A 69,785-nucleotide genomic window follows, 5' to 3' on the forward strand; every position below is an offset into this window, starting at 1 on the left:
TAAAATTTAAAACTAATTACATTACAGAAATTCACACATAATTCTTGAAATATAGATATAACTAATTAAATAAATTAGAACTATTATACTAAATAAGAATTTTAATAATTAAATCAATATTAAAATTCACTTAAGCTTAAAAGATCAATACAAATCAAATAATTAGTCTAACATCACAAATCAATTATTATTATTAAAAAATAATGAAAATTTGAAATTAAAACATCATTATTCATTATAAAATTGTAACAATCTCAATGTTAAGATTTTAAAACACAAATCAAAATTAATTAAAAAGAAAGGATCCTACCTCTTTTCGATTATTCCTTCCTTGATATTATCTTCCCAAAAAGTCATCTCCTCAATCATTCTATTGTTAGGCCTAGTAGAGAATGAGGGATGAATAGTCCTTTTATATAGGAGAAGATGAGATCTCCCCGAAAAGTAAGTAATAATTTAATTTTTATTTTTAATTTATTTTACATTTGTTTTTACACATAAAAAAGTAATATAATATTTATTTCTTATAGTTCACATACAAAAATGGAATGTAAACTATTTACTTCCTAAATATCAAATCACTCATTAGGAAATAAATCAATTAATAATTTAATTGATTAGTAGAATTCATAACTTATCCATATGATTAAGGAAACCAAATCTAATCATTTCCTTAACTATAATATACAAATATAGAAGTTAATAATAAAATAATATATTATTTATAGTAATTAATTTATATTAAGGAAAAAAATTATCGATGATTACAGTTTTAAGTTTATCCAGTGACCTAAAGGATATGTGTTGGGTATTTAATATTTATGCAACTCAAGATTACTTTCTTCTGATTTCTCCCATTTCTGGTTATATTATCCCACAATTGCCATGTTGTTATGGATTATTTACAACCTCAAAAGCAAAAATTATCACTTTATGTTTCTTCAGTGCATTATCAATAAAAATGGATGCAAAGGTCCATTTAATTCTTGCTGAATAACTGAAAAACATAAATGTGGCAGGGTTCCTGTTTGTGTGTATTTCAACTTGCTAGGAAGCCCATCAGTGTGACTGTTGTGTGTATGCAACTTATCATATTGTGTTCTGCCATGACTGAATTTTGTAAATTGAATCAATACCATGCTGATCATGCTGCCTTTTTATGTTCTTATTGTTTTGAAACAAATGACAATTACAACTTAAGTTTTCCTTAACGGACCATAAACTTGAACTGATCCCATATTGACTAATAAAATTTCCTGTATATCATGACAAGAAGTTAACTTGGTGGCTGTTTCCATATGGGCTTATTCTATAACTGAATAAGTGCCCTTTTTTCTTGTTACTAACCATGTCATGACATACTGACATTAGATATCTGCCTTCCTCCCAAGACATTTTATTTACTTCTGCCATTTCCTTTTGTTCAGCTTTTATCATTCCCATTCCAGCAACAAGGCTTTCATGGTTATATATTTGTTATTGCCTTTTCTCGCATTCTATTCTAAAATCAGTCATGACATACTAATGGTAATTATGCAAAAGGCTGAACATAAACCTTGTAGCAGTTTTATGTCAACAGGTTCAGACTTTATATAATCACCATCAATTATCTCACTACTTGCCTTTTTCCATCCCTCTTTATAGATTACATTCACCGTGAAGGAGATGGATTTTTCAGAATGGAAAGGAGATTTACTTGCTGTGGCTGTATCAGAAAAAGATACGAAGAAGGACTCAGATTCGAAATTTCAGAATGTATTCTTGAAAAGGCTTGATGACAAGATTGGTGGACTTTTGGCAGAAGCTGTTACAGAGGAGGATTTCACTGGGAAAGCTGGCCAGTCTACATTTCTCAGGCTACCTGGGCTGGGTTTTAAAAGGCTAGGATTAGTTGGGCTTGGGTCTTCCTCATCCACAGCAGCTGCATACCGAGGCATTGGGGAAGCTGTTGCAGGAGTTGCAAAGGCTGCCCAAGCAAATAGTGTGGCTGTTTGTCTTGCATCCTCGGATGGGATATCAGAAGAATTGAAAATAAATGCTGCTTCAGCGATTGCATCTGGTAGCTTTTCTGTTGGTTTGAACTACAGTGTTTTGAGTTGTCTTTTTGTGCTGTATGTAAAGAGAGAGGGTTCAACATCACTGGGGAGCTAACTGGTGGAATAGAAATCAGAAGAATTTTTAAGTAATTGTTGGAGATAGCCTGATCAGATTCTTTATCACTTTTAACCTTCTATGTTTTTCTTTTCTTCTTCTTCTTTTTGTTTGTGTGTAGGAACTATACTAGGAGTATATGAAGACAACAGGTTTAGGTCAGATTCCAAAAAGCCACTGCTTAAAACAGTGGACGTCATTGGTTTTGGTTCAGGAACAGTGGTGGACCAGAAACTCAAGTATGCAACTGATGTCTGCTCTGGAGTGATTTTTGGAAAAGAGCTTGTAAATGCACCAGCAAATGTGCTTACACCTGGTTAGTGAGAAATGATGTTACAACATCAAGAAGTGTGATTCATCTTTCTTCTCCTTGTGATGCCCTCCAACTTTACTGGATATGTAAGGGACTGAGTTACAATTAGTGACTTTTCCTGATTGTCAGGTGCACTGGCAGAAGAAGCTTCAAAAATAGCTACATTATACAGTGATGTTCTTACTGCAACGATATTAGATGCAGAACAGTGCAAAGAGTTGAAGATGGGATCATATTTAGGTGTTGCAGCTGCTTCTTCAAACCCCCCACATTTCATCCACTTATGCTATAAACCTCCTAATGGTGATGTGAAGAGAAAATTGGCAATTGTTGGGAAGGGTTTAACATTTGACAGGTACATGTTATTTTATAGAGAGGTAGAATTTAGCCATTTATTTAATTTTAAAATAAATCCTTCTGTTGATTCTTCTCTTACAATGCCTATATTTGTGTCTAAAACATGTATTTCTCATCCTATTATCTATATTGTCCATTGTTAGTTGTCTCATTTATATTGAGTAAGAGTTTGTTTTAGAACTAATTGGTTTGTCCATTAGGTATCATGTATTCAAACCATATGCTAAAAAGCATTGTTTGAATTCTGAAACAGAATAAATTGTTTGACTTAATTCCATTTATCTGCATAGTGGTGGTTACAACATAAAGACTGGCCCTGGATGTTCAATCGAGACCATGAAAGTTGATATGGGAGGTGCTGCAGCTGCTTTTGGTGCAGCAAAATCCTTAGCCCAAATTAAACCTCCAGGGGTAGAAGTAAGTTGATTACTTTTGTGCATCTGGTGAAAAGGAATAAGTCCATAGTTATGTTAATATTTTAGACATAAGCAATATCTTGTTTTTGAGACCAGGATTTTTGTTTCCAGGTTCATTTCATATCTGCTGCTTGTGAAAATATGATCAGTGGCACAGGCATGAGACCAGGTGATATAGTCACTGCTTCTAATGGGAAAACCATTGAGGTATAATTTATGGCCCTTGGAATAATGAGTTACTTGGATATACATCAATTGGGACTCTTTAGATGCAAATGATTATGTAGTTTGGTTCGATCAAAATATTATTGGTTTGCTGTTTGATTCAGTTTCTATCTGGCTTAGTAGTCCTTTTGTTGTTTCCCTTTTATTGTGAACTCATTTTAAGGGAATATCAGGCATTCTTTCTAACTGCATGCTTGAATTGCAACCAAAAGGGCATATTTCTCTACCTTTCAGCTAGATGTTCTATAACAGTCTATGCCTTGCTAATAAAATGTGGCTAGTTGTAAATCCTCTCTAATGAATAGAAAAGACCTGGAATATTTTTTACAGAGTACATTAATGTTAGTATAGAAGACTCTTATATAATTTCAAATGATTTCTTCATTATGCCCCATTTTTTTATGTAGCATCATGTTTCATTAGTAGTTTAAGTGTCCTGTTTGTCCGATTTCTGCAAGTGGTTGAATTTAGTCCTATGTTATTAGAAATCCTTCACACTACTTACTACCTAGTACCTACTATGATGTTAATTATATCCAGGGTGCACACCATTGGGCTATGGACTCCTGTTGCTTTGCTAGATTATCTAGTCTTGCTGATAACTCAAAAATTTTAATTAGTTTCTGCTACTAGTGTGTTTGTGATAAACCACATCCACTTTTTTCCAATTGTGCATTTGGACATAAAAATGCTTCTTGTGATATCTAGTGATGTTCTTGAAGACACTAGAGGTACATCTGTTCTAAAACCAAAGCGGATATCATTATGAACAAATTGGCATCACCAAATAAATTTTGTGCAGGAATTCATCATATAATGCTGGCTATCATGTATTTCATATCTATTACCTACTTGTGGAAGATCTCATACAGACATGTCAAGTCCAACTTCCATTTTCTTTTGCAGGTCAATAACACTGATGCAGAGGGAAGGCTTACGCTTGCAGATGCTTTGGTTTATGCTTGTAACCAAGGCATTGATAAGGTATTGTGAAAATATATTGGTTTTACTTTTTCATAGCAGTATCTTCTGTCTTTAACTGGAGGATGTTTCAAGCACTTTTGGTGGTTGGTTTTTATTTTCATTTTATTATAATTAATTCTAGATGAGCTGCTTGAGCTGAGAGAATGATTGATTCTATAGCATTCTGAGGTTGAGATATTGCATATATTTTCTGCTAGGTTTTTAATATAGCTAGATTGAATGAACTAATTATGTATCATCAGTCCAAGATGAATATACATCTCCATGTGGATGGTCATACATGTAATTGAAGTGTGCAGCTTCTGGAAATATGATTGCAGATAAGTCATATAGCCATTCATACAGATGCCACCAAGCCTGTCATATTTGCAAGATGAATTGATATCAAAGTTTTCAACCTATTCTTTGTGGTCATGTTTCTTTCAAGCATCACATGGAAGAGATGAGTACAATGATTCATTAATATGAATGGAATTTTACATTAGTTCCTATAATTATAAAGAAAACTGTGGTAGAATGTTTGTCCTTTATAACTCTGACTAATATCTGGCACTTCCTTTTAGAGGCATTGCACCAAGTAACTCCTAATTCTTTGACTCTGAATAACTTTAACACAGGTGGTTGATCTGGCAACACTTACTGGTGCTTGTATAGTTGCCCTTGGGCCCAGCATTGCAGGTAAAGAACCTCGATGATCGCAATCCAATGCCTGAGAATGCAATTTCTCTATGAATTAAGTTTCTTGGTAGTTGTTATCATGAAATGGTTAATTAAATCGACTTGGTACAACTCTCCTGTAGCTGGCACTGCAAAGAACATAAAGCGGAAAGCCATTTGAAAAATGCATTTATTTGTTATTCTATTTGAGGGAGCAAATTAATACTTACACTATGCATTTTCCTTTTTTTTCTTAATTCAAGAATTTTTGCTTTATGCTTCTGTGGTGGCTATTTCAAATTGCCACATTCTGGACTTCACTTTCTTCATGTATTATGCTTTAGAATGTATGTTTGATACTTTGATTGGTCATATTGGTCGGAAATCAAAGGAAGGATGTAAATATCTGTAGTTACTTAAGAGTTGTTTCCTACTGGCTTTTAGGACTTTAACAAACTTTTCTGTTCTTTAACAAGGAATTTTACAAGTTAACCTGCTTGGTACAGGCTTGTAGGAGTAGGATACAGCTCATGGTTGCATGTGGTTATTCATTTTGCTATAATATTCTTCAATTTCATGAACCAAGTTATTCCACATGGAAAAATAGAAATATGTTTGTCTAACTATGTTTTAGTTCGTCAATGGGCATCAGTTATTGGTCTGACATTTCTTGTGTTCTTCAATCTGAAGCCAATAAAGTGATCTTTACTTTTACAGGGTTTTATTCCCCTAGTGATGATCTAGCCAAGGAGATTGTCACAGCTTCTGAGGTTACAGGAGAGAAGTTTTGGAGGATGCCTCTGGAAGAAAGCTACTGGGAGTCGATGAAATCAGGTGTTGCTGATATGGTGAACACTGGAGGCCGTCAAGGTGGATCTATTACAGCTGCTCTCTTCCTGAAACAGGTTTAAACTAAAATACCTTTTTTTTTCCTTTATGCTACCTGATAATAAAATTTTAAGAATTAAGCCTTTATTATAGCTAGCAATGAATGAACATATGTTATAGATCAAAGTTTTGCTGAGGGAATAGGGTTCTGGGCTGTGTTTGGTTAGGAATTAAAAGTAGCCTTGTTAAATTGTCTTACACCTTTTTTCTTTGGTTGTGAAAGGGTCAATTACCTAGGTCGAGAGTGGGTTATTTAACCCATAATTTAATCTCCGATTAGGTTAAACTCAGTTCATTCGGTTTATTTAAAACTTGTTTAACTTACGAGCATTTGGCATGTTAAACTAATAACTATCAGGTTGAAACTCCTTAACCCATAATCAAACGCAAGCCTGGTGTTTTCTTTTTCAAAGTTACATGTTTCCTAATCGTTCACTTTTTCTTTTTTAATGAACCATTCTTTTGAAACCTCCAACACCAAGCTCCACTCATAATATGGAAGTTGAACATGGAGGATAATGCTGACAGTGGAGGATAATTTCTTTACCCCCTAACCCCCTAATTACATGCAAATCAAAAATTAAAATGTGAACATCACTGATATACAATGGGTCCAATGAATTTCAAGGTCATGGGGCATTTGAGTTTTGGTTATTGATTATGTCAGGAAGCAAAAGTTATTATATGGTTCTACATTATTACATCAAGATGGACACAACAATTCTACATTTTTCTTTTTTCTTAATGCTGTTCCGGCTGTGCTTCATTTAGGTAATATTATAAGTTATTTAAATCATGCACTGCCTTGTTAGAATGAAAGTAATAATTTAGTTTTCTCTTTGCTTATTTATGGCAGTCCTGGATTCTGTAAGGATGGATATAAAACAACTTAACAAGATGCTTGGACTATTAGTACTTGATTTTAGACTGACCACAAAATCAGGATACAAAACCATCGAATTAGATGTTCAGACAAATTCTAGTTATGAACTTACTTTTAACAGTGGTTAAGCTCATTCTATTTTCCTGTGTTATAAAACTTCATAGGTTTAGTTGCTTGGAATTGCCTTACTAAATGTTTGGATCAAGAATTATGAAGAGGTCCTGGAAGTGAGAAGGAATTGCCTGGTTATGATGTTCCTTGTATTCTTATGCAACCATATACGAGCTTGTTGAAATGTGAAATATACTATCTCACAGAATATGAATAAAAAGGAAACATTGTTTTTGAAGTGAGATACCAAAGAACTGACTCATGTTGTGGAATCAGGACCGTGTGGACTATTGACTACTACACTAGCACCTTCATAGAGAAGCATGTTCTGGATCTTCATGCCTTGGTTTAATATTTAAGCCCGTACATGTTTTGGTAATATCAAAGTACGATAATGATGATGATGAACAGTCTGAAACTGACATCGTTATTTTGTTGCAGTTTGTCAATGAGAAGGTCCAATGGCTTCATATCGACATGGCTGGACCTGTGTGGAACGACAAGAAACGTGCTGCGACTGGATTTGGTGTCTCTACTTTGGTCGAATGGGTTATGAAGAACTCCTCCTAAGAGAATTCGAGTAATGACACAATGAAGTCGCCAGGGGCATATGATATTGGCACTACACTGTTAAATCTGCTTGGCTGGAAAAGAAATGGAAGGAAAGGGAGTGATAGAACTTACGTGCTTTTCTGAGTTGTGCTATAGCTAATAATGAGTGTACTCAGTGCTGTCTTATGTCTCACTTATCTTTTCATGATATCAAGAACCAATGAATAAAATGGCTTGTTTACAAGTCTTAGCAATTGCCTCTTGTTTTCATAGACTTTGGTGGAGCTGTCTGATGGTTGCCAGAATCTTGCCAGAAATTCTATTATAATGAAATTTTAGGGCTGATTCTTTATAGAAGATAAAACCCTTGATTAAATTACTAATTGGCGAGCATTGAGATGGGAAACATTATAGCAGCTCATTCTAACAGTTCAGGTATTCAGACTTGAATTGAATCCCTCTCAAATTGAATTTAGGTGTGTGTGTTTTCACCTATTTTTTATAGTTGTTGATATCTAACATTCAAATGCTTAATAATCTTCAATAAATCCGCGATCCATTGGACCAGTGCCCGAAGGCCCGGTTCGAAACCGGTTCATTGAACCGGATCTTGGCTTTCTCGCAAGTCAATCACCCATTCCACGATCAAAGAGGATTCGTCAGTTGACTTGGATAAACGGTTGGGATGAGAAGGTGCATCGTCTTAAATACCCCGAGAAGGCTCGAGAAGAAGAACCCATAGGCGGCGACGGGAGGCTCTGAAGGTATGATTTCGTCCATTTTAGTTCGCTTTGATTTTAGAATTCTTTCCCTGGTTTTGTTACTGCTTTCGTAGATCCTTAGGTCGATTCTTTCTTATCTGAAAGTTGCGGTGTCCTTTGTTGGATGGAGAAAGAAAAGGGTCATGTGGGCAGAAATCACCTTTGCTTGTATAGTTTCTGCGAGGAATTGCAGGGAACTAGATTTCTCTTCGTAATTTTTGTATGGATTAGAATGGGAATGTTGATCCTGGGGGAAATAACTGGGTTGATGAAAGTTTGTTTCGCGTATATTTTTTGGTCTTCACTAATGTTCTTGGTCTAAACGTTTCCCTTGACCTTCCACTTAGTTATTTGGATCGTGTGCTTGAGTTATGGGCGATGAAGGATGTATCTGACCAACAATACATTCGCATCAACTTGAGTGCGATGGAACCTGTGGTTCAAGATTTACATCTGAGTCGCCAGAGTACATTTGCTTGCAAAATAAACGAGTGCACGATGACGCGTCCCTGAATTCTGGAGAACTTGAGTTGGGTCTCTAAAGACCAACTTTTGCTGATCGTCTCCACCCAGAGTTTAACTCTTCAACCAAATCGTCATTAGCTTCTGTAGATATGTCTTACAGAGAGCTGACTTGACTGCATATTGCTTACATGATAGCGAGGAAAGTTGTTTGACATACTTGTACTGGTTGGCAAATCTTATCCGATGTTCCCTAACTTGGTCGTTAACCATACTACGCAATTTGGATAATATTCGCACTGACGTTTAAGTCAAATCCTTTTCCGTCAAGATCTCCGAAGGAAAGTTTATGATAGGATTCGACTGGATGTGTCAGTTGGTGAAAAAATTGGAATTTAGGAACTCGATGAAAGTTTTCTCTAAATTTGAAGTATGAGTATTGTGTAGCTTACCCCAAAAGACAAACATAAACATTGGCGGATCATGTCTTAATCCCTATTTTGTAGCATGGGAAAGTTATGGACACATACATAGTCTGTACATAATTATAGCTATACATTAATACATGCAATTACGTTGACAACACACTTGCGCTTAACCATGTTTAGATTTGAATACTACAGTTGTATCTATCGATGTTGGCTGATGCATAAACAAGTTGTTGACGTACTATAAGTGTTCTTGTTTTTATTTCCAGATTTTATAAGAGCTATTGAAAATAGAATACAATTGGTATGGATGGCTTGTTCCAAGTAGTTCTATGCTAAAATAACTGTTGGCTTCAAAGAAGCTCGAAGTTTTGACGCTGAAATGAAATTTTATGTTATCTTTTGAACAAGTGGGATATGTATTATGTTGCATTGATACTGGCATTGGAACTTTTCTTGAAGTGCTTTCACTGTTTCCCTGAGATCCTGTGGTTAAATGACTTCAATCATTCCAGGATTTAATTGGATAGTGCTTTTGAGTCCTGTTATTTGATTTCTCATCTTCTCCTAGTGTATTTTTACACTGTTGATATATCAATTAACACAGGAGGATATAGGTAAAATAGCATTTTTAAAATAGTTGCAGCTGCATTTCATGGTCGTTGGAAATGTGGTGACAGAGTGATGCCCTTCGTTTGGAAGATAATATGCTTTCTTCCTGGATGCATTCTGTACATGTCATGTTTTAACAGCATAGATAACTTGGCTTTTGTTTTCCTGGAAGAAGGCGTCTAATGTAATGCTGGAGATGTATATCTGGTCTTTAATGAGCTATTAAACCTTTAGCCTGTCCCTGCATCTTTTTGTTCATTTTGTGATCTTTTAGAAAATTTATTTTGTGATCACGAATAATATATGGCAAGGCACGGGCGAGGATAAATGTTGTATCAAATGGGTGTGCCACCCAGGTCACTAGAAGCTATTCTTTTAGTTTGTTTGATGTATAACAAGAACATAAATCAACATTTCATTACGACTACGTACCACATTGGACAGACAAAAGTCGTTACATAGACAACTCAAGTGGTAGTCTGTTTAATGTTTTCCTGGAACATATATGCATGTATTGATGGTTTACGAGATGTAGTTTTGTTGTACCAACAGTTACTGTTGCCAAAAATAATTGTTGTTTCTTTTAGGGTTTCAGGTACTTTTGTTTCTCTACAATTTGGAGTCGATGGGTAATACAGTTGGAATGCCTTTACAAGCAAAGTCTCCAGATCCTTCTGCGACCAGTCAAGTTCTTGCTGCAGCAGGGCCAACACCTGATTCAAAGCCAAAGAAGAAGATCTGTTGCGCCTGCCCAGACACAAAGAGGCTGAGAGATGAATGCATCGTAGAGAATGGAGAGGCTGCTTGTGAGAAATGGATCCAAGCTCATTTACGATGCCTTCGTGCCGAGGGTTTCAAGGTCTGATGCATCAGAGTAGCAAGTCTGAAGCTGGAAGGCCATTGAGATTATGATAATACTCTAACGCACACTTATACTGAGGTCACACATAATCCATAGAGATTTTCTTGTTGCAAGGCATTTGATACTCTTTGCTCTCGTACAGATCCTTTGTTGATTTAATGGAATAGGCAGAGCAAACATCGAATGTGATCAGTACCCTCTATTTCCTATTTGAATATTCTTACTTGAAATTTTCCTATTTGAATAATCATCTCATTGTATGCTTTGCTTTACGTCGAGCATTTGACGGGCACTCGTTGGTACATACAGGAACACAAGGTCTCTTTCCTCTGTGGGTGGCTAATACATTCCCGATCGTCTCCTTTATCTGCACCTGAAATATATATCAGGAGTATTCTGAAGCATATAATTCCCTGGAGTTCTATATCTCAAGATAAAAAGGAGAGAACATGTCTCTGCAAGAGTAGAATGTTGCCTTGTCCAATTTGGCACGACCAGTCAAACGGACGCGGGGGCGGGTGGTGTGTGCCTTCACCTCACGCGCCACCCTCTCCCCCCTTCACCACCAACAAACAAACCAAAGGAGACCCGAGCTGACCTCTGCTCACCGTCAATCTCTCGGTGTATCGTCATCTATCTCTGTGCCTCGAGTGGAACACGAATTAATTGTCGGGAAGAGGCAAACATGGAAGGAAAAGATGGGTGTCTTCAAATGTGGCACCCTTGTGTTTCACGACAGCGTCATCCCATCCCAGAAATGTGCCCCTCCAACCCGAAAAATCCTTCACCTCCATCAAAGAAGAAAGGGAAAAGGAAAAGTTGGCCTTCTCTCCTGTGCCCAAATTGCATCGGACTCTTTCAGTTTTGTCTTGGTCAGACCTTCCACATGGAGGGTGAAAACAGAAGGAACTTTCCATCTCTCTCTTCCTCTCCACACACCTTTATTTCTCCATCATCACCTCTCTCTCTCTCTCCATCAGTTGTGTTCATGACCTGTTCTTTGTGAATAGGCCTGTTTCTATTCCGGGTCTTGCCTTGTATCCGACTTTTCTTGATCTCCTTTCCCTCTTGTTCTTTTTATTCATCTGTAGATGGAGGTCAGGATGACGAAGAAGATGAGAAAGATTACCAAGGAAACATCTCCATCGACTTCTTGTTCCTCCTTTGGGGATGATGCCAGGCAAAGATTCAAACACCAATCCCTCTTGCAAGATTACATGGAGCTGCTTAAGGTGAGATGTGCTTTCTCTCTTTCTGTTTCTTTTCTTGCATAAAAATATTTGATTTGTGGGATCTGATTTATCTTTGATTTAGGGTATTTCGTATCGTAGGTTGTGCGTGTTTCCTGGTTTTGGAAATCCATGGCTTTTCTTGTTTTATTGGCTATGTGGATCTCAAGATTTAGTTCCTTAAGATTGTTTTTTTTTTGCCTGTATGTCATCATTTATATGACTTTATTTTATATTGATTTGTGATGTAGGCATGCATTTTTCTTTGTTTCATAGTTTTGGTCCATTTAGTTGAAAGATCTAGGTATAGTGATTCTAAGATTTGCCAAAGGATCTTTCTGGATTCTTTGGTTCTTGCAAGTGTTATTGTCAGAATCTTGGGTTGATACCTTTATGTTCCTTTAGTATTTTTTTTAGTTGGGAGAACGAAATATAGCCAGTATTTACAGAATTTTTGGATATAGATGAAGGGATCTGTCCCAGTTAAGAAATATTTGGTTTATGAACTTTCAGGAAACGGAAGCAAAGAAGAAGAAACTACAAGAGACAAGACTAAAGAAACTGCAGCTCCTGGCTGAAGTCAGGTATTACTCCCATAATTTTGTTTGACTCAAATTCTTTTACCATGGGTGTTTCAGACTTTTATCTTCTTCCAATTACATCACTTTAATTGGTTATGTTAGATTCTTGCGAAGAAAATACAAGACATTTTCAGAAAATCCATCTCAGGGAATCCCATTTAGATTAAAGAAGCAATCTTATCGAGTCCCATTCCCATCCCCATCCATCTACAGCGCTCTGTTAATGAGTTCGCTTGTTCCAAATGAAGTACCTACTAAGGGAAAGCAATATGGAGTATTGGAAGCTGCAAATACAAGTATTTCTGTGATGGAGTCTTCATCGGTAAATCCACGTCGATTTAAGAAGCAATCTCACAGAAACCTGTGCTCATCCCTTTGTGTTGCACAATCGATGGATGTTTCCATTCCAAGGGAAGTGCCTTCTCAAGATAAGAAATATCGAGTGTTGGAAGCTGTGAATACAAGCACTTCTCCACGGTTTGATAAGAATCAAGTCTCTTTAATGGTATTACTATCATCTGCCTTTTTGTTTATGTAGATGCATCATTTCTCTTTTACTATGAACTCTATTATCAACTGCAGAATGGGGAAGAAATGGAGCTTCAATTGAAGCAGGATATTCTGAAAATGGGAAAATTGAAAAGATGTTCAATGAATGGAGGAGGCTCAAATGATTTAAAGTTAGCCATGTGTAGAGATGTTGGAAATAACTCAAACAGGGTTTCTAAGAGGAAAATTTCATGGCAAGACCAGGTAGCTTTGGAGGTTTAGAGGTGCATCCAATTTCATGTGTGAGAAAGGTTAGTTTTCTGTACCTTTCCACTGGTCCACGCATAAAATACGTACTCTCTTTTTAGTTGTATATGGCTCATGATGGAGCAATTCATGTTCCGGTTACGATGACGATGATGGAATCTAACGAGTCATGAAACCATAAGTTATGGAGAAAAATTAGTCTCATTCCTTTAATTTTTTAAATTGAAGATGTTCCAGATATTCATCTGCTGAAATGGGTGTAAATGTTCAAACTAAAATTTATTCAGTAGCTAATGTCCTCGCTTGGCCATTAATATTTGTTAATTGTTTATAGTTAGGTCGAGAATAGTTATAAACGTGCAAATGTTTATAGAAAGAAATTTGCTAAACCTTGAGTTTATAAATCTCAAATTTATTTCAGCCTCTTTTCGTGTAAATCTACCAAACAAAAACTTTCACAAAAGAGACTCCAATGAAGGTTTCTTGATATTAAAAACAAAAAAACTAGATGTATATCTGGGACATTGCCGGTCATCTTTCTTTCATCCATCGAGACAACGGTTTTAAGCATTGTCGCCTTATTGTTGCAGGTGGTGGAGGCAATGGTGGTGTAGGACTTTCCTACGGCAAGCAGTCTGTGCATATAGGCATTTGCTTTTATGGTGCTGGAGTTGGAAGAAGCTTGGCAATTCTTTTGTTTGGGATGGTGTCTCCTTGTATCCGAGCTTTGCAATTGTAATTAATGCAGATGTTAGATCATGCCATAAATGACTTAGAATCAACAAGTGACAGAAATGTTGGCTCTCTTTTCATTTCTGACTATTGTAGATTGATTATAGAATTGTTTTTTTCAGCAATCCACTATTGTAGATTGATTCTACAGATGGTTTGTTCAGTAGTCCATTATTGTAGATTGACTCTAACATTGTTTACTCATTAGTTTTGAAGGTGATCTTCTGGTTTACTATTATTTCATGGTCAGTTTTCTTATTTGCCATGTGATATAATCGATTAATAATTTGTTCTGTTCAACATCAAAATTTTTTATCTCGTTTATTTGTTTTACATTGATGTATATCATTGATATGATCAAGAGATGATTTGTTCTGTTCAACATTAAGATTTTTTGTTCCATTTAATTTTTTAAAATTACAAAAAAAATTTTATTACCTCATTTATTTTTTAATTAAGAAAAAATATTAATTAAATAATGTTAACATATATCACTTGTGTAATAATGTATTAATCATCGGAATATTATATGTTTTGTCCAATTCATACTACTCACGAAATTACTTATAATTAATTATATTGTATCGAAATAATCTTGTGCCTTTGATCATCGGACGTGATTGTTTTTTAGCTAATGACCAAAATCTACTCCATTTTTTTGGTCGAAGATATGCGACCTATTGTCTATTTCGTCATCATTTTAGGGACCAATAGCTGATATCAGACATTTTAGGTAAGCAAACTTGACCATGTTAAATGTTATCTGGGTCTGTTTGCGCCGGCCAATAGGAGACCGAGTTTGTTGTCTTGTCTACCTTTGTGTCGACGGATCTTTTCAGAACTCTACCGGAGACTGCGGAAAAGAGAAGATGGCTGGATGCTGCTGCAGGGTTCTAGAGATCCTGTGCGCGATCCTCCTCCCACCTCTCGGCGTCTGCTTCAGGCACGGCTGCTGCAGCGTACGTCAATCTTCCTCCGTCCCATCCCCTTTTCTCCACTCATCGTTGTCGAATCTGTTTGAATCCCTATCTGGCTTCTACCTGTTAACAGCTGGAGTTCTTCATCTGTTTGGTGCTGACCATACTCGGCTATATCCCCGGGGTGATCTACGCTCTCTACGTGATCTTGTGTGTCCAACCCGTGGATTACTACGTCCTTGTTTAGGCCCAATACTGCCAGGATCGCTCTTCACCCACCTATTGAACTAAGAAGTTGTCATCTTTCTTATTGCTTGTGCTACGAATAATTGCGTTTTCTCCGGGATGATGTACTGTTTTCTCGATTATTTGGATTGACTGCGTATTGCTTGATGTTTTGCCAATGACGCACTTGCATGAGTAATCTTGAAATTTGCTCCTTGCTGATGGCTGCATATTTGGGTTTCGCAAGAGGATTTAGTGCACTTTCTTTAATATCTTCCGAAGACCCAGCTTCTGTTTGAAGTGTCCATAGAAACATCTTCGCTGACATTGTCAAGTTAAAAAGTTGATAGATTTTCTTTAAATTGCCTCGCTTTACCGACTGTCACACTATATTGCATATTTCACACCCCTGGCCTGTTGCAGCCCTTCCCTTCAATAACCCATTGTAGTTGCTTTTATCTGTCATCAATTCTCAACGTGTGCTTCCTCTGTTCTGATGCTTCCCGTTCTCCCCATCTTCATATGTCTGCCCTTTTCTGATCTCAGTCACCGAATATCCCACTCAACATATCTTTCTTTCTAATCCCTCTTCACCACAGTAGCTGTCCCAAGTTTTGCCCGATTGAGTTGAATTCCTCATTAACTGTTGGCCGCCATTTAGTGTTCTCTACCAACATGTCTCGAGGTAGCCTTTACCATTCTCATGAATAAATCATTGCGTCAACTTGCTGAGTTATGCATGTGTTTCTTGCAATCGTCTTTCTAGTGGTGCCAAACGTAGATGCCATTGAAATGCTACACACCTGTGAGTTCTTGTATTCTATGAATTGCACACCATTGAAATGCCTGTTGTAAGTCCTGATCATTTGTATTGCTTTTAGTGACAGGTAACCAAGTACAGCAAAAAATTTCACAGTCAAGGTTCTCATGCCCATTAATATTGAAAATAAAAACCTCTCATGCCCAGTAAAGTAACTCCACTAAATCATTTCCTTCTTGTTAGGTGGTCTTGGAATAACATTATGCAATACTTTTCTTCGGTACATTCTATTGTTAGGATGTTTCAGTCAAATACATGCATGTCTTTTTCTTGTGGCTAGTTCTGATTTTATGAATATTTTGCTACAATTGCAGTAGCGATTTAAAGCATGTTCACATTTGTGTAAGTAGCATTTTTTGCTCTTGCCAGAAGGTAATATATATCTTCTTTCAGAAAATATCTCTTTGTCTGAATTTTATTGATAGAAAGAGTGCAGCCATCAACCACAAGATTAAATGTCATTTTCTGAACAATGATTAATGTTCTCAGTTGTAAAAGGAATATCACCCTAACTGCTGCTGCCAAATAAAAAATTTCAAGATATTATTATTTAAACCTTTGCAGGTGATGTTTGATGATGTTGCTTTTTTCCTCTTTGATATTCCAATGATCCTTCATTATGGTTTGCTCACCAATTGTTGAAGCCTTTGATACTGATTAGTTAATTTTAAATGATGAGATTTTAGTGTTACTTGTGATGGTTAATTCAATTAATTGGCATCTCTTATTCATACACTTCTTATTGTAGAAAAATATGTCTAATTTCCTTGGATTATTAAAGCTTAAGTTTACTTTGGTTGATAAGGATCTTTCTCTGACATGAACTATCATGCTCTATTCTGTATACTCTGTGCATGATAAGGTTGTTCAGTTGCATTCTAAAATTTGTGCTCTTGTATAAAGGATTTGAAGATTCAATATTATACTTTTTTTTTTTGGTACGCCATTAAATGATCTCTGCCTGCTTTGGATTTGCTAGCTAAAAGGTGTTGAATTTGGATCAGTAAGATCTTTGAAGTTGCATTTAATTTTTCAAAGCACTGAATTTAGAGATGTCACTCTCTGGCTACAGCAGAAAAAATGGAGGACATAATCTGGTGATGAATGCCAGACAATTATGAACTGAGGTTGGTTTTGCTATCTGAAGCTAAATGCTACTATTAGTTCTATGTGCAGACTTTGATGGCTGACCATGCTCCATTTCTAGTTTGGACACATAACAGGAACTTTGATTGCTAAATGGACAAGATGGAGGGAGAATAGAAGTGAATAATTCAATGAATTGTGTTTGTTTTTCTGCCAAGATTGTCGCTTAAGCTTTGAAAAGAGCTGATGTTCCTACAATGAAAGAATTTGCTTGTGACTAGGATCAAAAAAATATCCAATGGAAAATGTGTGGGAAACATAATATCATTAGGAAAAAAGCATCATTACATACACATTAGGAAAAATATATCAAAACATCATTATGAAAAGGACATGAAATTGTCAGGCCACTCTGTAACTACCTAAAAGATTATTGAGTGCAGAGATCCAAACCAGCAATTTAGGGTGGCAGAAGGTTGTCAATGTGCTGTGTAAGCAGATTTGGTGGATCCAAGCAACACACACCTTTCGCCTTGAGTGTCAATTACTACTACTCTTAGCTTGTCTCCACTACCCTTTGGATCAGTTACTCTTCAACTAATGTGATCTGATTTTTAAGATTAAACTCCATGATGATCTAAAACAAATCATTTTTATATTAATGCATGGAAACCTAAAGGAAATCATCCCCATATTTTTTTGTGTGGAAACCTGGTAAAGTATTGGACTTAGAGAATCTCTACAATCCATTTTTATTCAAGAATGAAATCCTATTGAGATTGTCAAACATTTGGTTCATCTTCAGATATGATGAAATAGGATGAATTAAGATAATATTTTATATCAATCATTTTTCAATATTCCGATTGTATGAAAAGGATAGAAGAAACATTTTGTTTCTTTTTCATAAATTTCTGAAAGTGTACTGTGGTTAGTGATAACATGCTCCCAAAGCTTGAAGGAAAAGCTGAGGTATAGTTATGGCATATGGATGTAAAAGAATACTTTGGAAGGCAATGTGGTAGTTGAAAGAGCGCGGGAAAGCGGAGTTGCGAAAGGGAAGGCTGAGTGAGCATGAGCAGAGACGTAGCTTCACTTGGCGGCAATGGAGACTCTGCAACCAACCAGCATCCGGCCACCAACACATTAGGTGTGGGAATGAGGCCCACGCCAAGGACTCGCCACCACCCCTCCTCCTAAAGCTCGAGGCCAAGGGAAGTGCGCCACAAGAGCCTACAAAAGCCCCGACTCTTCTCTTCCCTTACCCATCCACCATCCCTCTCACTGTCCATCTCCGGATCCACTGTGAGCCCGCTGATGGAGGCGAGCGCCGGACTGGTCGCCGGGTCTCACAACCGGAACGAACTCGTGCTCATCCGTGGCCACGAAGAGGTACGTATTGCTCGACAAGATGCAGGGCTGATTCCTCTGTCACAATTGTAGACGTTCCTCTGGTGTTGTTAATGGCGATGTATCGTTGCTGATGGTGCAGCCGAAGCCATTGAGGGCGCTGAATGGCCAGGTATGTGAGATATGCGGCGATGAGATCGGGTTGACGGTGGACGGGGATCTCTTTGTAGCGTGCAACGAGTGTGGGTTCCCAGTTTGCCGGCCGTGCTACGAGTATGAACGGCGAGAAGGGACTCAACTCTGCCCACAGTGCAAGACGCGCTACAAGCGACTGAAAGGTCAGTTATTCTCGGAAAGCTCAACACTGATTAAGAATAGTTCAAGATCAGATCTAATGGAGGTCCGAGATATATTATTCAGTCTTGCTATTAATTGTATAGATGAAGACCAAATTATGCAGTCTGAAAGAACACAGAAATCGATATCATGAAGCAGAGCTAACAACGTCTTTTACATGTGATGAAGGGAGTCCGAGAGTGGAAGGAGATGAAGACGAAGAAGATGTTGATGACATAGAACACGAATTCAAAATTGAAGATGAGCAAAACAAGAAACAGCAGCAGCAGCAGTCGAACAAGCACATCACGGAAGCGATGCTATATGGCAAAATGAGCTACGGCAGGGGACCCGACGACGAGGAGAGTAATACTCCTCAATTCCCACCCATCATCACCAGCAGCCGCTCTCGTCCGGTAAACTCAACTCCTCTTTCTTTCCGGCGTCGACTAGTTAGTGATTCTTCTAATGCAATTTGATCATATGTTAATGCAACTCAGGTGAGTGAGGAGTTTCAAATCGCTAGCAGTCATCACCATGGAGATCTCTCATCGTCACTGCACAAGCGTGTTCATCCTTACCCAGTTTCCGAGCCTGGTAGGCACTTTGAGCCAGTTCTTTGTAAGATTTTGCAGGTACTAATTATCATGGAGCTAAGCAGGGAGCGCAAGGTGGGATGAAAAGAAGGATGGTGGGTGGAAGGAACGCATGGACGAGTGGAAATCCAAGCAAGGCATCCTTGGAGGTGATCCAGATGATGCAGACCCTGACATGGCACTGTATGTCCTTTACAGCCAACTCCAAGTCGTCGATGATCCAACCTGATAACCTTAGCAGTCATCCTAATCACCATTACGATGCAGAATGGATGAAGCGAGGCAGCCATTGTCGAGGAAGGTGGCCATCGCTTCGAGCAAGATCAACCCTTACCGCATGGTGATCGTGCTTCGACTCGTCGTGCTGGGCTTCTTCCTCCGCTACCGGATCCTTCATCCGGTGCATGATGCCATTGGGCTCTGGCTGACATCAATCATATGTGAGATATGGTTTGCCTTCTCATGGATCCTGGATCAGTTCCCCAAATGGTTTCCCATCGACCGGGAGACCTATCTCGATCGCCTCTCTCTCAGGTGACATGCTCTGTTCTCGACGTTCTGCATCTTTCTGATGTTAAGACGGTCCTAACAGCTGCAACCGCGGCCAATTGCAGGTACGAGAGGGAAGGCGAGCCTTCCATGCTATCTCCGGTGGACATCTTCGTGAGCACGGTGGACCCGTTGAAGGAGCCTCCGCTTGTCACCGCCAATACTGTGCTCTCCATCTTGGCCGTGGACTACCCGGTGGACAAGGTGTCTTGCTATGTGTCCGACGATGGCGCTTCGATGCTCACGTTCGAGTCCCTCTCAGAGACTGCTGAGTTCGCCAGGAAATGGGTTCCCTTCTGCAAGAAGTTCAACATCGAGCCTCGCGCTCCTGAGATGTACTTCTCGCAGAAAGTGGATTACCTCAAGGACAAAGTCCAGCCCACATTCGTTAAGGAGCGCCGTGTGATGAAGGTAGAACAGATCTACACCTGAAGCAATTCTCATCTTTCTAATCTTTTAGATTTGGTGGATGATAAGTTTATGGTTAATTTTTGTTTGAGCAGAGGGAGTATGAAGAGTTCAAAGTTAGGATCAATGCGCTGGTAGCGAAAGCCATGAAAGTGCCCACCGAAGGCTGGATCATGCAAGACGGCACGCCATGGCCTGGCAACAACACGCGGGATCACCCAGGCATGATCCAAGTCTTCTTGGGCCACAGCGGAGGTCATGATACCGAGGGAAATGAGCTCCCTCGCCTCGTTTACGTCTCCCGTGAGAAGCGGCCGGGATTCCAGCATCACAAGAAGGCTGGTGCCATGAATGCTCTGGTGAATGAATTAGCCCTGCTTCCTCTTTGATATACATAATGACAGCTTATGCTTTCGATGAACAGTACGACGTTAGATTTGTGCTTCTAACTCGGATTACAATGCGTGCAATTGGCAGATTCGTGTTTCTGCAGTCCTCACAAATGCACCCTTCATGCTCAACCTGGACTGTGACCACTACATCAACAACAGCAAGGCCGTTCGAGAGGCCATGTGCTTCTTGATGGACCCTCAGATTGGAAGAAGAGTCTGCTACGTTCAATTCCCTCAGAGATTTGATGGCATCGACAGGAACGATCGATACGCAAACAGGAACACCGTCTTCTTCGACGTAAGACTGGCGAACTAGGATTCATTGTTAGCTGGAGAAATCACAAGGTTCATTACCAATGTTTATAACATAAACTGGCACTGCTCTGTGTTTCTCATCAGATCAACATGAAAGGTCTGGATGGCATCCAAGGACCAGTTTACGTGGGGACAGGATGTGTCTTTAGGCGGCAAGCTCTCTATGGCTACAACCCTCCCAAGGGCCCGAAGCGTCCGAAAATGGTGAGCTGTGACTGCTGCCCATGCTTCGGGCGTCGCAAGAAGCTCAAGTATTCCAAGAGCGGCGCAAACGAGCCTGCGGCAGATGCAGGTGAACGCTTGCTTGTCTCCTCTTCTTCTTCTACTAGTGTTCTATGAATTGTTTCAGATGCACTGAAGGATCTGCACTCGATCGCAGGGCTTGACGAGGACAAGGAGGTGTTGTTGTCACAGATGAACTTCGAGAAGAGATTCGGCCAATCCGCAGCCTTCGTCACATCAACGCTAATGGAGGAAGGCGGAGTTCCGCCCTCGTCGAGCCCGGCAGCTTTGCTCAAGGAAGCCATTCACGTCATCAGCTGTGGCTACGAAGACAAGTCCGAATGGGGTTTAGAGGTATCATGCCGATGAGACCAACTACAACTCTGCTCGTTTGCCTTCTCTGAGCGTATGCTTTGGGCGGCTGTCTACTGCAGATCGGGTGGATCTACGGGTCGATCACGGAGGACATCTTGACAGGATTCAAGATGCACTGCCGCGGCTGGCGGTCCATCTACTGCATGCCGCAGAGGCCAGCTTTCAAGGGGTCGGCCCCCATCAACCTCTCCGACCGGCTCAACCAGGTGCTACGGTGGGCGCTCGGCTCCGTGGAGATCTTCTTCAGTCGCCACAGCCCGGTGTGGTACGGTTACAAGAACGGCCACCTCAAGTGGCTCGAGCGCTTCGCCTACGTTAACACCACCATCTACCCCTTCACCTCGCTCCCGCTCTTGGCTTACTGCACCCTCCCCGCCATCTGCCTCCTCACCGACAAGTTCATCATGCCCACGGTACGTGACGCTACCTCCAAACTTCCGCGTCCCTTGCGCTTAGCTACTGATGCTTCGGCATCGGGTGGTGGTGCAGATTAGTACGTTCGCCAGCCTCTTCTTCATATCGCTCTTCATCTCCATCTTCGCGACCGGCATCCTTGAGCTAAGGTGGAGCGGAGTCAGCATCGAGGAATGGTGGAGGAACGAGCAGTTCTGGGTCATCGGTGGCATCTCAGCTCATCTCTTCGCTGTGATCCAAGGGCTGCTGAAAGTCCTCGCCGGGATAGACACAAACTTCACCGTCACCTCCAAGGCCACGGATGACGAGGAGTTCGGGGAGCTCTACACCTTCAAGTGGACAACTCTGCTCATCCCCCCCACCACCGTCCTGATCATAAACATCATAGGTGTCGTCGCGGGGATCTCCGACGCCATCAACAACGGATACCAGTCATGGGGGCCACTGTTCGGCAAGCTCTTCTTCTCGTTTTGGGTGATCGTCCATCTCTACCCCTTCCTCAAAGGGCTGATGGGGCGGCAGAACCGGACGCCGACCATCGTCGTCATTTGGTCGGTGCTGTTGGCTTCCATCTTCTCGTTGCTGTGGGTGAGGATCGACCCGTTCATCATCAAATCCAAAGGCCCAGATACCAGGCAATGTGGAATCAACTGCTGAGCCGTGTCCTTATGGTTTGCTTTGTGTTTGAGACAATGTGGGAAGTCTTCTAAGATAACGTGGATTTCATACTAAAAGATTGCTTGTGATTTTTGCTACCAATCTTTCACGTCATGCATATGTGTTGGTGTTTCGTCACCTACGCAACATTGATTTGGTTGGCTTAGAAGAAAAGAAAGTGCTGATTGCTTTAGGTCCAAAGTTCATCCCATTTCACTGGAAGATTCAAAGAATTTCTGCGCTGTCAATAATAGCTACTATCTGGTCTAATTCCTAAACAAAACAAGTCCGTATAGTGAAAATTTTATTTCGAAATATAATTTTATTATTAAGATAATGTATAAATATATTTATATGGATTTTGACGATCTTTCACAATCATGTCCTCAAGTCTATATTTAAATGTATGATCGATTATCAAATCATAGATTGACTGTAGATTAAAAAATTTTGTTATTATATTTGCAGGCATATTGCAATCTTCCATTATGTCCTCACACAATTGAACTTTTAATGTTAATCTTGGATCGATATAATTAAAATATCCTACGAGCAAGGGTCTTTGCTAGAGAGTACTAGTTGATCAAAAGTATAGAGGTAAGAAATATGTATTTAACATTTAACAACTTGATCTCTAATAAAGTGAAAGTTGATGGTATTTCATGCGTGAGTGGAACATTGGGTTGATGCATATATAAGTGGCACCGATATTATCATAGAATATTATAAAATTGAATTAGCAAATAATGCCAAGTTTGTGTGGCATATTAGTAACCCAATTGAGCCCTACAATGATGGTAGCGATGGCTTAGTATTTAATTTCAGTGGCAGATCTTACGATTGTGTTTTATTTTTTGAAACTTCAACTTATCATATTTGCCCCAAAGAAGATAATACAAGCTGATGTAAATATTTCATTATCAATGTTGCTTGCCCAATCAGTGACGAAGACATGACAATAAAGTAATAGGTATTTATGAAGGAGAAGTCCATGATTAAATCCCTTTAAGATATCACAGAACATATTTTAATATAGACCAATGTGCAGTGAAGGGTCGATATATGAATTTTGATAATTTATTGACTACAAATAAAACACTTGGATATTTGAGAGATAAATATGAGGAATCAAGTACTTGTCGGTATTGTGTAAGATCCATAATATGGCTTAAGTGATGATTGTAAACAGGTGGAGAGCTAATAGTAATACGAAGATCAAGGATTTAATATGATTTAAAGATTTAATTTTTGGAGTGTATTATCATGTGATGTCCAAGTTCCATGGTATTATTGGGTTGTGTTGAAGGTATAAGAATTGTAAATAAGTAGTAGCAATACTTGATCATATTGATGCACTTCGATGTCACTTAGCTAAGGAGAGGACTAAGATATCATTTGTGGTGTCAAAGGCATTACTTCATCAAGCATTATAGATTGATTTAGTAGAGAGATAGATGGATAAGTTATAAGATGCTACTGAACTAGAGTAATAAGAGAGTACTAGTTTAGAGGAGAATTATTCGTTGATGTGGTGAGGGTGCATTTTGAATATGTTTGACATATACTCATATGAATATAGTGATGGTTAGTTATTCTAGTAGCTCGTATCACTGAAGAAGCAAAATTTTGAAAAGAAAAAGTAAGCACCTAATGAAAATGTAAAACTTGAATCTTGGTGCTAACTTGTGTGAAGTGTAGGGGCATAACGAGAGATAATATAGATAATCAAATACTTTAAGTTTTTAAAAGTTTAGGATTTTATGAAATAGTTTTTCAAATGATGAGTAGTGTTATAGGATTAGGGTAAACATATGATTAATAAGATATATTAAAGTTTGAAAGGTTAAAGTTGCATGGAGACTTGGTGTAGAAAGGTGAGATTAATCTCAACTATGTATTGATGCTTATATTCGGTAGAGCTAACTAGTTGGTATGTATGATAATGACTTGAGATGTTATATGCCACATAATGTAGGGTAAGTGATATTTACCTCCTCCATTAGAATAAATTATTTTAATGATAGATTGAAAAAAATTCTCAACTATCTTTCTAAAATAAGTAAAGATTATAGTAACTTCGAAGATATAATCATATATATATAGTGAAATAATCTATGAAAATGATATAAAATATGAAATTATGAAAGAGAGTGATTGGGACAGAGCCCCAAACATCAGTATAAATGATTTCAAGTGATTTAGTGCAAAATACGAAAGACATTATAAAAGATAGTTTCTGACTTTTATTATTAAGGTAAACATCACAATGAATTATAATTCTACTTGATTTAAAATTTGAAAAGGAGTAACAAGAAATTAATTATTACTAAATGAAGGTTGACTAGTGACTAAAGCGATGATGCCACACATTGATTGAAGCACTAACTAAAACAAGAGCGATTGGCTAGATGATTTATGAAGCTGATGATCACTTGCATATGTTGTCTTTATTCTAGCCTCAGACCAAGATGTCCCAATGCTCAGATCCTTTACAAGAAATGAATCAGAAAAAAACTTAATAGAAGTGTTATTTTGTTTACAGAATTGAAAAACAGAAATAAAAATTGTTTTGATATTAGGTGTATACAAAGCATCATTTAAGTATAAAAATATTTATGTGTGAATTAAGTATTGTGGAACCGATGTGAGTGATAGGGATTTCATTATCGTTACTAATGATGATGCTTTCATTATCTCCATAATCGGTTTGGTTAGATACATTCTACAAATCAGAAGTGATATAATGAAAAACACTAGAGTTAATAATCCAATTGCTTATATAAGTAATCATAGTAGTTATAATATTTGCTTGAAGCCAATTGGGTGCAGTAGTAGGCTTGTTGAGATTGGCCGACTTTTATAATGTGTCTAATTTTATTATAAAGTTGACAAATGACCTTTTGCTTATTATTATTATTGGGATGTTAGAACTACTAATAGTTGCACTTGAAGTTATTTTTTGTTTGGATTGAAATTGTCATCATAGAGAGTTAATAGTGTGATGGAGAATGATGACTCTATGTATTATCCATGCGTCTAGAAGATTACTTATTCGGTCTTTTATTAAAGTACTAGTTGCATTGATTGTCTTTTCTTTTGGATTTTTGATTAAATTGAGCTTTGATAATTAGTCTCTTCTTCTTCTCTTCTCATTTCATATATGTTTCATAATCAATTAACGTGTTATATTATCCTTCAAATGATATTTGTGAGTCACGTGCCTAAGTTGTTATTACTAGTTCCCTATATTTGACTCCTAAGTCATTGAAAGTATGAAAAATGATTTTATCATCGATCAAGGATGACCTATTAAAGTCAAATAATCTATAATAACTTTTAAATTTTACATAAAATCAATAATAGTAATTCTCTCTTGTATTATTTTCATTAGAGTAAATAAAAGACTTGGCATGCCAATACGAGGGTGATTTATAACTTAGATTATATTTCTTCTATAATGCTATATAAAGAGATTTGTGGTGCTATAGAGCCAATGATCGAGGCTTGAACGACTTATAGAATAAAACGATCTTGTCATAGCCATAACTTACGATTTGCCATTGGAATGGGTTCTTCTAATATATGATGGGAATTAAGGTTATTGCATTGATAGATATACATCTTATAGGTTGAGAGGAATTATTATTTCTTGAGGAAATAATAATTAAAGTGTATGGTGTAGAGGAGGAAGATATGCTAAAAAGATGCTGTGATCCAATAAGAAAAATTCAGAACCAATTGTTGATCTAATTTTGATACACAAATGATAGAGATCTGATTTATTAGAGGAGATCAAATTTGGGTAGTGCATAGAAAAAGATATGATCTAACGAAAGAGATCAAATTTGAGAAATGCACAAGGAAGGATATGATCTAAGATGTGAAAAAACGGATGATCTTTTTCTTCCTTTTTTGAGTTCTCTCGATCGCAAGTGCTGATGGCACAGTTGAGAGAATGATGATAGGAAATAGACTATTGTCAAAGGTTGATTGTAGATTTGAGGTGCTAGTAAATTTAGCAATGACAAGAAGGGGACAAAGGATGCCAATGAAGATTTGAGTAGAAGGTAGGAGCAGAGGGAATGCCCACCAAGCAAAACTGTACAACGATAAAGGATCATTGGAAAAACTATTCGAATACTAGAAGAGGCTGATTAGATCAGTAAATTGAAGCAAATCTACTATACAAGAATAGTATATCTTTATCTTCGGTACAACACCCGAATTCGAAAGAAAAACTAGAAACCAATAATTGTAAAACAATAACGGAGAGGATGAGAAAGAGGAAGCCTTGCTTGAAATAAGAATGGCTTTGATAGTATGAAAATTTTATTATGAAAGAAATAATTTTATTTATTAACATAATACATATTTATATAAATTATGAGAGGATTACAATCTTAAATCGATCGAGGATTACAAAATATAAGAAATTCAAAGTTGTAATTTCATATTTATGTATCATATTCTTCTATCATTTAGGAGAAGATTTTAACCTTAAACACTAGGAACATGCTTTTATAATTTCCTCTTAAAATGACAAAAAGAATGGAAGTTCTTTCTTCTTTTTAGCTATAGGGAGACCTTTCAATCAACCAAAGAGTTGATAACACATAATGTGCAAATAAAAAAAATCAGATAAATAACACACCAGCACTAAACATTAAATAAGATAATAGTTGGTCTCGCAAAATCATGACCAACTTCCTCTGTCGTCGAGTGCTTTAGGTAGGATTCGCACACAAGCACAGAGGTAATGGTGGTGTAGGATTCTCCTATCGACAAGCAGTCTGTGAATGTAAGCATTTGCCTCTGACAGGAGACGAACGAGCTCATATACTTATCTTTGGAAAGGTGTCTCTTTGTGTATGATCTTAGCAATTGTAACTAAAATGAACAGATTACTTGTTCACCCTCAAAAAACTTATCTCATCTTTTCTCTCATCCTTCCTATATCTACTAGAGAGTAATCTATGAACACTCACCCCACCAAAACTAAAGTTAAAGATGCATCATCAAGTATTTATAGAATAATTTGAGCTTCTCAAAGAATCTTTAGTTTTGGGATTAATTGTCCCTCAAGAATATTGGTCTAGTAACTCAAGAATACTTGTCAATCAAATAATTTTCTTAGTACAACTCTACTCTCTCTCTCAATATATATATATATATATATATATATATATATATATATATATATATATATATATATATATATATATCATGATATTACCATGTTATAACATTTTTTATGAATGATGGAGAATGCCAAAGATCTTATCCAGCTGCAAGTTGAAATAAGCAACGTTGAAAGAGAGTTGTGCTTCTGAAAAAATACTGGATAAATTGTTGAGCCGGGTTGGTTCGATCGATATAGAGAAAAAGCAAAGATGCAAAGCAAATAGAAGAATCAAATACTAGCATTTAGATATTGAAGTCAAAACAACGAACATGGAGGCCAAGTTTTTTCGACTCTAGGATTAAAATGGTGATAGACATGTTAGCTCTCTTAGAGTGAGTGTCCAAAGTGAATGACAATCCCTGTCCTTGCTACAAAACCTCATTTCTATTATTTACAACAACTATGAGCCTATGGATTCTAAATATCAATACCCATGTTCTTGACACCACATTTTTAACCTTGCTTTAACTCTCTGTAATATATATTTTTTTTTTTCTTTCCATGTTAGCGCTATTACATGTGTAAATAACACATAAAAGGTGATAGATATACAAAAAAGAAATGGAAAAACAAGAATAATACAAGCGTAGTTGTTAACTCTGCGGATTATAAGTTGTTAGAGAGGAGTTTAGCTGAGGATGCATGCCATTGGTTGACTACTTCATCTTGTAACCACCATGTCTCAGTTGCAGGAGATATGTTCTAAGACTGGATTCCTGTACCTGTTTTTATAAAAGAAGGTTGCATAAATTTTCCTTCTTTGATTTCTGTTGCATGGAAAGGATACTATATATTGTTCTTATCCATGTATTGATGATATGCATGTCTATAACATGTCTATAACATGTCTATAACATAGCCAATAATTTGATAGGTAATGCCAATAACATGACTCAAGCATAAATAGTACGAAATGGTCTTAATCATGTGGGTCAAAATGCTTTGTTCAGATCAGTAAGTCACTTGGATTATCTCTACCAATTCAATCCTTTCTCATCTTTAACACTAAATAGTAGAGAATTTAAAGATTGGATGTCTTGTATACCTATATACTATGGTTTGTAATATCGTACTGTACCGCTCGATAAGGGCGATACATACCGGTCTGATAAAAGACTGGTATGAACAATATATTGGTACACCTTAGTGTATCATGTGTCGCTACACTCGATACAGCTCGATACGTATCGTACCAACAGTTGATTGGTACATCGGTAGGGAACGATATTTAGAATCTTACTATATACAATACAACATGTTATTTATTTCATGAGATTATGTCCATGGTGACATCATTGGTGAACAACACATTGAGTTTACAGATAAGAGTACAACTAATTAGTGCTATCAAATTTTAATTTGAGTTATCTATCTTATCAATATATTCAATCATCACTAGCCCCTTATTGAAATCTATATTTTTTTTGTCTCCTCAACAAAGCAACAAGTAATGTCCTAATTTGTTTCTGAAGAACCATTCTCAAACTCTGTCAATCAAATGAATAGTCTGTCATTGAAATAGGTTCCCCTTTGATGGCTATGCCAATAGGAAGGGAGCTTGAACCTCAAAGGTGTATGGTAGCTGAAGAGGTAAACCAGGCAGAGAGGATTCTCAAGGCACCAAACAAATAAAAACAAATATGATGAGGGCACAAAAGATCTGCTTCGCACCATCATTATTCTAATTGTGGGAGAAATCAATCATGGATCAACATTCAAATATATCAAAGAAGTTGAAGAAAACAGTATTGAGGTTTCTGATATATGAGAAAGTTCAAAGTGACTAAACCAGAGATCACACTAGGATATCTTTTAGGGCATCAAACAGAGAGCGATGAATTGATTAAGTTTGGCAGACTCATTCAAATGTTTCGAGATGCCATGATGATATCTAAAGAGGCATATTCAACAATCAGTTGGCAAAATCATAATCGTGAATTTTGTGAAAAAAATTCTAAAACCAAATAGTAGAATATATCTAATAGAAACTTGGAAGCAGTAATCTTGATATTTGCAATGCCAACAGACCATCAAACAACCAAAAAAGCACATTATAGTTTAAAAGGTATGGCATCAAGAAAGATAACAGTGAAGACAATTTACCAACCAAAAACTAACATTTTCTTCATGATTAAAAGAAAAAAAAATCTTTACCTGCATTGTTGCTACTGAAGCTAATAATTCTCTACACTCGGCTAGCATAGCCATTTCTTTTGCTGAAACAACTGAAAGCTCAGAAATCATTGACTGTGTATTCTTTACCTGTGTATCATAAATCCAAGTCAATAGTTCGTTTTCACATAAAGAAACACATCCTGCCTACTACTTAATAGCTTATAGATATATTTTATCGCTACACGGTTATGTAATAGACAAGTAAGATGCTTCTTTAACTTATTATACAAGTGTGTCTATTACCTTTAGGAAACCTTAGTTTCAAATTAAATGGGCAACAAGAAGCAAAATAGCATTCACAACCTAAATCATTTAGTTACCTCTTTGTTTATACATATTAGTAATCCTCTCTTTCTTTTACTTCTCTTCTACTCCCTGACTTATATTAGTCCCAACTGATTTTGTCAATAGACAAGATTACTATGTTATTCCATGTTCTCTTTCCAAGACTTTAAATATCACATGATATTGTAACAGACAAATAGCTACTTGCTCGATACATTGCTTTGTGCAGAACATGTGTCTACAGTTGTGAGACCTAAATTGAATTTGAAGCAAAGAGATAACTGATATTATTTTAGCTCCATAGAATTACTACCTTAGATAGCAAATAACAAACCGATAAACCCATGGCTTGCATAGCATCAACTGCTGAACTAACAGCATTCTTCACAGAAAATACATCTGCCTGAAAGAACAAGAACTTTTTTAAAAAATATTCAATTGCTAATTGTTAACTGTTTAAGCTAATAATCTAAATACCCAGGCATATAACTGTACAATCCAGTCATATTATGTCATCACCAAAAGGTGTACAACAGTGCTATGAAATGTTCATGTCAGAATATGGACTGGGTACACATCTGTGCCAGTATATGCTGCAAAATATGCAGTACAATATATGATACGTACACATACCACTGGTCAGTTAGCAGGAAATCGCATGTCGCACGTTTATTAATTAAATATTACTATTTACAGCCCCCTTATTACTATTTACAACCCCATTTTAAATTTTTTTTAATATTTCTAAACTATCCCTTTCCAAATGGACATAAATACCTCCTCCCTCCTCTTCTTCTTCTTCTTCCTCCTCTTCTTTTTCTTCTTCTTCTTCTTCTTCTTCTTCTTCTTCTTCTTCTTCTTCCTCGGAGGATGGCGTCGAGAGGGTGGTGAGCAAAGTCAGACAGCATCGAGAGACAATGAGGATGAATTAAGGGGGAAGGAAAAAAAGGGTAAAATCAATAATATCAGGGTTGTAAATAGTAAAAAATATTTTATTATATTTTTAAAGGGTTGTCAATAGTAAAGAGGTTGTCGGGGTTGTAAATAGTAAGCTTCTTATTAATTTAATGAAATATAACCAAAGAATGATCACATGAAATCTACAAGTTTAGAGCTTACATACCCTTGCACCTCTTGAAACTGGAAGGTATAGTGTGCTTGCCTTAAAAACTTCAATTGATTCTGATAAGGAGCTATCATATTCTCTTTCCAATTGTGTCCAACAGTCAAGGTATGCCACCTAGATCAAAATGGTTTCATGTGAAAGAACTTCACTAATAGTGCAAATTGAATGAATGTAGTATTCTATGAGAACACTAAAAAAGAAGGATAAAAACACAGCTTATTTTTTTTAATAATTTCAGAGTTTAATTTTAGATAAAAATTTAAAAGAGAAATAGTAATACTAATTAGTGAAAAGTAAAAAAGGCTGCAACTTCTTTTTGTGACCAAGGCCTATCTTCATATTGGTTTATTTATGTTTTGGCTTTGAAGTACAAGAAATAAGCATGTAGCACGATTCAAGCATCACAAACACCATTGTTGTGATAGATGTAACATGTGAGTTCAAGATGCAACTAAAATATGAGTTTAATCAATATAATATATCTTTTGAAAGTTCAAAATTGGATAAGATAGACACCCTAGGTTTACAATGTGAATGCAACCCTTTATTTGTGCCTAAATGATGTGGACATCCTGCTAATTCCATATTAATCAGTTCACACGATCAACTACCCCCTCTGACAACTGAATAATAAAAAATCATCTCAGTGATCTCTTTCATTTCCATATCTGCACAAACAAAAGATAAAACATGATCTAACCTACACACTATGGATTTCATTACTCAATTCATCATAAACAAGAGATATGTAAGAGCTAATATGATTTATCATGTAAAAATTACAGTGCACGGCATTTAAAAAAATTGACCCTATATCCAATATGGCCTTTTCTGTTAAATATCACCACTTTTCCATATTCTTCTTTTTATTTTTTGTCAAAGTAAATTTATTAGATTAAATAGAAACAATTTCCTTGATGATTAGTTTACTCAAGCCCCAAGAAGTATACTTCTGAGATTGCTATTTATCTATTACTATTCTATCTAAAAAATTTTGAAGCCAGACTCTATTTTATCTATTTAAACCTAGTGCACAAAACACAACCAATGTCAAACCATCATCATATCATCTGTTCCATGAAGTCAATTGAAAGTTGACAAGGTAACACTGAAAGATTCAAAGAATTTCTATGGGCTATCAATATTAGTCACTATCTAGTATTGGTCAGGTTCCTAGACAAAATAAGTCTACATAGGAGAAGGTTTAACCTAAAAGCTAGGAACATGCTTTTATAATTCCCTCTCAAAATGACAAAGAGATCTGAAAGGAGGGAAATTTATTTTTCAGCTACAGGGAGATGTTCCAATCAGCCAAAGAGTTGATAATACATAATGTGCAAATAATCAAATATTAGATAAATAGCACACAAGAACTAAACATTAAATAAAACAATACTTGGTTTCTCAAAATCATGACCAACTTCATCTGTCGTCTCAAATGCTCCACTTCATTCCTTTTCCTAATAATGAAATCACGCAACTTTGAAATAGTATTTGATGCAGAGTAGAGAATCTTCTGTTTGGCAAAAAATAAGACAGACATGTTATTCATGCAGTTGTTGCAAGCATCCACTAATGATAAAATCCAATGACAGTAACCATATTTATCACATAGGTAGTTGCACATAGAACTATGTTGCAATTATGCATAAGATGTAATGCAAGAATAACTGGAAGTCCAAAGTCAAGATATGGCAAAAATGTCTATTAGTTTATTACAAGTAGAAAGGAAAGCATGTGGCATCTCATATCATGTAAACTATAAGAACATAACTATGGAATATAAAGCTAAACCAGCTTTTACATATCTTGATATTATATAATATCCGTTACTAATAACATAAAGGATCCCTCTCTACAGGATAGAAGTATCAAAGTATTTTCCATCTGAAAAATCCAGATAATTAGTTTATTAATAAAAGTATTCAGTTATTGTTCCTACCTCTGCCCTGTTTTTCTGAATGGAAACAGTGTCATCGGCTTGAGCATTGACAAATTGCCATTGCAAGACTGCATTATGAAGCAACCTCAGCTGATGGGCAGCTTCAATATGACTAGCATTCTTCTTTCCCTTTTGAACTTCTACAGCATAATTAAGGACAGAGGATGCATCACATGCTTGAGAAGCTCCATTACCAGATGATGAAATAGAAGTCGGCAGTCTTGTTCGTGATGGACTCTGCATGCCCCTGGAAGTATTTAATGACAATGACAAAATCCTACTTGGTGATGAAGAGCGTTGTGAAGCTTTGATTGGTGTTGAATGAGTGGTACTCATCCATGCTACTAAGGATGATCTCTCTGGAAGTTGTGAAGAAGTATTTACATCTAATTTTGCATCTTGCTTCATCCTTCCACTTCCATCAGGATATGGTCGTCTTGCTGCCTCAGTTAATGGTTGCTGGAAATCTCTAGCTGCACTATCATATGTTGTGGTTCTCTTTGGTGAAACCCCTCTTGATGGAACTGATAAAGAAGCAGATCTGCTAATCTTGTCTGTTGGTATCACTTTTCTTGCCAAGGCATTTGCAGACACCCTCCTGCCCAGCATACCAGGCCACCGGTGTTGATCAATGACCCTAGCATTCAAGTTATCCATTGGACAAGAGTTCTCAGGAGTGTTTCTCCCTCTCAAAGGGGTCCTTTTCCTCTCTGGTGCCCCGTTGGCTGAAGGCTTTACCGTATGATCTGAGGAAGAACCTGCAACTACTTTTTCCGTCTTACTATCAGGCACTGATACAGACTCGGATTGAAATGAAGATGACAGGCTACGCATCGAAGGCCACAATCCATCAGGGGTTTTGCTGCTGAGCAACCGCCTGGTTTTGTCATGCATCTCTGTCACTGTATCACGAATGGGTGTTGCCAAAGTTGAAGATGGATGAGAGGGTGTGGAAGGCCTAGAAGAAGGGGTTGTGGGTGTTGAAAACCTCGGTGATAAGGCAATTGGTCTTCTCCTCTCTGCTGATTGGGCTCGCTTCGTTTGCGATGTCGCCCGCACAGGGGATGTGCGACTGGCAGTTGGAGATGAGCATCGTCTCGGAGTACTGGGGTTGGAAATTGTAGTTGATGACATCCCTGCACCGTACCTAGAAGAAACTTCTCTCGCCCGGGATTTGCTGGTGATGATAGGCATGGCATTGTTCTCAGAAAGAACCAGCGGCAGCCTCAAAGTATCTTCTCTTTGAGCTGACTTCAGAAGCATTGTAGCTACTTGACGTTCATGCGCTCTTCTCTACAGAAAAGTGTAACCCACTCATACCGAAAGCAGCATGCCCTCATATCTGACATATTTAGAAACTATAAGAATCAGGATAATCAAAGGCATCAAACAAGAACGAAGCTATCCAAAGAACAGAAACCTATAACAAGAAGTTACACGAAAAAAACGACATTTTTTGTTGTTGCACACCCGTAGGGCTATAGAGAAGAGATCTGAAGTGGGAAGAATCGGGCAATGCAGTACTTGGTAGTTAATCTGAGCTACAAATGCGTCGCACAAAGAGAAATTTGTGGCAGATTAAGCCACCAGAAAACTACCAGCAGGAAGACATGGGGATAACCGAAGACGTGTGAGGGACGAAGGATGTGATCATGTGCATCTCCTTGTCATTCTTTAATGGAATAAGTAGAAGTTGATGTTTCTATTCTGTCTTCTGTCCTCCTCACGAGACTGCCATGGTCGGGTGGGGTGCCTCTTCACACCCCCTGTTTGATCTCTTGGAATTGAATGAATGGAATGGGAGCAAAGTCGCTTTCTCTACAAGAAGGGGTTAAACTTCTTGCTCTTTTTAAAGGAACGATGAGACTAACATCAATGCACTTGGTATAAATAAATTCCAAAAAAAGCTCAAGAAACAACTGTCTCACCTGCCATCGCGGAGAAGAAGGGTACTTTTATCTATATCTGAGAAATAGATGTGGATGTTTTGTGATGTGGGGGGACGATCACTGACATTCACGTGCAGGGGATTTGGTAATCGAGAAGCAAACCAAAGAAGCGAACTTTTTATCATCCACTATGAACTCATAGTAAACAAACAATTTCAAGAGATTAAAGAAGAAAAATTAAAAGATACGTAATAAGAAATCTGCATTTGCTGTCAAAAATCAAATAACCCTAAAATCGCAGAGAAAACTTGAATAGAACTTTCGCCAAGACTTGAAATCGGAAAACCTACCTAAAACGCAAAGATGAACATAAAGACCTAATCTTATTCGTGCACAGTATATAATTTCGATGGTGACAAATTATGAGAGACAAAAGATTCTGGAAAAGCACATGACCTGGGAAAACGTGGACGCGATTCGCTCCTCGCTGGCGACTGATCGAAGGCGAGAATCTTGCAGGCGAAAACAAGGACGAAAGAAAAAGAACCGCAGGGGGCATACTAATCAGAACCCTAATCTCGCCGTCGCAATGACGCCTTCGATTCGCCGTTACTTCGGCATCATAAAAATGATCTCTTGACAATAAGAAGAAAGCGCGCGATTTCACTCCAACTCAAAATTTTCGATCACCCATGGTCTTACCCGCCTTAGGTACCTGCCTCCTCTCGCGGACCCCACCGGCCTTCTCACCTTGCGTATGCAATCGGAACAAATACTGATTTTTCGGGTGCATCACTACAGGTATGCTAAGTATTTTGCTCTTTAATGTTTAGGTACGTGTGCACTGACAATAACGGTCTCTTGACTATTAATAATCTGATTAAGAATTATATATATATATATATATATATATATATATATATATATTTCCATTACTGGAAGGTGAAAAATTATATTATACTCAACCTGAAATTTTATCATATCTAATAATTACGAATTTTTGAATAATGGAAATACTTCATTTGTTGTATGCATTTTATTCAAAAATATTATAAGTGCAAGTGCTGATTTTATAAAATTAACTCTCTTGTTTTAATATATCATACCCTCGAAAATGACCAAACACTAAGAGCAATGTCATTCTTAATATCTCCGAGAATTTGTTAAGGAGTTGTTCTTTTTTCCATAACTTTTTTTAAAGCCAACCAATGCTGATTAAAACAAGCATGATTATCTAAAAATGCCTCTTTTTTTATTTTTCCCACAAGGTATCCCTAGTTTTTAATTTTATATTATTTTATCATATCTTAAATGATCTTTGATACTATTCATCACTCGTCACATATATCACTCTATCATGAGGTTCATTATCGTATGTGATAATAACAAGGTGAGGGATAAAGAACGAGACTTGAAAATCAAAAAGGACGAAGAGAAGAGGGATGGGATGGTTGTTGACAGTGCGAAGGGGATGTGGCATACGATAGGGGCCTCCCTGGGGATGATGATATTATAGATGTCACTATACAATATGAATAGTTAAGATGAAAGTTTCACGAGAGTAATGTTGAGGCCCTACATAGAAAGGCCTCGTGGTGGCTATTCGAAGGTGGCAAGATATCACGGTGAAGGCAGGAGATGATTACAAGGAACATTTAGGGTGTTAGAGGAAAATAAGATATTAAATAAAAAAAATTAAAAATTGAGGGTTTCTTTTCGAAAAAGTCTAAAAACATATTTTTTTCTAAAAAATCAACTTTAAAAAATATACAAGTAATACGAGGATAAATAAATCCATTATATTCAAAAAGTGAAAGAAAAATAAATCATTTCATGATTTCAAGCATATAATAAACAAGGTTTTGGTGGATGATGAGTCATACTTCCACGTTTAGAAAATCAATTTCTCCTGAAAAAGAAAGCATAAATTGGAGTAGCTACAACCACCACAATGGATTTTACTTTGGTCAGAAAATAAGGGTTGTGGGTTGCCATGGACCAACATTTATAATTGATGAGCATAATTTTTTAATATAAAGAATTCGATCATAATTGAATCGTACAATAATTGTAGAGGATTCTACTCTCTTACAATCCGCACATTGGATGAATCTAATTGCATGCGGAGGAGATAAAATAGATGCAAAGATAGATATTGCTTGCCGCGACACAATGTTCATTGGATGAGAGACAACCACTATCCGTACACACACATAGTGCAATAATATTTTATGTGAACTATGCTCGTTGCTACAGTGCGATGTACAATTTTCCTCCAAATAAATTTAACGAGTCTTGTAATGCTACTTACGATATAAGCCAATTGTTTCTAATATTTTCATATTGGAGTGAGCCAGAGGTGGAACATTCCAACATGCCATGTGCCTCTCTAACCATTGAAAAATAGGTTACATTAGAACATTGAACAATCTTGCAAGTTGATATCAGCAGCGTAAAGATCATATTTATATATCTAAATTTATAATGTGCATCGTCGTCGAATTCAAAAGCTATAATGATATCGATCTACAAAAAGAACTAGACTCATCTTCTATCTTCCTATCTTTCACAGAATCACAGTAACCAATAGATTATGAACAAAAGAGGGATAGAGAGTATATCTATAATCTTACGATAATGTCATGTATTTATTTATTATATTTTTAATCCATATAAACTTCTATCTATTTATAGATGATAACAAAGGATCAAGGACAAGTAATTAATAAAGTCTCTCCTATCGATATCAATCTCTCAAAGAATTCTATTTTACTTAGAATTTATTTTTGATTGATCAATAATCGTAATCAAAATCCATAACACATCTTATGTAATTAGATAGGATTATATAATCTAACCGTTTGAATAATCAAATTAGTGAGTTACGTAACTCTGCTTAGTGTAATGAAAAGTTATCCCCTTGCATTCATAAAAATAAGTAAATGATAATTCTTGAGTTAAGTTGAGATGCATGGGAAGTACTACTCCACAAATAGATACTCCTCTCTTCAAAATGGTGAGTTGAGAAGTTAGGTCACAAGGATTATTGGCACCCATACTCCCCTTTGAACGCCTTGGAGACCATAACCACAAATAACACAAGTTGGATAGAAATCATTCTAAGAATAATTCATTGGGGGCGAATGGGCCAAGTTGTGGAGAAGACACGATAAGAATGTTCACTGAGAGTACAAAAAGCTGCCTTGGCTATCATTTATTACTCTATTCCCCGAGCTTGTGGACTCTGCCATTAGAGCAGATTCGGGACAACGACGAGGGCTGTCGTTCACTTGTTAGGAGTGGCAGAAGCTTTTATGTGGTTGTGGCCGGCATGTTGTTTCCACTTGCAAGAGGAGACAGCCGCAGGGTGCCATTATCCTTCTTTCAAGGTGTTGCCTTGGCTCTTCCCAAAGCTATTTAAAGTGTTCAAATTTTTATCTATTTTACATTAATATTATTTGCTATCATAGTCTACTTTCTTCTTTGGATATTTAAAGTATAATATTTTTGTAGTTTGTCTTAGTCCAATTGTTGGAGACTATTTGTCCTTAATTTCTTCAGGCTTGGAGATTGTGTTCATGTCTGTAAAGGTTTAAATCTGGAAGATAACTGTGGCAGCTAATCTGGTAATTAGAGATCAAATCTATGATGATTGATGAAGACCCAAACTAAACTAAAGAGCAGAAGCCTCTGCATAAATTACTCGTGCAAGGAATCACATGATTGATTCAGCAGTTCCCAATTGGCCTGTCAGAATCACTGCCATCCTTCTGCTGCGTGTTCACGTGAATCACAAGAGGTTTCAGAGACCGAAATCGCGTGGTGCTCATCAGCAGCGTAGTGCAGTTGGCAGAAGAACGCTGAGGGTGCTATTGTAATGTGTGGTGTCAGAAAAGGTGTCAGTTCCAATTGTGTTCTTCGATTTCGAGTACCAACTTGGAGCTTGAGTTAATGGCTGAAGCTGATTTGAGGCCCATGCAAGTAAAAGGAAACAAAGAAACCTATGGAGAACATTTAGGAATTCTTTCGTCAGTGGCCGTCAACAATGTTCTCACAATGCGTCACTAGAGGTATTGTATTTTAAGAACCATGCATCATTGGGTTACCATCCAAAAGACCAGCATTAATAATTCAAGCAACTTTACTTTGAATCTGCTAAAGATAAAAGGAGTATAAATCACAAGAAATCAGCACACTTTGGGCCTTCCATTCAAAATAGGAAAAAAAACACTTCATTCTTGGTTCAAGAAAGAGAAATATTTTTGGCTGATTATTATCAAGCAACAACATTCAAGGTACACGAAACACAAGCACAACAAACACAGCAGAAGGGAACAATATGTGCCATGCCTATCGTGTAGTTCCTTGATCATGGAAAGTTCACAGACAGTTGGAATTAGTAAATCCAATGACGTACTGTGATTGTTTTTTCCTGGCAATCCTCATTCTGGATAGCTGAACTCGGCAGGATAATTTGCACAAACGGGCCTAGCTAAATGGTGAGCTTATGAATCATCAAGCCCGGTAAAAGTTGGCATTGAACGCCCAGATAGAAAAGACTTGAAGAGAACTAGAGCCAGTTTTGGTTGATGCAGGGGAACCTCATGACCGGCTCCCCTCACGGTCACAAATGTGAGCCCTTTGTATACTTGAGTCCATCCGCCAACCTGCTTTGCATAGAAGAATTATTACTAAGCCAGCAATGCACAAGGATGCAAAAAGATATAGCTGCCAAAAATCAACATCAAATAAAGAAAATCATACAAGTGAAAAGTCAAATATAATCTTTGCTCAACAAGGTACTTTTTATTTGGAAACTGACAGTGATAAAACTACATAATAAATTAAAAGAAATCAGACATTCTTTCGTCTAAAAGCAGACTATTAATTGGAATTTGACTTGTGACTGAATATAACAACTCAGCTCAGTGAGCATGCACCTGGACGGTTGATGTTTATCGGTGAAATCCTCTACTTGGATGTTACAGATAGATACTAGGGCTTGATATTTCGATACCGTACCTGTTGAATCTCGTATTTTGATGATGAAACCACTTGATATGTGTTTATGTTTTAATCTACGTTTTGAGTGACGCGGGATGCTTCGATCAGGATGAGACAATTAAAGCAGGAAAATCATGTTGTGCCGGAGGAACATGTCAGAAGATTGGACGTCGGGTCGGTGGATCGGTCGACGTATCGACAGAAGGCTTCGGGTCGTGGACTTGGGTATCGGGCCAAGAAGAGCGGGCATTGTGCCAAGGATATTGGAGTTGCGGAGTCAATTAGCCGATTGGGCAATAGGCCGCAGGAGAGGACGATGCGCCGAAGAATCGGACGAAGCGTCGAGGGACCAATGACATGCCGGACAACTTGGTTAATTGCTTAGGATTATTTGTCTCGATCAAAGTTTTGTTTTACATGTGCAGGATTAACTACGATGGAAGTAAGACATGCAGCAGGAGTTGCGCCGGAGTTAAGACTATGATCACGTTAGGAGTTCGAGAGTTCGACGGAAGTCTGAATGGTCGTCGGAGGTTCTACGGGAATAAATCCGAGAAGTCCAGGAGCTTGCCAAAGAAGCTCGTCGGAACTCGCCAAGTGGATCGTCGCAAGTCCAGGAGTTTGCCGGAAGTCCGCAGGAGCATCACCGAGGGTTTATCGGATGATCGACGAAAGTTCGCCGGAAGCTCGTCGGAAGAAGCGATTGACACACCGGAGCAAGTTGCAGTAAATGTCTTAAGAAATGTCGTAGTTAGCATGTAGATTAAGCTAGGAATGGGAGGTGATCCCATTAACTTAATCTAGGGGCAATTGGGCCCTTGACAGACCCAAATTGGGCCGAATGGATCAACCCATTCGGACCAGAATTCCTGCCAGGCGGTGGCACCGCCCAGGAGATGGTCTCCCAGGAAAGCTGGGCAGTGCAACCGCCCAGGTCAAGCGGTGGCACCGCCTGGGCTCTGCGAGACTGAGTGGTGCAACCGCCCCAGGCAAGCGGTGACACCGCCTGGGCTCAGTCTCCGAGCGAGACTGGGCAGTGCAACCGCCCTTGACAGGCGGTGGAACCGCTTGAGCTTGGTCTCTGAGCTCTGCCAGGCGATGCAACCGCCCTTGTCAGGCGATGGCACCGCCCATAGGCTTAGTCTTCGAGCTCTGCCAAGCGGTGCAACCGCCCCTGACAAGAGGTGGCACCGCCCAGAGGCTCAGTCTTCGAGCTCTGCCAGGCGATGCAACCACCAGACCCCGGAATTTCGGGAGATGACAGTTTTGAGCTCGGAATTCAAACTGGTTTGGGGCCTATAAATACCCCACCCTTTCAGCAATGAAAGGGTAACCAAAAAGCACCGAAAGCTTGATCTTACTCTGTGATTTTAGAGCTCAAAATTATTGTAAAGTCTAGAAGTTCTCCTCCCTCTTTTCTTCCAAGTTTTGATCTTTCAAGAGAGGAGAGAAAAGTTTGTAAGGGTTATCTCCTAAGCCCGTCAAAAGGAGCGAAACTGTAAAAGGGTGGTTGGCCTTTGCCTATTGAAGGAAGGTCTCTAGTGGACGTCGGTGACATCGTTGGTGGAGGAAGCCAAAAGTGGATGTAGGTCAAGATTGACCGAACCACTCTATATCTCGGTTTGCATTTACTTTAAGCATCTTATCTTTACTGCAAACCTCCTCAATAGCTTACTGCCTTCTGCTCATTTACGAACGTGTTTCATAGTTAAGTATTTTCCGAATCGACGTTAAGACGGAAATCAGTTTTATCGTACAAACATCATCTTTCAGTTTGCGCTTACATTCTGATTTCTATCTTAACTGCAAACTGTCTTCCTTACTTTACTTCAAATACGTTTCCGTAAGCTTTCAAAGTTATTCTCTGTACGAAACAACTTTTACGTCGGAATCGGATTTCAACGTACGAACGCAGTTTTAAACGTCGAAAGTTTTCCGCTGCATTAATTCACCCCCCCCTCTTAGTGCTCTTGATCCTAACAGTACCAACTCAATAAGTTGTTGAAACCCATAATGGACCGGTATTTAAAAATTTTGGTGCAATATTTCTTCTAGAAATAAATACAGACTGAAGAGGCAAATAGGAAAGCCCACAAGACAGCAACATACAGGCAATTTTGGATGCAATGACATCAAAGAAAGTTAACCAGCAAGACTGATGTCTATGTATTTATACATATATATGTATATATTTGTATATATATATTTGTATACAAATATATATATATATATATATATATATATATATATATATATATATATATATATATTTGTATATATATATTTGTATATATATATATACACACATCCTATGGACTTTGTAATATGAAAGGGAACATTATATACCTGGCCATCATCATACCAAGGATGCCATGGAGTCACCGTAGGAAGCTTAAGAGAATCAATATTATACCGTGTTGAAGTAACTGGAATCACAGCATCTGTGTCACCACTGAAGAAACAAATATATCATAAACATTAGTATGGCAGCATGATATTAGTGAACATGAGTCACCTGAACATAAGAGTCACCTGAACATCCAGATGCGAAGCCCATAGCCTATAAGCTCATGATAAATATGTAATACCGACCTTGCAGAGTCCTTCCAGTTTTCATTCACAACATCACTGCATGACAGAAATGGAAGAAGCAGAACTGAGTTTCAAAATTGAAGAAAGGTTAAATTGTTACAAGAATTTTGCTAATATTATGAATTCCCACAATTCTTGCCATCATCTTCCTTCTTGAGCACCTGATTCTTCAACATGCTTGTATAACTAAGTAGTAAATACTAACACTTAGTATAGTATATAATCCACTGAATGCAACAGCAGTTGCAGAAGAACCAAGGAAAGGGGAACAATCAACCGAAGACTCGTAGACCCTTATTATCACAAATTTCCTATTATGCAAATGATTCTAGAAACAGAGTGCCTTGCTGCAAATTAAATTGACCAAGAAATCAACAAGAGAAATGAGAACATCAGATTGGATTAATTATGCAGTCCAGGTTTAGGGTTTGCAGCTACACAGAGATATTTGATTATAAATTGTATTATAGTCTAGCTTGTATCTTCTTAGTAATAAACCTGTACCAGTAGTCAATTATTCAACTTTTTGTTGGTTGTAGGAATTAACTACACATCAAATCTGGCCAATTTTCATTTTTTTTGGTTGTAGGACTTGCTTAAATGTCAAACCTGGAAGGCTAATTCCTTATTGCTCAGAGATGAAGCCGAATCAGTTTTGTCAGCCAACTACCATCATAAGTCATAAATTTGGTTACCCCCACCATCTGCTGTGAGTGACTTTCAGATTGATTCTTCTTAATAGAAAGATGTTAGGTGCTTGGCGGACATTAGCTGATTATCTTAGGAAGATAACACCTATATTATTAGGTTATTTCACAGTCCTAAATTATTAAGGAAGGGTCCTGATTTTTTTTTTATTTAAAGAAGTCGAAACTGAATAAGAGTGATTAGATAATTGATTATACATGTAAAAAAGGGTTGTCAATCTTTTGTATTGATTCACTTTTTCTCATATCTATTCTCTTTCATTCCATGTCTTTATCAATTTTCTACCATAATATGCTTTAATTCTATCACCTATATTGATCTCCCTGCCAGGATTACAAATCAAGAAGAGACTGTTTCTTCAGGTTTAGTTCACATTTTGTCATATATAGAACTAAAATAATCTACAAGAACAAACAATTACTACTGAAAATTCGATTAAAAGTTGCAAATTAATATTTACCTGCAAGTTTCCCACTTAGATGGTGCAAAGGCTGGATTGATGTGGAGAGCCTTTTGAACCTCAGGCAAATTAAAATAAACAGTAGAATGCTGCTCAGTGCACGGATCATACTTTTCACCTATGCTTCCAACTGACTGTCAAAATAGGGCAACTGGTAAGGGGAATAAAAACATATTCTTGTACAACATCAACAACGAAAAAGCAATCCAGAGTTCTACTGTAATTCATCTAATGCTTTATTTTCTCTTTTCATGCTCTAGAAGATCTATAAAATAACAAATTCATAGAGAAAATTTGTAATAGACAAACAGAACATCAACTTAGAATCTCACGCCTTCTGGGTACAGAATTAAAACACTTACATGCCTTCTTTTCAGTAATTTATTCTTCGAGAAGGTGACACTTCCAGGACAGGAAGGAGTGAAGATACTGTATGGATCAATATTCCCAAGTTCCTTGTCAGCAATGTCAAGAATACTTTCACATTCAGATGATGTATGTACAAATGACTGGAAGTCACAGAAGACATTTAGCAGCTTGTATGTCCGATCTGAAATCAAGCCAGCTGTCCACATGAAATGGAAAACTCCATAATGGTCATGAAAATCATCAGTCAGAGCATTTCCCACCTGCACAGAATTCCCCCAATTTAGGGTTATAATTCACCCAATTTATGAACAAAGGTCTCATAGTCATCATATCTTCACAAGAAAACCTAGGCCACAAGCCACATCTTACAATCATACCATATAACCCTTCAGGTTGATTGATTTTTCTCCTGTCAATTTTTGTGACCGTACAATAGCTTGTGCCAACTGTGGTACATAATGCCCTAGAAAAAGAACACAATACAAGTTCAATAGATATGTGCAAGAAATACAGCACTTTGGACAAACAATTAACCAAAAACATAGAAGGAGAAGCCTTTTTAGTCTCTGAACCTGCATAACTTTCTCCGGTTATATAAAATTCCCGTCCCTTATATTGGGGAAAACGCTTGAACCACTTCTTCAAGAATGTCAAGGAATCCTTTGCTGCAAAAAGAAACAAACTTGAAAATTCAAATTCATTTAAATATTTACCTAATTTATTAGAATATAAAGCCAAAAACACAAATAAAATGATGAAAAGGAAACTGTTACCAGTCCTTTTATCTCCATTCGTCAACACATCTTGAGAATTGTTTGAATAGGAAAAGCCAACACCAACGGGGGAATCCAAAAACAATATGTTCGCCACTGCAGAATGCATAGAGATATCAGATATCTAACTCACTGATGCATTTAACACAATTTTACTAAACTAGTGAAGTGTGGTTAAAGATATATTTTATTTTTGACATAGAATGAAAAGGACTGCTAAATATGGAATGAATCGGTTTAATTATATTGCAGTTCAATTGACAAGAAAGCACTCATTTTTCTGACTGATACGATATCAAATTGGATATCCATATGATGGGACATAATCTTGATGACTTGTTTAGATTGACTAAAATCGATGAGAATGCATAACCAGATAAGTCCACTTAATAGAATAGGACAGCCACGAACCATAATAAAAGTCATCTTCCACACGACATAACATGAACAAGAGTCGAAACCAAATAATCTGTTTTCGCATTACCTTGGTTCCAAGTATAAGGGTTCAGATAGAGACTCTTCCCATCTGCATTGATGTGAAAAGGCCCCAGTTCCTCGGCCAACCCATATGCAATAGAAGAACAACCGGGTCCTGCCAGAAGTTTTGTGTGAATCCAAAGTCGAGAAGATAAACTAAGCCATTGCATTTCCATGACCAGCAAATCATGCTCAACAAACCAAGAATTACGTACCAAATGCAACTTTTCTACAATGCAAGAGAAGAAACAACGACCATGATCCAAACAAAGCCAGGTTTCTCATTTTCTTAAACAGGATTAGAAAACATAGCCAATTGTTCTCTTCAAGCTCCATTTCTGCTACCAATAAAGGCAATCAAATCCAAGAAATCTTTAAATTTCTCTGTCATTTTATCAAGAATGCTATTACTGGTATCTCAATCTCATTAGTTTAATATATTGAAAATTTAGCTACCCAAAACCCCCTATCTTGGAAGGTGCTGTCTCAAAGATACTGGTAACCAAACAAAAGTTCACCCAAAAGAGGAATCCAATTTTAAATTATTGCCATCGGAAACATTAGAAAAATCCGATCTTTGTATCAAACTCCATGTTAATGCTAATTAGTCAAGAATCTTATATTACTGGTTGACAAGATAACTCTACTGGAAATAATATCTCACCAAGAAATACTTTTGTCTATGCCATGAAACAGAATGAATTAAGCATCGAATAAAAAAGAATCGTCACTATTTCGATGAAAGAATGGATTTTCGATCCAAACCCACAAAGACAAGTGTCAAACATGAAAGGTTTCAACGATCGGACCTCCATTGAGCCAAAGAACAAGGGGCTTGGAGGCGGGGTCCTCAACGGCCTCAAAGAACCAGTAAAAGAGAGCCCTTCCGGGATCATCGTCGACGGTCACATAGCCGGAGTAATGGGCGAAGCTAACGTTGAAGGATTGCCCGGGCAGGCGAAGCACCCGGTCCTTCTCCTGCCGCTCGAACGCAGACGCTCCGCCGACCTCCAAAGTCGAGGCTAACAAGAGGAGAGCGAGGAGAAAGGGTAGGGAACACATTGCTTTCTCCATCCTTCCCATCGCCCCACTTCTTTCAGCTTCGCCCGATGCCCAGCGTGACTTCGTCCCTTAAAAAAGACTAATCTTTTTTTTATGATCGAAACCCTGCGATTTCTACATTTGTATATATTAACCCAAGAAAGCTTCCTTCCTATATATTTTTAAAAGACTATATATTCTTCTAAATTTGATTTTATATTTATCACTTTAAATTAAAGGTTAAGAAAAAGATAAATGGATGAAAATAATAAAATACTTATTAGATTTTCAAAAAATTTATCACTCAAACTTATTAGTAACCATAATTAATAATAATTAAGAGTATATAGGTGTTAGGATATCAAATAATTAATTAATAATTCATATCTATAATTAAAATATATATAATAATATATACAGGTAGACCTCACATCATTACTTGCTGCACAAGCAAGTTTGTCCAAAATAATGATGAGATATCTTTTATTATTTGCCGATAGGAGACATGCAAGTCTATTCCACGATCACGTGCCTAAAAAGAGTCCACTTTATTAGTATTTAAGTCACCTCAAGAAAATAGTCTTGGAAATATAATCCAAAATGTTTATCTCCTATTTGGCAATATCTTACGGCACTCGATGATGAAATCAGGTCTTTTATCGAAGAACAATAGAGTAGGCTTCGGTTTCGTTTACATTTTGAAGTCAATACAGCAGGAAAAAATGACTTTTTTCCTGTCAAATACGAAAATACTTTACATTTTAAATTTGACGATAAATCATCTATCTTTCTTTCTGACTATTTATAGATTATTTTTTAATTAGTTATCTTAATATTTTGATCGTTATACCTTCAAAAATTATATTGAAATCAATATTTATATTTATGAAAGTAAAAATATTTAATATCTTTTCTTCTCGTACTATTAATTCTGTTGACGAAAATATTGTAAAGTTTACCAATAAATACATGTTGACTCTATTTTATTTTGATTTATCAGTATGATATTTTTATCAATAAAATCGATAACATGAGAAGAAAGAAACGTAGTTAAATGTTTCATTTTGATAAGTATGAAAATTTTAATTTTTAAAAGTGTAAGGAGTATGATGTATGATAACTAATTACGAGAGTAATATATAATTAGCCACTTTCTTCCTCAATTCCTTTTCTTTTTTTCTATAAATCATTCCTGTTTTTACATAATCTTTTAAATAATATTAAAAAATATTATAACATAACACAAATATAATGTTATAATATTTTCAGTAATATTAAGAAAACAATGTAATTCTATACAAAATTAATATTATAGTGTTTTCTTGATATTACTAAAAATAATTATAACATAATATAAAAATATTATAATTGGACCGATTAATCTTACGCGCAGTGGTTGAGAAGTTTCATATATTAGAAAATGTTAGGATCGGAGCGACACTAAGAGGGGAGGGTGAATTAGTGCAGCGGATTAAAACTTCTATTTTGATAAATCTTTCGTACGATGAAAAGCAATATCAATGGAAACCGATTTTAGAAGCTTGATAACTTAGAAAAGTATGGAAGCGTAGTAACTAAGTAGAGAAGTTTGCAGTATGTAAATGGCAAGAGTAGGATGCAAACCAGATAACGCAGCAGTTTTTAAAATGGTTCGGTCAAAATGACCTACATCCACTTGCGAAGCCTTCTTCGAAGAGGCTTCCAACTTCCACTAGCAAATTTCTTATAGGGGAAGGACTAATACCCCTCTTACAACCTTTACAAGTGGTTCACACTCTTACAATTCTTTTCAATAAGATGGGAGAAGGTGAACACTTAAGCAATATGAAAAACAAGGCTTGCAAAGATTATTCTAAGGCTCTTAACTCAAACTATTGCTTTTCAAAAGGTTGAGGGGTATTTATAGGCCTCAAGAGGATTCAAATTTGGGCTCCAAAATTTGAATTCTTTTTGGTTCCCGCGGTGCCACCGCCCAGCTCTCGGGTGCTAGGCGGTGCCACCGCCAAATCTGGCGATGCCACCGCCTACACTATTTCAGCTCACTGGTTGGGCTCCAAAATTGGCCCAAACCAGTCCGAACTAGAGCCCAATTGGCCCCTACTTGGTTTATAGGATTAACACCTAATCCTAACCCTAAGTAACGTGCTAACTACGAATTTAAAGACATTTTCTAAGATATTACAAAGTCCGTAAGTCAATACTTCTTCTGGCGAGCTTCCGGCGAACTTCCGACGGTTTTCCGATAAACTCTCGGAAACCATTCTGCGGACTCCCGGCAAGCTCCTAGACTTCACGATTTGATCTTGACGAGTTCCAACGAGCTTCTTCGGCAAGCTCCGATCTTTCTCGGCGAGCTCCGCGAACTTCCAACGAACCTTTCGGCGAGCTTCCGAAAAACCCTTCGGCAAGCTCCCTACTCATTCTCGGCTAGTTCCGGCAGCATTCCCGACGAACCTTCGGACTTCCGTCGAACTCTCGAACTCGCAATGAATCTTTCGTGCTTGACTCCGACACTTTGTTTTGCTTTATGTCTTCGTCGTTATCATAGTTAATCCTGCACACACAAGCTAAAACTCTACTTCGATCTAAACAATTATTACAACGCGAATTGACATTCTGTTGCCCGGCACGTCATTGGTTGGCGCTTCATCCGATTCTTCGGTGCATCGTCCTCTCTTGCGGCTTGTTGCCCAATCGACGGTTGACCTCCGCAACCTCGATATCCTTGGCGCAATTTTGCTCTCCTTGGCCCGATGCCCGACGTCCGAAGCCTTCTGTCGTCCAATATCTTGATGTGATCTCTTCCGACGCAACGTCAATTCCTCCTGCGTTAACTATCTAATCCTGATCGAGTAGACTTGCATCACTCAAAATGCAGTTTAAATTATAAACACATATCAAGTGGTTTCATCGTCAAAACACGAGATTCTAACATAAAAAACAATGATCTTAAGGATTTCTGAATAGCGATTTTTTTGAGAATTCGTAAACAAAAAAAATCGTATGTCGCATTATTTTTATGAAGCCTAATTCGTCCAAAAATCGTAAACACAAAAGAAGGTTATATTAATAGGTAGATCGAGACATTAGTAATCCCTTTTTGTACACAAATAGATGTAGAGTTAGCTTTGGGCACTTCTAATATGCATGTCAATTCAGGGTTATTGAACATAAACAATCATTTCATCAATAATATTGGTTCTAGGTTCATAACCGAGTCTTCTATCGATTCATTATGATATATCATTTGTTACGATCAAATTTGAAAAGATCTAATTCACTAGCTTTATAAACAGAATATTTTTTCATCAAGGATGTTTTGAAGATGCATCCGAACACACTTACAGAGAAATAGGTGAACTAAAAGAACCACGACATTGCAAAATCTAGCTTCATTTTTGTTAGATTTATTGGAGATTTGGACTAGCCATTACGAAATCTAGCTTCATTTTTGTTAAACCACTAGCATAGCATCCTAAAGAGTTTAGGAGGAGAGAAAGAACCACCACTTACAGAGAAATAGGTGAACTAAGAGAACCACCACATTGCAAAATCTAGCTTCATTTTTGTTAGATTTATTGGAGATTTGGAGCAGACATTACGAAATCTAGCTTCATTTTTGTTAAACCACTAGCATAGCATCCTAAAGAGTTTGGGAGGAGAGAAAGAACCCATTTGACGGTAATCTTATCAGTTTCCAATCGTCAGCAAATTTAGCTTCATTTTTGAACTAAAAGAACCACCACTTACAGAGAAATAGGTAAACTAAGATAACCACCACATTGCAAAATCTATCTTCATTTTTGTTAGATTTATTGGAGATTTGGACTAGCCATTACGAAATCTAGCCTCATTTTTGTTAAGCCATAAGCATAGCATCCTAAAGAGTTTAGGAGGAGAGAAAGAACCCATTTGAAGGTAATCTCATCAGTTTCCAGCCGTCAGCAGATTTAGCCTTGTCTTAGTCCTTATAGTTTAGCCTTAAATTAATAGTAATAGACTTGTCTAACTTTATATAGATTCATGTTACAATCAAGTTAGATTTTAAACTATTATTAACTTGTACATATTGTCATCATCGTATCCTATCAATTTAATGAGCTTCACAATTAACTCGACATACATCTACTACATTGAGAGCATCAAAAAATTGGAACTGAGTTATCTGAAATTCCAAATATGGTTGTTAAACTTACCACTGAGGGTAGGCATGACTTGGTAACTAAAAATGTCTGCTCTTCATTTGTATTCAAACCTAGAAACTCAACCTGTGTGGATTGCAACTAAGAAATTGGGAATCAGTTCCATGAAAGTGCAAAAAGCACGCAAAAGGATTATTTTGATTGATACAGAAAAAATGTTGAAAATGAATCACAAGATTGCCGACAACTCAGATCATCAGATCGGTGAAGTATGATAATAGTAAGGTCAGGTGGAACAAGAGTACTGAGGCACCAGAGTTCTTTGTCTCACCAACTCATGAAGATCATGAACAATCTTAAAAACCGCTTCTGGGCGTGCTAATTTCAGAGCATTTTGAGACATGGCTCTTAGCTCGTCAGATTTTGGACCAAACCACTGTGCAACAATGTTTGCTATCTCTTTTGGTGATTTTGAGAACTTTCCACATCCATTGTCCACAACATAAGGAACATTGCCAGCTTCCTGTCATGCAAACATATAGCTCAGTTTTAATCAACAATAGAACATGACTTTTAGGAGGTAAGCGAATAAGTCAATCGGAAAGGACACCTTTCACGATCAAAGAATAGAATTGATTGATACTCATTCTCTTCTTATATATCAACTTTCATATCTACATTCATCAGACGGGAAGGAACATGAAATCTATAAACTAAGCTTATCCAATTAGTTTGCAAGTGGATTATAGGTGCCTGAATTATATTTTCAGAATATTCAAAGTAATAGACATTGGTTCTTCCAGAGAATTGAAGGGCATCCTGGCATGTCAGCGTGTAGATAGTGTAACTGCATAATGCCAATTGTAATAGAAAAAGTTGTAATCAAACAAAGAAATAATAAGCTACACTGACTGATTTGTTTGTTTGAGTTTATAATAAAGGTCCCGAACAATATAAGAGACATGAAGTGAAGTTTAACTATCTATTTAACTTCCTCTACTTTTTGTTATGTTCAAAAATTATTATCTGACTTGAAGCATAACTGAGACTAACTGCTGAAAGGACGGCTGAAAACTAGAACAGCCAAGACAAACTTTAAGCTCACATGGTCTCCATAAAATTGTGAGCAACTTTCCAACATCAGTTACTGAAGAACAAAAGATTACAGTCAAATAAAAAAGGACATATTGAGCCTGGCCCTGGGAAAAATATAGTAAAGGAGGGTCAAATCATATCGCCTAGTAATAATAAGATGGAATTACAGGCTTTGTTTTATACCACAGAAAAATCATATCACTTTTTAGAATTTCTGTCTCTACCCATTCTTGTTGTAACAGAGTCAAGTTTCTTTTTCCAATGCGAAAGAAGACTAATCAGATCTCCTCCTATTTGATTTAATATATACACCCTTCCTAATATCTCCATGTCTATGGAGGTTAAATCAACAATAGAGGCGCCCCCAGTCAAGTACCGCGACTTGGACTGGTGGCTCACACCACTATGTAAAACCCAAGTGGAACAGTGGATTGATGCGGTACAAAAACAAAGCCTGTAAGCCTGTAATTCGAAAAAATAGCACCCACCCCCTCTACAACCCCGTTTGAGGGATGGCAAAGGAGAATAGAGAAGGCTAGGCAAGAGATCTGATCACCAAGAAGTTCTTTTTGGGTTTTCAAAAGTTCCCATCACTTGCCACACCAGCAGCATACATTGCACCAACCTCCAGCCAGGATTGTGAAGTTATGAAGTTATGTGGGCCTACTGGCAAGGTTGTTCTTCTCGATTATACATAAATCTGAGTGAGATGTCAAGTCCAATCTACTATGATAAAAGAAAGCTGATGAAGAATCCTAGGGATGTCCATGTCTGTATGATGAAAGAGCTTTTAGCATTGTACTGCAGAAGATTTATTGAGAAAGCTTAGAAAGTTGCAATTAGTTAATATCACATGAAACATGACATAAAAACAACTACAAGGACCAATTTAATGAGTTTGTACTTTTGTGATGGTGTGTACTCTAACAAAAAGTACTGAAAGAGCAAACTCATAAAAGGTTGCAAAAACCCACTTTGTGTGTGTGTACCTTAGGACCGTGTGTACTCTAACATAAATGACTGAACAGGCAGTGCACCTAAAGAATCCAAGCAAGCTTACCTGCCCTGCAATATAGTCATTTAGAATAATAGGGAGACCACGGATCATGGCTTCTGCGATAGTTCCTGGTCCTGCCTATAAAGGAAAAGACTGATTATATTTGTTGCTTAGAAGTTCATGTCAGAGATTTGAAACAGAGATAAGAAAATTTACTTTGGTTATTATGCAGTCACAAGCACCCATGCATTCTTCCATCTTAGTAACAAAACCTTTTACCTGGAAATTCAACAAGATGAATAAAGGTAAGAGTGCTTCATACAGAACATACGAATCATGCAAGATTTGCGTCCAATTACATTTCAAATAAAGAATGCCAAAAGTCACTGAACATTTAAACTATAGATATTGAAGCGATATCTAGAATAAGCTTATGCGAGTTATGCCTTTCTTAGACAATGTCTAGAAGCATAACAACAGACTTTAATATTAACCGTTTGGGTTCCACCATTGATCCTCTTCACATTATCTGACAAACTAATCATATCTTTCTCAATACTCCTAAGCAAGTCAGTTCAGTTTTCTTCTCTCTCACGTACTACTTGTTTTTAAAACCGGATCATTTTTCCTTCCCGATGCATTAGTATAGCATAATTTGACATTTAACCATGTCCCTTGATAATATTTCACTTCAATGCTGGTTGCAACAGAGAGCATATAATGAGGTTGCCTCCTTAGTAGAATATAATGATAGAGAACATCATTGCGGTATGGCGAATTACCAAGAGACATGATTTTTGAATCTTGATATCAACAAAATTATTTTGTACTATAAGATATAGTCATAAATCAAGAATAAACTGCAAATGAAACCTATGGCCATTTGTGCTTAGAACCAAGAAGAAGCAAAAAGCTTTCAACTAAAATGAAGCAAAATGCAGAGGAATGTCATTGGATGTAACATCACCGAAGCCCATACAAGTTCAGAGATCTCAATTTCAGGGGAAAAATTGAAGAAATTTCCTATGGGGCCTCTTTTATAGGGTTAACCAGCCTTTTTCCAATTTTGTATTCTTTTCACCCCTTAGGTACTGAAACTCATCTTCCATTGGGCGAAAGAGAGGAAGTATGTGAACGACAAAAGAGGTTGAAAAGAAAATTGGATAGGAAACAAAAGAAACAGGGTGCCTCGGTCTGGAGATGTTGAAATCACAAATCGGATCAACTCAATTGATAGTCTAATCAGAATTCGTCCAAGAGTGATTGATAATGTCAAATCAGGATGACCTAACTTTATATTGTAACCGATCATATTTGTCCAACTTCGATCTGGATCAGACTGATATCAACTGATTCCAATGAATAAGTAATAGAACCACTAATCACGAGAAATGATAGTACCTGAACAGGAATCTTCCAGTCAATCGACTGCAATCTGTTGGCAAGTTTTTTGTTTCGACCACAGATTACAAGGATCTGACCTAAGGGTTCTCCAAGATTCTCATTGAACAATGTATCACCAAGTGCCCTGGCAGTAGCTTCGATAGGGCCCATTCCTTCCCCTCCTCCCATCAATAAAACAGCAGGTAAATCCTCATCCATGCCTGACTCCCTTCTTAGTTCAGCCTGTCATGAATAAGGAAGACTAAAGATATTTAAAACAAGTGAAGGACTAGTAAATTAGTTATTAATAACACTTGAAGAGGGAAGACTGACTAATAAAATTTGATGCTTTTGGTAGAAAAATTACCTACCTTAGGTGGCACTGGCTTAACAAAAGAAGGACGCACTGGAAGGCCATAGACCTTGATCTGTGAAGGCTGCAGTCTAGCCTTTAATGCCCTCTTTGTCACTTCAGAAGAAGGACAGTAGCATCTTGTTACGAGCCTATGGAACCTACAACATACCAAACGAAAGAAAAACTATGATGAACTCATGAAGTATTGTGAATATAAACAGAAGCTAATTAATGATGTTAACTGATTTGTAAAGTAAGCGTACCATGTCGGGTGGCATGTGCTCAGATCTGTCACAACCGTAGTAAAGATGATCTTCTTCAACAGACCTTTTGCCCTTAGGATACGAAGCGGAACATGTTGCATTAGAGGATGTACACTAATAATAATATCAGGTTGGTACTTCATCAACCCTTTGGCAACTTCTCTGCACACGAAAACCAAAAAGTCCAAATCTTGTAAGCGAACTCTGGATCGAAATCACCATCAGAGAGAATACTAATTATCACAAAAAAGCAAATTTCTCAAATTTTTATACGACAAAGACAAGGTGATTGAAAAATAAAAACAAAGAAAAATTCTCACCGAGCTATAAATGTTGAGGTTGCCGCAAAATGAGGTTGATGCACCAAGCGAGGGGCGGTGCCATAGTATGTCATTTTCCATAAAGCACCGTGCTTTACCAAGAAGTTATAGCTCCTAGGCAACTGATTAAACGGCCATGGGGTGTGGTCGGTCCACAGGTCCGTCACGAACACCTGAATCGGCACATAATTTCGAAGCTAAAACCAAGAAAGCCAAATCACACAACCAGAAGACAAGACGCTACTAGGAATAACCTTCCTTACCTGGTACTCGTCTCCGAATTCCTGATTGAAGGCGGCCTTGATGGCTTCCGCCGACGCCCGATGTCCTCCGCCAGTATCGCTCATCAAGATCAGAACTTTTTTGGGCCTCTCGTACTCTGCCACTCCATTGACCGGCACGCCGTCGTCCTCGACGACCGCGGGGCCCTCACCATCCAACCGGATCTCATCATTCGAGACACCGATCGAGCCGAACCCAATCGGGACACGGCGCTCGCAGTGGAGCCGCAAGAACCGATTGAACTCGCCCCAGAGGCGGTGGAGCCTCGACGAGGATAACGGCGCCCCTCCGGAGAGCGAGGCGAGAGCGGCCGGCCGGCGGTTCCTCCTGCTCGGGGGGGCGGAACACAAGGGTAAGCTAAGGGGGACGGAGGAGGAGGAGGAGGAAGAAGTAGGGAAAAAGGAAATTCGACCTAGAAAGGAGTCGAGGGGGAGAAGGCATTGGAGATCGAGGAGACTGGATGGCTCCTGACTGATGGAAGAGGGCGGCATGGTGGCGAATTGGACGGAAAGCGAAGGCACATGAGCGGGTTTAGTTAGGGTTTAAAGGAGGGAGAGAAGAGAAGCGAGACGAGGAGACCGGAATGGGTTTTGAGAGGAGGAAGGCACGAACAGAGGGAGCGAGGCGTAGAGAACGAGCGAGGCGGAAGGTGAGCCACACACGGCGTTTACGAAGAAGGATTGTTGTTGGTGCTATAAAAAAGGTTTTGGAAGGGGAAAAAAAAAAGGCTTGTGGACAGTGCACAGTAGACTTCACTGAAATGACCCAAATACCATAATATATTTGTGGCGGAAATTGAGAAGCACATCATGTTGTCGCTTTAGATGGAAATGATACTCTATGATATGGCATTATGGATTCTAATAGCATTAGAGACAACAATAGTGCTCGCTTCGAGTATTGAATGGGTGCAAAATAGTGGGTTGGGCCCAACGGTGGGCCAATGAAGACACCAATGCATGGTGGAGATGCCAATATTATGATGATAAGCTCGAAGGATGGAGTCTCTCAACTGCGTGTGTGTGTGCATAACACGTGTTACATGTACACACGCGCGTCGGTGAAAGCGCCGTGAGAACGTTGCGTGCACCGACCACGGAAGCAGGTCAGACCCTCGCGTGGCGCGCGTGGTCCAGTCGAACGTGCATGCGTGCGCACGTTGAACGTCGACTCTAATGTGCATTTGGTGCACCACTTATTAGTCTGGTAATAATAAATTAAGATGTTTCATTCTATAATGATGGCTTGAGTATGCGTGGTTTTGTCTCTCTGATCAGGTCAAAAAAGTTGACCGATTTGGGTGTGTGGAAAGATGAGGTGAGAAAAGGTTTGTGTAGCTGAGAAGGGCTTCTCACTTCGAGTTCTTCTTAGCCTATGTTGGTGCTTGTCACATCACAAGTGGTTCTCTTCGGAGATGGAGTGAGAATGGATTTTGTAGGCTCGTGAGACGCGTGATTCACAAATGTGTTTCTCTCGGTTCACTTTTTAACTGCAATTGGTAACAAATATATAATTATGGACGGACTACTCCTTTGTCCAATTCTAATAATAATAATAATAATAATTCAAGTGATCATCGTACAATATGTGTTGGTCAAGACCTAAAGGGCATAATGATTTGATCACATCCTTATAGTTTTTTTCTATTTAGAAATGTACGAGTTTTAAATGTGATGATAATTAAACACGAGAGTTATGCTTGCTATGTCATAGGTCTTAACACTTCACTATACCAATTACTTCTCTTCGTGTTCCAGGTTAATTACAGATTATCTACTGTAATTAACCTCATTTAGTATTTCGATCCCTATATTTTTAAATTATATTGAGATTTCTATACTTATAAAAGAGAAACATTGATATCCGTATAGAGGATTAAAATGATAATTTTATAAGATTAAAAATTAAGAGAGAAAGAGAAATTTTGTTGAAACAATGAATTTAAATGTTTCACTTTAGTAAAAGATAGTTAATTACATAAAGTAACTTATAATTAACTCTCGTATGCTAAATATGCTAATGACTAAAAGAAATATAATATGATAGTAGAGTCCTAAAAGTATAACTTTATCGTTTTTATTTTGCTTGAGAATCATGAGAAAAGAAAGTCTCTCTTATACTTTTGAGGTATCAGTCAGTCTACAAATATTAGAGCAAGAGAACCATTACAATATAAATTAATAAGTATTTATAATTTATGCCAACCCAAATGGAGCATTAATGATTTCATAACAAAGGTTAGTAATGTTCTCATCAAGCATATATCTATAGCAATCTTAAGTATTTCTTTTCAAGTTCGTAATAAATCTCTTGCAGAGGTGTATTCTTTTCATATTAATTTCTTTGTTATGGAAAGGCTGATAGTTCCAAGTTATAGGTCAGTTGCCATCAACATGAACAGCATGCTTGCCATCTCAATAAAATTTGGATTAGATGCTACTTATCCCACTGATTCCAGCCAAAATATATATAGCCTTTGCAACAAATAAAGGATGAAATGCAAGTCTTAGCACAAGGAACACAGCCACAGTGATTCTCTTTATCACCATAAGCTCAAGGTGGATTCATCACCCCACTCCCCCATAAAATGACCTTTGACTTAGTGAACAATCTCTCTTTATTGGCTTCCAAGAATCCAACTAAATCAATAAATAGTTTTGTTAAAAATAAAGTTAAAGACAGTCAAAACCAAAATATATATTATCAAACTCTGTCAATTCAATATTAGTTTTGAGTTCATTTTTATCTTTATCACATACATAAATATTCCTTAACATTTATTCTTTATATTACATATTGGATGTGAGAAATACGCTTAGGATGATAACGATTATGTACCTTAAAATTTTACTTCCTTTAACTCTCTTTGAATTTATCATAGTTTAATCTATTTATCGATTTAATGTGTTAGATTTATGCCATTGCTCTTACTGTTGTCACTTCAAATAATATTAGGAATTGGAGTCCTGATATTAAATAGGACCACATGAATGCACCAACGGGAGAGGATTCTCAAGACAAATGGCTACAGTAATTATAGGGGGCTGCCTATCAGTAGGTAGAGTGGGTTCTACAGGAGATTAATGACAACCTCTCATTTCCTTATATATTGCTGCAAACCTTAAACATGCATCACTGCAGAGGTGTAGTGAAGATTTCAATTCACTGGCACCACAGAGACAAGAAAACACAAGCTTTGGTTAGTGCTTTACCCCTTCATATACTGGCGTTTCTTCTCCATGGTCGCAACAGCCATCACAGTACTATTCCTCTATTACCGAGATGACAGCAGCATGGATTGGTGTTGAGGTCTGTCGTCTCAGGGAGCGCAGTGGTCGCGCAGTGTTCCCCATCTGCACCACACAGTTCCTCCTCATTTCAAAGTAGGAGTAATCTTCCAAGTGTTGAATTGTCAACCATTGAGATCGATAAGCTTGGCTTGGACATATCTGATGTCCTTGAGACCTTTCATGGCTGGCCCTGCTCTGAACCCGAAGCCTTCTCTCTGTCTGAATTTAATAGAGAACAGTTTCCCTGGTTGCGTTCTTCTTGTCATGATCACAATTGCTTTGTATGGATGGTGTACAAACACTGGGAAGGTTGATATGACATATATATATATATATATTATACTATAATAATGACCTTATCATTATGACTTTTACAGATCCACCTATGTCGAGTCAATCATATAACATGCTGTGTGATTTGGCAGAGCTACAAGTCTGAGTACACCATTGAACATTAGAATCCATGATCCAAATGATGAGATTATACCTCAAACAACTGCTTAGCTACAGAAGAAGAGGAGGAGGATGTTTCTGATAAGTTCAGCAAACGGATCATGCAGTGGACATCTCTGCGGTCCAGGAGATGCAGAGTCCTTTGCTTGTTGGTTTATGGCACATGGGATGGAGAGCTCAACCAGCCAGCCGACTGCTGCAGCCAGTGTCGTTTTCCGATTCGTACAAACACAAATATAGTGTTTGAATGTTTCCGTCAAGTCTCATTAATTTACTCTGGCCCGGATTGTAAGGCTGGCCTCCCTCTATCTTGTTCGTAGTGATGTCTATAAAAGCAATCCCCCCATGGCTGTGTCGTTTCCCTCGCTAAATGTTCTCTCTCTGCTCACAGCTTTTCACGGTGAAAAGGAGAAGGCTAGAGTGAGAAAGAGGGGTGGGTCTCATTTTTTACTTCAGCTCTTAGGAGTATGAGAGAGAGAGAGAGAGAGAGAGAGAGAGAGAGAGAGACTGTTTTCTCCTTGTCTCAGTGGATGTGGCGGCCGAAGCTTCCCAACAGTTGACTGTGTTGGATACGTGAAACCCGGGGGATACATTTGCTTTGCGTTCCCCGCCTGATCATCTATCTATGAGCAACGGTTTGCTCTTCTCTCGTGTTCGTCTCTTCCCTGAGAAGTGGAGAAGGACACGCAGGTCTTTTTGTGTTGCAGGAGGAGGTACTGGTGTACAAGAGTTGCCTTTATTGCCTACTTCGAGTGTTGGGTGCTGAGGAAGAAAGGGTAGATTCAACAAGGATGGTGGTAAACACTGAAGAGAGAGAGGAGAGAGTAATATCTGGTGTGTCAATGGAAGTAATTAAATACATTGACTGGTCCACATCTGTGCAGAGAAGAAGAGTCATGTAGAAGGCGGACAAAGAAGAGGAGTGCTTTCCAGGAGGGGATTGGGTTTACCACGGAACAGAGGGAGAGAGAGAGAACGAGTGAGATTGAGAGCAAATAGTAGGTGTAAGTGAGTCAAAGAACGTAAAGAAATAAATATATTCACTGTTTTGTCCTTGTATCTTTCCTTTTGGTTCAGGAGAGCAGAAGAAGAGTGATGGAGAAGCCAGAGAAAGGAGAAGGGTGCTTTCCGGGAAGAGATGGTGCTTTCTTCTTCTACTGCCATGGCAGCACACTTGGATGCTCGCTCCAACTAGTAGGAGGAGGAGGAGGAGGAGGAGGAGAACTAAGAAAGAAAGAAGATGGAGGGACTTGCAGCCCAACACAAGGAAGCTGCAGCTGAACTCAAGATGGATTGGGCAGTTGATGGGAGGCTTCGACACACATTAGATGCAGATGAAGATGAAGATGAAGATGAAGACGAAGATAAAGATACAAAGCTGGTGACTGTTGTCTTGCTTTGAGGTTTGTGCGCTCGTGGCGTGCGATATTGGCGTAATAGGCTCAATCACTTCTTCCCTACTGTCTCATCTTGTAGATGTTGCTTTGTTTTTGCTGTGGTGATGGTTGCTTCTATGCAAATCTTGTCATTTGTCTTCTCCTCTCCATTGTCCAACAACCATGTGAACGCATGCAATGATGGTTCAGATGCGGTGGGAAGGGACAACGGTTGGTTGGATTGATGTGCTTGTCTTCTATTACCTCCACAGCTCACAGAACTACTCCTATCCACCCCCTGTGTCTATGTTGCAGCACCGAGGAGGAAGAAGAGCTTGCTGACAAACTCTTTCCTCATTTCCTTCTTCCTTGTTAAGTTGAGAAACGAAAGAGTAAGAGCATTCAACCCCATTCGATCAATTGCCTGCTTGCACATACAGCACAGGGCCATTCTGTGAAGAGCAGCACAAGTGCTCCAAGCACAGTAGATCAAAGTGTTGACTCTCCATTTATGGATCATTGCATTAACATCAAGCAGTCATGGTTTGAAGTGGTGACTACTGTTGATGAAAACTGTCTAATGGAGAGAATCCTGAACTTGATTTCACCATGTTAATGAAAATAGCTGTTTCTGATATGAACAGAGAAGAGAATACTGCAAGCATAGAAAAAGTTGCTTTGCCAAAGTTTATATTGTGTTCAAGCAAAACTTCTACCTTTAATGGTTAACCAACAGATGAAGAGCTTCACTCAACTTAGGACTCTGACCAGAACAAAAAGTTATCAGCAATCTTTCCTTAATCATTGAACAAAAGTAAGCTATATGAAACTGAATCTAACAACAATGTGGAACTCATTGTTGGCCTATGTTATGAGTTGTTCATGCTGGTCCACTTGACAATTACAGATTCTGACTTCCATGGAAAAATCTACCCTACTTTAGATGCATTCAACTGCTTGAGAATTTGATGGCACAGATACACAACAGCATTAGAAATGGATGCAGAACCGAAACTTCACCTCACTCGGATGCCACATTAATTGCAAGAACTGAGCTTTTAGCAGCTGGCCTGACTCTGGCTTCCCTGGGGATATAAAATGATACTGTTGTTGAGAATTTGGTCATGCATGATAAGGATGTTTCTCCTTTTTCTTTTTCATGTTTGATGTTCTCTACTGTTTCTGAAGGTACAAATGTGTCGATGTTGTCCCCATCATCATCAACTTTCTCCCATTTCTGTTTGATGTTCCTATACTTTAGCTAATGGAGGCATGTCGATGGACTACCAACTCATCAATAAAAGGAATTTTGGATGTGTCTCACCATTCGATTATCTTCGTTAACTTGTTGAGTCTAAATCACTATATGATTTGATATGATATTAAATTAAAATATTATAATTTTAGCTACTTAAGACTTCGCATCCTCACCGACGTTCAATATGATTTAGAATTAAACTCCAGTAGTTCTATGATATATCTTTTAGTCTTGTTTATGGATGATTCATCGTATATCAAATAGTAGTTCAACTTTAATACCATTTATCACAATCTAGTCGAATATGATAATTGAATCATTAGCTTATTGAACATAAATTATTGATAAAAAAAATATTTGATAATCAACTTTTCTCTTACTTCCCATATAAAATGAAAATATTACTTACAAGGGAAGAGACAAACAGTTAATGATTTTTTTAAGGTTTTGGATTCATTGATTCAATAGCATATGATGCAAAAGAAAATAAAAAGATTGATGAGCATTAGATGATTTTGTTTCTCTATTGTGTTCTTCATACAGTTTTTCCATTTGTATTTATGTTATTACTATAAAAGGGATGGCAATAAAATAAATTTATAATTGCTATTGAGATTGAATAGCAAGAAAGGCCATTTAGTGAAAGTTAAATCATTTTATTCAAAACATGCAAAGACTATGGATGAAAAGTAAAAGTGTGATAAATAAATTTAAAAGTATATTTTTTAATATTTCATACAGAGGAGGAATTGAATAATATCAAAATCATGCATTCCATCCTTTCCTATAGTATCAAATTATTCATCTGATTTGCTAATTTTCTAATCAAAATAAATGAATGCTTGAGATAATAAGAAATAATTGAATTAACTATGTATTAACTTTCATATTGAAGATACAAGCACCAAAAATAAACTCATCCAGCTACGCTGCTCTGTGCTGGAAATACATGCACAATAATGTGAAGCATATCTTAGTATTAATGATAATATATATATATATATATATATATATATATATATATATATATATATATATATATTTATTTATCAGAAACATAATTTAATATGCACTAGTATACTATATCGAAAGATCGATAAACATTACTAGCATATAAAAAGTAATGACTTAAGATCAAAAGTATAATTAATTTTCATCTTAGAACAATGGAGGCCTCATCTTTGGAGTCGTAAGAATAATCAAACCTGAGGCCTCATCTTAGAACCCTTGATCTCAAAAACATTGCTTTTGATCACAAAATGAGAGGTAAGTTTATCATATTTGAAAATATTATCAAATTTCACATCATTTCTTCTTAAGAATTATCTTATTGAATTGTCTATTATTCTCCATGCAACACTTAGATATCATGAACTAATTTTCATTTCTTTTCTGTGGCACCTATATCTTTGTCTTCAACAATCCAAAATGTTACTGTTTTGCCATCTATAACTTTCAACCCTTAAAAGTGTGCACATAATGTTACTACAATTTACACATTAGTGCTTAATAGTGTTGTTCTCTATTTATAGAAAATTTCTTATTTATTTTGACTTGGTGTTAGGAAATAAGACTTACATCTGATCAAGAAGGAGAGCTTTACGGTGATAAAGCCTGATGGGGTTAAATGATTCCAGCATTAACTCCTGATCAAGGGTTCTTAGATTTCATCTAGCACGTCTTTGAACTTGAATACCATTTTATGATCTACAGTAATCAAAGCAAGAAATCAAGAATCATGATGAGTGCTCAAAGGAAGAGATCACTTTAGTCATATCTCAAGACAATTCAATTGGACAAATTTTGTTTTAGAGAGAAGCTGAAATCAAATGCCAAGGCAACTAATTGTACTAAATTTTTCTTTTTTTTCCTATAAAAATCTTGTATGATTCATTTGAAATGTACAGTTTGTGTATGAATATCTTTTATTTATATTCTTCAGTGCAAAATTAAAGTGTGAATTAGATTTAAAACCTCAAACATATTATAGTCAACTATTTACCAATCTTTAAAAATCTTTTATTTAGAACCTAATTTATCTAGAAGACTCTGTGGTTATAAAAATAACAGTGAGCAATTCCAAAATCATCCATTTTATCCTTTCCTATTTTCTCAATCATTCATATGATTTAATTGAAAATAAATGATCATAAAATTTTAATCGAAATAGATGGATCTTGAGATGATATAAGGGGTTAGATGAATTATATTGATAGAACCTTATAACTTTTTTCTTAAAAAAAGGATAAATGGTGAATATAATATTATTAGGAGTCATGACTCTTATCAATTATACTAGCTAATATCTTCAAAATTTATTAGATGATTTTTTGAACCCTCAACGTTTGATAAATGGATTTGGAATACCCATTTTGGAGTTAATAATTTATTGAATAAATTAAACCTTCAAACCTTGAGTGGATCTAATATATTATCATGAGACTAATAATTAAGGTATAAAAATTTATTAGATAAGATTTTGAATTTTCTAACTTGGTTAATGGATTTGGTATATCATCAGCAAATCAATATTTTAGATTTATTTTTTCTGTACTTTATATATATTTATATTTATATTTATATTATTTATATTTATATTTTTGCTCAAATTTCATCAAGTCTATATCATAGTTTCTCCTCCAAATGACTTACAATAAATCTTATAGCATGTTGGGTTCGGGCACCTTATGTAGCATGTTTTATGTTTTAGATACACTACTTTATGTTGGAAATGTATTAACAATATTATGAATTATATCCTATTATTAATAACAATACCATATACATAATTTGGATATGCATGATGATGAGGTGTGGTATTAGATGCCATGAAAGATAAATGACATTTACTTTAAGGAATAGCAAAACAATGTCTGTCCAAAGAGTGAACTACATTTCCAAAATCCCCCTTGCCTATTATTGTCATTATTTTGCTACCTTTACATTTGCTAGTAAAACAATAACTTGGATGGTTTCCGCTATAGAGAACTTTGCAATGGTATTTGATAACCACATTCTTCCTCTTCCGTTTTATGTCTTCTTGTGTTCATTAAGTTGTCTAATAGATTCTTCTCTTAGATGTACTGTATCTAAGACATGAATTCACACTCGTGTTGGACATGAATTCACACTTGGATGATATCATGTGATGCAAATTATTACTTGGATGATAATATCTTCAAATTTTATTGGATGAATATGTTACAAAATCATGCATTCCATCCTTTCCTATAATATCAAAAATTTTATTTGATTCGATAATTTTCTAATCAAATAAATAATACCATATGGATAATTTTGAATATGCACAGTGATGTCGAGGAAGATAAATGAGCTAATAATAGTGTGTGGGAAAGCAACATCATTTACTTTATAAAAAAAATTTTATTATAAACATGCAAACTCTATAGATGAAAAGTAAAAGCCAGACAAATAAATTTAAAAGGATGTGTATTGATATTTATGCAAAGGAATGCACATAATACTGTGTAGGGTACCCTATAAAAGAAAGTTAGAATGGATAATTTCAAAATCATGTATTCCATCATTTCCTATAATATCAAATTATTCATCTGATTTGATAGTATTTTAACCAAAATAAACATGATTGAGATTATACAAAGTATTTGTGCTAGAAATACATGCATAATAATGTGAAGCATATCTTAGTATTAATGACAAACCAATTTGTTTATGTACAAGAAAGGCTATTTGGATATGCAGTGTTATATGATGAGAAAGATACAGAAACCATTCTATATATATATATATAAAAGCAATGAAATAAAAATAATATATAAAATTATAATCAATTTCTATTTTTAATCAATTTTTTTAAAAAATATATAAAAACAATATTTTATTCATTAATTTTTATCATTATTATTTTTATTATTTTATCATTAATTTATTTTTTATTATTGATAATAAATCTGGTGGGTTGATTGACTTATCAAGTTGGTTTGACCTAAATCATTAATTAAAATACTTAGACTAAAATTATAATCAAATTCTTATAAGTCAATATTAATATTATTCAAACTAATCACGGTGTAACATCTATAACTTTTGAATCTGCATCAAAATTCTCTCTATTAAAAACAAACTACTATCTAATCTTAGATTCCATAAATTAGCATCAATTACCCAAAAGAAAAAGAAAAAACAATTAATATGATCTTTCTTGCATAACATTTGTAGTTGTAGTCTGAACATGAAGGCTAAATTACTAGTCCTAGTGGCAAATGGTCACCAAACAAGTCCAATGGACCTATTAAAGTGAACTATGTGGTCATTAGAAACTGTGTACAAATCAATTATATTAGATGGAGAAGGTGTGTTTAACAATTTTTTTATCTATTTATATAAGAAAATTTACTTATTTATTTATTTTGACTTGGTGTCAGAGACTTGCAAAGTTCTATCAAGAAGTAGAGTTCTAAGGTAATAAAGCTAGATGGGGTCAAATGACCCAAGCATTAATACTTGATCAAGAGTTCTAAGATAACAAATTTTTGAATTTGAATCTCATCGTGTGATCTACAACAATCAAAGCAAGAAACCAAGAGATTTCACTGAGGATTATCGACTGTCTTAATCGACAATAATCAAATCAAGAAATTATGATAAGTTTTGAAGGAAGATATGTCTTACATCAGATATCAAAACAACTAATTGTGCTATATCATTTTCATAGTATCTCAAAAATTTCTCTTCTTTTCATGTAAAAGTTACCTATGATTAATTTGAAATGCTAATTTTTCTCTTTTTTTAATGCATGCATATCTTTTAATTTTATTTTTCACTATGGATCACAAAACAAAAGTTTGAATTAGATTTAAAATTATAAAAATATTGTGGTTAACTAGTTACCAATCTTATGAAATGTTTTCCTGTCTATAACCTAATTTCTCTAGGAGATTTTATGTTTGTAAAAACAAGATTGTGAATTGTAAGTAACCCATCCAAAGAAACCTATCAATAATTGGACCAACATGGCCCAAAATGGGAATAATTAGACAAGAGGGTTGAGGAGATTAATTAGGTTTAGCTTATCTTTGTAGGATCCGATACATACAAACTAATTAATCAAAGAGTCTACTAAGTGAAGGCTACTATCTAATCTTAGATGTCATGACCTAGCATTAACTCCCCCCCCTCCCCCCAGAGGTTTATGTGATCTTAATTTCTTGAATTATTTCCTCTTCCTTTCTCATGAGGACATGCATAACATCTCCAACTATTTGCTTCTAACTTGTCGAATTGTATGGATCTATTTCTCAGTCTTCAACAATTTAAAATAATATAGTTGTTTCTTTTCAAGTGTAACAGGTAGAGCTTCTGTAGTCTTTCTTGAAATGTCCTCTCTCATGTCATCTTTTATGTAATCGGACTATTTGCACAAGATTGTTGTATTAGATGGAGAAGGTGTGCTTAATAATTTTGTTATCTATTTATATATATTCTTTCTTTTTTACTTGGTGTTAGAAAATAAAGCTTCCGATGGCCAATAAAGAAGGAGAGCTCTATGGTGATAAAGCTGGATCGGGGCATATGATTCAGACATAACTCTTGATAATGGGTTCTAAGATTTCATCAGTTAAAGTCTTTGAATAGATGATATGTTGTTAGAAGACACGGTTGAATTTGAAGACATTCTAGACAACTAATTTCACCAAAGAGATAAGAATTGACTGACAAGCAAAACAAATGATCACCGTAGTTTTGGAAAGGAGATGTTATTGAAATCAGACATATTTCAGCTTATTTACTTTAGTTTCAATGTAACAGTCATATGGAAATCAACAAAAGTACATTTATATGTTGTGTGTGTGTGTATATAAATATATATATATAATAGAATTAAGTGTTGCATCATTCTTGAACAAGTTACCACAGCAAATGATGATCCACTCGAAGCATCAATTTTTCTGAATAGGCACCCTTGGATTCGAAAAACCATACTACAGATCTCAGATGATTTTTGTTCTGGCAATAGTGCTACCATTTCTTAAAGAGGGTCCTCCTGATGGCACAGTCTTAAACAGTACCTGCAGATGGTGCTTTCATCCATTAGAAGTACTTGAATGAATTGAATATAAACATTGCAATGCAAGTAGGATCCAACACAGGAGCATAAAGCTGAACAGATCAACTTGATCACACATTCCATAATCATATTTCAACCACAGTAACAGGTGACAAAGAGATGACACATTCCAGATAACAGAAAAAAAGGATCACAAGGATTTATTTGATAATAGCACTTAGACAAAGGTTTTGGATTCAAACAAGCACTGCTCATCATGGCAGACACAGCAAGCCACCTAGAGCATTGATGCTGACTCTCACATAAGACATTAACACTAGTAACCTTGGCTAGCTGCTTGACAAAACAAACCAAACTCGAACACACTACCAACCTTACTTTCATGATCCTATCTTAGGTTCCTCTCCCTCTGTTTCTTCATTTTCCCAGTGGATTCCTCTATTGTCATACTTGAGGTCTCTGTCACAGGAATGCAGGATGGATCTAGGGGAGACGACAGTCACAGCAGAGACCGCAAAAGCCTGATAAATCAACAGCCCACCTCCCGGCAGCTCCTGTTCCACAAGATCAGTACAGGCATAGCCATCGAGATCAAGCTTCCTTCCCCATGTGCCAGACAACCCATGTCTGCCAAAGATAGTAACTGCAGTGGAGAACTCTGATGGACCAAAGCACTTAAGGACCCTCTCGATCAACCCTGAATACACCAGGGATGATGGGTTGAACCCCATTGCTTCGTAACTAGCATAGCTGAAACCTTCCTCAGGGGTCACATGGATCGTAGATAGAGCTGGGCCATGAATCCCATTCATCGAATATCCACATGGTTCGAAGGCAAAGTCGCATACATCCATCTCAGATATAATATCAGAAATGCCAGAGAATTTCGTCATCTCTTTAGCAGAAGAATAGCCATCCACTGAATTGTTGAAGAAGATTGATGTCCTCTCAGTATTCAGCCCAGTCATGCACATCTCTAAAGTAACCATTGGCAGTTCAGCTTTCTGTGTTGCATAATATATGTGCCACTTGCGATTCGGCTTTGTTGGATCACCCATCACGTAGGCATTGCCACCCGAGTTAAGGCTGCCAAAGAACTGATTGAGGACAGCAACTTCTTCTGCGAAGCTACGATGTGGAGATGGTTGTGCACCAGGAAAATTGAAGGTTCCACGGGAATACTTTGCAGATAACACAGCGAGCGAGAGCTCCATAGCAAGCTCAAGAATTCTGGGGATGGACAGCAGCAGTTTTGTAGTCCCACATGTCTTGAGAATTATCTTATATGGGTAAACAAAAAGACTCGACTCCGAGAGGACATATGAATCGAATTCACTGTTTGAGAGCTGCGATACGACTGTGCACCGTGCCAAATCAAGAATAGAGTCGATCTGCTCCCGTGAAAGGGAGCGCAATCCCCTACCACGGGGGTCCACAAAAGTAGGTGCCTCTGAGAATGTAATCTCAAGACGCTTCTCGTATCCCTCAAATCCAATCGGTGACACTGAGGGAGGACTTGGAGAACCATTCATTATGACTGCCATCGAATCGAATACAGGAAATGGGACAGGGGGAAAGGAGAGGGAGTTTTGGTGACAAGAAAAAAGCTTGGTAGGAGAGTATGGTTATCGGAAAGCAGCTAGCCAAAAGGATTTCTCAAAACAGAAGTCGTCAAATTATTTATACCCTTGCTCTACTGAAGAGGGAAAAATCTGAAAGGCTATCAGGATGGCTTCTTCACGCACTGTAGACAATGAAATCAAAACAACAAATTAGGAATCAATAAACAAATTGGAAAATTGTACTTTTTTTCTTTCTCATTGTGATTCTTACGTTGTAGTAAGCAGCAGACTGGAACTTCTTGATTCCCCCGTGCG

At 37.1% G+C, this 69,785-nt stretch overlaps 8 protein-coding genes across 20 annotated transcripts in view; 4 read left to right on the forward strand and 4 right to left on the reverse strand.

The window, feature by feature from the left end:
• Nucleotides 1-7,791, forward strand: part of LOC103992278 (leucine aminopeptidase 2, chloroplastic) — a 14,703-nt gene extending 6,912 nt beyond the window's left edge. Inside the window, exons 2-10 of the mRNA XM_009411914.3 lie at nt 1,645-2,059; nt 2,273-2,467; nt 2,594-2,819; nt 3,112-3,238; nt 3,349-3,444; nt 4,369-4,446; nt 5,064-5,124; nt 5,821-6,008; nt 7,427-7,791. Coding sequence (XP_009410189.2) covers nt 1,645-2,059; nt 2,273-2,467; nt 2,594-2,819; nt 3,112-3,238; nt 3,349-3,444; nt 4,369-4,446; nt 5,064-5,124; nt 5,821-6,008; nt 7,427-7,555 — 1,515 coding nt within the window. The 3' untranslated portion in view covers nt 7,556-7,791. The remainder of the gene's footprint in view (nt 1-1,644; nt 2,060-2,272; nt 2,468-2,593; nt 2,820-3,111; nt 3,239-3,348; nt 3,445-4,368; nt 4,447-5,063; nt 5,125-5,820; nt 6,009-7,426) is intronic.
• Nucleotides 7,792-10,661: 2,870 nt separating this feature from the next.
• On the forward strand, nt 10,662-14,203 carry LOC103992279 (uncharacterized). Its single transcript, XM_065161142.1, has 5 exons — nt 10,662-11,894; nt 12,405-12,475; nt 12,575-12,977; nt 13,055-13,272; nt 13,819-14,203. The coding sequence occupies exons 1-4, from the start codon at nt 11,754-11,756 to the stop codon at nt 13,241-13,243; spliced, it is 804 nt and encodes a 267-aa protein (XP_065017214.1). The 5' UTR covers nt 10,662-11,753; the 3' UTR covers nt 13,244-13,272; nt 13,819-14,203.
• Nucleotides 14,204-14,708: 505 nt separating this feature from the next.
• LOC103992280 (hydrophobic protein OSR8-like) lies at nt 14,709-15,281 on the forward strand. The gene is made up of 2 exons (XM_009411916.3): nt 14,709-14,919; nt 15,011-15,281. Exons 1-2 carry the CDS (start codon nt 14,710-14,712, stop codon nt 15,122-15,124), a joined length of 324 nt encoding a protein of 107 aa, XP_009410191.3. The 5' UTR covers nt 14,709; the 3' UTR covers nt 15,125-15,281.
• A 2,666-nt stretch (nt 15,282-17,947) lies between these two features.
• On the forward strand, nt 17,948-22,724 carry LOC103992281 (cellulose synthase A catalytic subunit 9 [UDP-forming]). Its single transcript, XM_009411917.3, has 13 exons — nt 17,948-18,400; nt 18,501-18,696; nt 18,884-19,110; nt 19,195-19,291; nt 19,356-19,473; nt 19,558-19,824; nt 19,905-20,250; nt 20,343-20,606; nt 20,725-20,937; nt 21,039-21,246; nt 21,334-21,530; nt 21,611-21,964; nt 22,041-22,724. The coding sequence occupies exons 1-13, from the start codon at nt 18,326-18,328 to the stop codon at nt 22,620-22,622; spliced, it is 3,144 nt and encodes a 1,047-aa protein (XP_009410192.2). The 5' UTR covers nt 17,948-18,325; the 3' UTR covers nt 22,623-22,724.
• Nucleotides 22,725-28,076: 5,352 nt separating this feature from the next.
• LOC135642782 (AUGMIN subunit 8-like) lies at nt 28,077-35,823 on the reverse strand. 11 transcript variants are annotated; one of them, XM_065159213.1, is made up of 8 exons: nt 35,261-35,666; nt 34,931-35,150; nt 33,333-34,674; nt 32,787-32,903; nt 31,388-31,504; nt 30,578-30,667; nt 29,959-30,066; nt 28,077-28,526 (listed from the first exon to the last, which is right to left on the reverse strand). In XM_065159213.1, exons 3-8 carry the CDS (start codon nt 34,593-34,595, stop codon nt 28,461-28,463), a joined length of 1,761 nt encoding a protein of 586 aa, XP_065015285.1. In that variant the 5' UTR covers nt 34,596-34,674; nt 34,931-35,150; nt 35,261-35,666; the 3' UTR covers nt 28,077-28,460. The 11 variants fall into 11 exon arrangements, 10 of the variants coding, with proteins under 10 accessions (XP_065015285.1, XP_065015278.1, XP_065015282.1 ...); XM_065159206.1 differs by having other exon boundaries at nt 32,787-32,906; nt 35,261-35,665; XM_065159210.1 differs by having other exon boundaries at nt 32,787-32,906; nt 34,857-35,150; nt 35,261-35,665.
• Nucleotides 35,824-39,398: 3,575 nt separating this feature from the next.
• Nucleotides 39,399-46,753, reverse strand: LOC135642186 (serine carboxypeptidase II-2-like). Its single transcript, XM_065158112.1, has 10 exons — nt 46,414-46,753; nt 45,612-45,719; nt 45,128-45,223; nt 44,927-45,019; nt 44,732-44,817; nt 44,348-44,614; nt 43,986-44,119; nt 42,758-42,853; nt 42,572-42,677; nt 39,399-39,888 (listed from the first exon to the last, which is right to left on the reverse strand). Exons 1-10 carry the CDS (start codon nt 46,685-46,687, stop codon nt 39,727-39,729), a joined length of 1,422 nt encoding a protein of 473 aa, XP_065014184.1. The 5' UTR covers nt 46,688-46,753; the 3' UTR covers nt 39,399-39,726.
• A 4,199-nt stretch (nt 46,754-50,952) lies between these two features.
• LOC103992285 (probable monogalactosyldiacylglycerol synthase 1, chloroplastic) lies at nt 50,953-56,164 on the reverse strand. 2 transcript variants are annotated; one of them, XM_009411920.3, is made up of 8 exons: nt 55,464-56,163; nt 55,201-55,373; nt 54,881-55,042; nt 54,634-54,775; nt 54,281-54,505; nt 53,096-53,158; nt 52,943-53,017; nt 50,953-51,310 (listed from the first exon to the last, which is right to left on the reverse strand). In XM_009411920.3, exons 1-8 carry the CDS (start codon nt 55,971-55,973, stop codon nt 51,074-51,076), a joined length of 1,587 nt encoding a protein of 528 aa, XP_009410195.2. In that variant the 5' UTR covers nt 55,974-56,163; the 3' UTR covers nt 50,953-51,073. The 2 variants fall into 2 exon arrangements, with proteins under 2 accessions (XP_009410195.2, XP_065016705.1); XM_065160633.1 differs by lacking the exon at nt 53,096-53,158 and having other exon boundaries at nt 55,464-56,164.
• Nucleotides 56,165-68,082: 11,918 nt separating this feature from the next.
• The window catches only part of LOC103992286 (S-adenosylmethionine decarboxylase proenzyme), a 2,254-nt gene continuing 551 nt past the window's right edge, over nt 68,083-69,785 (reverse strand). For both annotated transcript variants that reach the window (XM_009411922.3, XM_065160373.1), the window contains exons 2-3: nt 69,742-69,785; nt 68,083-69,652 (exon numbers count right to left, since the gene is read on the reverse strand). The exon at nt 69,742-69,785 is cut by the window's right edge and continues 110 nt beyond it. In XM_009411922.3, the coding sequence (XP_009410197.2) occupies nt 68,289-69,452 (1,164 nt within the window). In that variant the 5' untranslated portion in view covers nt 69,453-69,652; nt 69,742-69,785 and the 3' untranslated portion in view covers nt 68,083-68,288. The remainder of the gene's footprint in view (nt 69,653-69,741) is intronic.

This window comes from Musa acuminata, chromosome BXJ3-7, assembly GCF_036884655.1.
Source record: "Musa acuminata AAA Group cultivar baxijiao chromosome BXJ3-7, Cavendish_Baxijiao_AAA, whole genome shotgun sequence".
Lineage (NCBI taxonomy): Eukaryota > Viridiplantae > Streptophyta > Magnoliopsida > Zingiberales > Musaceae > Musa > Musa acuminata.

Excerpts from the sequence above, each read along its gene's own strand:
- LOC103992279 (XM_065161142.1), top strand. The coding sequence starts at position 11,754 with ATGGAGGTCAGGATGACGAAGAAGATGAGAAAGATTACCAAGGAAACA. Across the intron at positions 12,476-12,574 it reads CAGCTCCTGGCTGAAGTCAG|ATTCTTGCGAAGAAAATACA; the intron begins GTATTACTCCCA and ends TGGTTATGTTAG. Across the intron at positions 12,978-13,054 it reads AGAATCAAGTCTCTTTAATG|AATGGGGAAGAAATGGAGCT; the intron begins GTATTACTATCA and ends TATCAACTGCAG.
- LOC103992281 (XM_009411917.3), top strand. The coding sequence starts at position 18,326 with ATGGAGGCGAGCGCCGGACTGGTCGCCGGGTCTCACAACCGGAACGAA. Across the intron at positions 18,697-18,883 it reads GCGCTACAAGCGACTGAAAG|GGAGTCCGAGAGTGGAAGGA; the intron begins GTCAGTTATTCT and ends CATGTGATGAAG. Across the intron at positions 21,247-21,333 it reads CGAGCCTGCGGCAGATGCAG|GGCTTGACGAGGACAAGGAG; the intron begins GTGAACGCTTGC and ends ACTCGATCGCAG.
- LOC103992280 (XM_009411916.3), top strand. The coding sequence starts at position 14,710 with ATGTTAAATGTTATCTGGGTCTGTTTGCGCCGGCCAATAGGAGACCGA. Across the intron at positions 14,920-15,010 it reads TCAGGCACGGCTGCTGCAGC|CTGGAGTTCTTCATCTGTTT; the intron begins GTACGTCAATCT and ends ACCTGTTAACAG.
- LOC135642782 (XM_065159211.1), bottom strand. The coding sequence starts at position 34,595 with ATGCTTCTGAAGTCAGCTCAAAGAGAAGATACTTTGAGGCTGCCGCTG. Across the intron at positions 32,907-33,332 it reads TTCAGAAAAACAGGGCAGAG|AAGATTCTCTACTCTGCATC; the intron begins GTAGGAACAATA and ends TTTGCCAAACAG. Across the intron at positions 28,527-29,958 it reads CTTCAGTAGCAACAATGCAG|GTACAGGAATCCAGTCTTAG; the intron begins GTAAAGATTTTT and ends TTATAAAAACAG.
- LOC135642186 (XM_065158112.1), bottom strand. The coding sequence starts at position 46,687 with ATGGGAAGGATGGAGAAAGCAATGTGTTCCCTACCCTTTCTCCTCGCT. Across the intron at positions 44,120-44,347 it reads AATTACTGAAAAGAAGGCAT|TCAGTTGGAAGCATAGGTGA; the intron begins GTAAGTGTTTTA and ends CTATTTTGACAG. Across the intron at positions 42,854-43,985 it reads TCTAAGTGGGAAACTTGCAG|TGATGTTGTGAATGAAAACT; the intron begins GTAAATATTAAT and ends TCTGTCATGCAG.
- LOC103992285 (XM_009411920.3), bottom strand. The coding sequence starts at position 55,973 with ATGCCGCCCTCTTCCATCAGTCAGGAGCCATCCAGTCTCCTCGATCTC. Across the intron at positions 54,506-54,633 it reads TTAAGCCAGTGCCACCTAAG|GCTGAACTAAGAAGGGAGTC; the intron begins GTAGGTAATTTT and ends TATTCATGACAG. Across the intron at positions 53,159-54,280 it reads ACTGGAAGATTCCTGTTCAG|GTAAAAGGTTTTGTTACTAA; the intron begins GTACTATCATTT and ends TTGAATTTCCAG.